Source organism: Dasypus novemcinctus, chromosome 4, assembly GCF_030445035.2.
Source record: "Dasypus novemcinctus isolate mDasNov1 chromosome 4, mDasNov1.1.hap2, whole genome shotgun sequence".
NCBI lineage: Eukaryota > Metazoa > Chordata > Mammalia > Cingulata > Dasypodidae > Dasypus > Dasypus novemcinctus.
In genome coordinates this window covers 77,948,381-78,005,255 of record NC_080676.1, presented here as the reverse complement: position 1 = coordinate 78,005,255, position 56,875 = coordinate 77,948,381, and the positions used below count along the sequence as shown (strand labels likewise).

Below are 56,875 nucleotides of genomic sequence, written 5' to 3'. Positions count from 1 at the left end.
GGCACGGCACTCCTTGCATGCATCAGCACTGCGCATGGGCCAGTTCCACACAGGTTGAGGAGGCCCGGGGTTTGAACCGCGGACCTCCCATGTGGTAGACGGACACCCTAACCACTGGGCCAAGTTCGCTGCCTCCATTCTCTTTTGAAATTCCTAGTAAACCATGCTAGATCTTTCAAATCTATCCTTTCACCCTCAGCTCTGTCAGCTCTGTCCACCCACAGGCCTCACATGCATATGCATGGATACCTTGGCTACCATGTTCAGGACCCACCAACCCCCATCTTGCAAACAATCACACTTTGGCAATTCTTGGTGCAGACTGTGGCACAGTATATTCTAGGGAGGAGAGACCTAAGAAAGAGATCCAAGTGTTTGGGCAGGATATTTTAGGTTTCCAGATACTGAGTGGATGGTCTTGAATTGAGAAATGCAGACTCCAGAAAGACACATTCTCTTGGTCCTGTAGACTCCTTGCCTTGTGAAAACAGACACAGCTGGAGGAGAGCAAGACTCGGGCCTTTTGAAGTAAGGAAGGAGTCCAAAAGTGGCCCCTCTTGTCCAGGCCCAAGGGCAGTACTATATGAGACAAATAAGCAGTCCTTTCAAGAGGGAGAATGCTGTTTCAGGTTAAGATAAGGAGGAAGAGGAAATGTTCTGTGCAAGAGGTTGAGAATGTGTGTCAGGATAGTTTAGAAGCAAAATTGGTAAATGTGGATTTGAAAGTAGGCAAGAAAGGCCTAGTGAGATTAGCTGGTCTCTACATTCCAACTGGAACTCTAGGATCAAATAGGAACACAGTCAACAGTGAATTCAGGCTTTATCAGAGTTAATCTCTCAGCTTAAAATACTCTTCCAAGTCTTCATCTAACCCTACAAATTCTTCAGTTCTCAGCTTAAATTTTACCTTCTTTAGAAGGTACCAACCTCTGACTAATTTAGCCCTCTTCCCTTCCATTTTCCCTAAGAATTTGTGATTTCCCTTTTGTTTTACCCAATCACAATTGTAGTTAAGTTGTCCACATCTGCCTTTATAATTATCCAGGCTAAAAGTTTTATGAGGACATTTGTCTTGATCAGCACCATATCCCCAGTAACCAGCAAGTGAATGAAACACACCTAGTAATCAATAAAGTGAATTAATAATTTGGCCCTCATGATGCCTGCTTGACATTGCCTGATATGGCTGAATCTAAAAAGGTATCAGGCTTTTGATGTCTTTCCACTTCAAATAATTTAATTTTACACATAATTTTTCAGAGCCAGTTATTCAGACAAAGGTAATTTATTTGCTTACATAAAACACTTTATGAGAGTCTCTGGAAAATCTAAAATCATCTTGCTGTCCTAATATGTTACACTATCATCATTTTGGAAAACAAAAGGCTTAGATTATATACTAGAAAAATCTCTTCATTACATGAAAAACTTTTTTGCTGTCACCTATAGTAAAAGAAATGAAAAGGACTACTGCAAGAAGAGAAAATGGTCTTGACAGTGTTGTAGTTGGTATTTACTCAACTCAACCCCAAATGATGAAGGTAAAGAAAAGATGAAGGCACAAAGATGCAAGTACGTAGCTGGTCTTTTCAATAACCTGGTCAGTCTACAAAGATAACCTATTTGACTTATTCGAACCACCCTTTGAATCACTGGTAGCCATTATTTGGCTAGTTCCCTTAAAACAAAGCCATTCCTGTTAGATTTATGTGGTAGCTCTGTGCCATGTGGAGTGCATCATCAGTCCCATGACTGTACATGATCCTGGGTGCACGTCCACAAATACTGGGGCATAGCCTGTGTGCTGCTAAAAATAACAAAGGTCTCAGGGTTGGATACACTGTCAACTACACTGTCATGGCTTTCTATGGCCCCAGGACTCAAAGGTGGGGGTACAATATTTAACTGATGACCCTGGCAGAAAGAGCCTGTGAGTACTTCAGCCTCAAACACATAGATCAGCTTATCTGTTGCAGAGGCTTTCTTGACCTTGTCTGCTAGGCTTTTGAGGTTCTTGGTGAAGTATATGCCAGCTCCATATTTTGGATCTGATAAAAGAAAAAAATTAAAGATTATTATGATCTGGCAAATCATAATTCCCTTTTTGAGTACTAAGTATTCCTTCTCTAATCCTCCAAATAATCACTTTCTCCTGGTCTCCAGTCCCTGTGTCTATAGCAAAGACACTCAAAGTTGTTCATTTGACACAAGTTATCAATGATATCACCTAATAATAATAGTTTACATTTGAACATACCATTTTAGAGTTCATAGAGAAATCTATTCTTTTCAAAGCATTTTTACATTGATTATCTTCAATTAATCTGCAATTTAACAAGAAAAATCTGAGGTTCTGAGAAATTGTCAACATTATCAACTAAGCTGCTGACAGCATAACGGAGGGAAGGTTTCTTCCCTCTTAGAGCAGTACTGACATCGACAAGCTACAAATAGGAGTTATTTTTGAACTCTGGAGAATACGACTAATGAAATTAACCTCTAACAAAAGAAGGCAGTGTCTTGCAAATTCGTGGACAGCATATCAAGAAAAATATGGCAAAATAAGGGGAATGCTGAACATATAAAAGTACTATCAGTGTGCACCCTGCATTGTTTAGGAAGAGAGATACTGGATCTGTGGAATGCAGGCATTCTGCTAATCTGTACTGTGGGGGGATAGGTTACCAGTTCTTGCCATGGCCTGGCAAAATACCCCACAAAGAATCTCCACATACTTTTGGTCAAGGTCCATTTCACAAGGCAATTTTCTACCCATTAGGCTTCCTGGGTATAGTGATACAAAGGATGCCCAAGAGTCACACACAAGTATTCAAACCACTGGAAATGAATATTCTCCATTCGACATCAATGCTTGTGATCTGTCTTATCTTCTCTAGAGTTCTAAGAACACTTAAGAGGCTGAAGGCCAAACTCTGACGTCAAGATAATCCCTGTTTGGGAGCTGAGGTAGCTCAGTGGTTTAGGGCCGAGTGCCTGCTTCCCATGTATGAGGTCCCAGGTTCAATCCCCAGTACCTCCTTAAAAAAAAAAAAAAATATATATATATATATATATATATATATATAAAATTCCTCTTAAATGCCCTTTCTACCCCTTAAAGGGGAAAATTTTTTAAACTTCATTGAGGCCATATTCTCATTCTTTTTCTCCTTCTTCTTCCCTTCTTCTCTCTTTCTTTACATTTATTTAGGACTTAACCAAACACTATTTTGTATTTTAGGTTCTAGAGCAGCACTGAACAATAGACATGCAATGTGAGCCACATATGTAACTTTAAATTTGCTAGGAGCCACATTTTTAAAGGTCAGAATAAACAAGTGAAATTAATTTAATAATATTTAGATTTAGTCTATTATATCCAAAATAATATCTTAACATGTAATCAACATAAAAAGTTATTAAAGAGATATTTTGCATTCTTTTCTTTTGTAGAAGGTCTTTGAAGTTTAGTGTATATTTTATACTTACAGCACATCATAATTCTGATTAGCCACATTTCAAGTACTCATAGCCTTGTGTGGCTAGCAGCTGCCATATTGACCAGCACAGCTCTAGAGCTTTAAAAATGACTAAGACATGATCCCTGTTCTCACAACTTCACAAAGGGAACTCCATTCCAAACAGATATAATATAGTACAATTTAATGTGGCAAGGTAATAATTTGAGATAAAAATAAAAAATTTTCTTTCCCAGGAATTTCTTCTCATGCTTTGTACCTCTACTCACTGAGTTCTTGCTACTTAATACCACAGGGGGGAAAGGATAAAGCTTAGAACAAAGTCAACTAAATATATATACATATCCACAAGATTATCTATACATATTTATAATTGTTTTTAATTCACAGCAAAGAATCTCATCTTAAAAGCTAGAATTTCAGTTAGGCTCCCTGAGAGAGAAAAAGGATTTTGTGACCTAAGTGATTAAAAGCCTGAAGGATTCAAAGCATGAAGTTTATACCATAAATGTCAACGGAGAGAAAAATACAATTTTCTGAGAAAGTTTTCCTGCTCGAGGCAGATAAAGTGGGTAAGATGAGAACAATCACAGGGATGTGACTAGAGCTCTTGGGGACTCCTGAGAAGGGGCTTACTTCCCTGCCCCACTCCCTGGAAGGTCAAGACAGGGCAGAACAACAGAAATCTCAGAAAAACTGAGAGGACTGCTAGAGCAAAGGGACTACTGCCTGACGCTGCATGATGCCACCTGGAACACCTCCCTCACCCAGGGAATTGAGTGGAGAGTAACAGTGGCTGGGGAAGATGTCCAAAACAGTCAAGGACCACCCCCAAGACCCTGCATCTCAGTTTGGAGTGTATGCATACTAAAAAGTTTCCCATGCTGCAGAGGGCCACAGCCATGGCCTGGAAAGGGATTCCTTTAACATGAAGAAGTTAACAGTGTGGTCTGTGTAGATCCTACCTAAGAGCAAAGGGCATCAGAATTTTAAGCACAGGTCAGTACTAATGACCAAAGCCCAGGGTGGCTTATCTGGCAGAGAACATGGAAGGGGTGGTACAGAGGATAAAGGGGGACCATGACCCAGACAAGCTTCCCCACGGGCTTCTCCTCCCATCTAGATCCCCCTCAGGAAAAGGTGAGTAGAAGATGAGAAGAAGAGGCAAAATCTTGCAGAAACTGAGTTTAAACCCCCAAAAGACTAAGAAAACTCTTGAAAATGACTGAATTCACATCAAAATGGGGTTTTCCATATCTATGGACATGGGAGCATGAGAGCTAAGTAAAGCTCATTTATAAAGCCATTAAAAAAAGTCCTACACTTGAGTCTTGTAGGACTGTAACTTTTCATACTTGTTATAGTTATAAATGTTAAAGGAATAGAGGAAGTGCAGGAACAAAGAGAAAGTGTCAACCAAGAGATGCCATTTGAAGAAAGAGCAGGAGTTTGAGGAGGGCAGGTATTCAGGCTGAGGGAACAGTGCATATGAAGGCACAGCCATGAAAGCATAGAGCATCTTTAGGGCAATTCTAAAAGTTCATGGTCAGAGGACTGAGGAACATGGCAAATGATGAGGCTGGTAAAATAATGAATATGGGGCTAGGGCCTTATATGCTCTGCTAATGAGTTTTTTAATCTTTAAGGCAAACAGGAATAACAAATGCTAATAATATAATTGTTTAGTGTGTTAATTCTGGTGACAGAGTAAAGGACAGATTAGATGGGGTGGACTGTAAAATGACCATAATAGTCTAGGCCTAGGGGAACTTGAACTAAAGCAGTAGAAATCAAGAGGTAAAGCTGGAATGAGATGTTTAAGATAAGCGTCAATAGGACTGGATATAGAGGATGAGGTAAAGGAAAGAGTGGAGGATGATAAAATTTCTAGCTTAGGACACCTGGTAGGTAGATGGTGCTGGTATTAGCCAGGATAGGGATATAAGAAAAACAAAGCATATTTCTTAGGGGAAAAGTATGTGAAGAAAAGATTTCATTTTAAGGTATGCTGAGTTTGAGGCACCTGCAAGACATGTAAGCAAAAATATCCAAAGACAAAAACATAGACCTTAAAGTCAGGAGATAGGCAGAGTGGTACATTACAAATTTAGAAATCACCACCATAGAGATAGAAGGGGGGAGAATGTAGAGGAAAGGAGACAGGTTGCCTTTATAACTCAAGAACAAAATTTTAAAAATGGGTAACAAATGGACTCTCTGGATTATAAATTATGAGTACAGGAACTCTGTGTATTTTGTGCTGTATCCCTAGCACAGGGCCTGGCTCATAGAATATGCAAAATAAATACTCAGGAATGAATGAATCCAATAAAGAAAATAAAAGTGTATATGCTCCTTCTTGCTGCTTTCAGCCAAATCCTACATGCAAGAGATGAACTCAGAATAGAGATGGTTGGACCATAAGCAGAGAGATCAAAATAAAGCTTCTTCGACAGAGGCCCCCCCTGCCTTTGGGCAACCATCTAAATGGACAGAGTCCCATAATTTGGACTGCTGTAGGGTTGAAAAAGCCAAGAGATTTTACTCCAAATGAAAACTAGGTAAAACAAAACAAAAACAGGTAGAAGAACAGCTTCCATGGTAGCTAAGATTGATGTTTCAGTTAAGGAGCTCTTAATATCCCAACAGAAATGAGCCCATTGGCACATTATGGTTATTGTTTTCCCCACTGAGTCTATTGTCTGATTTATCTCAAGGCATTAGCTGTTAAGCTTAGGGCCTCAGAGATGGGCAGAACATAAAGGATAGTAGGCAAAAGACAAGAATCTTGAGGCTTAAAGATTTTGTGAAGACAGTATCTTTGATTATGTTTGAAGACATAAACTTGAGCTTATACCTGCTGTGTTTTTAAAGGACAGTATTGGTGAAGAAACCACAAGATGGCTGTCAGTAGTCTGAGGGCATTCTAGCCTCTCAGGCAATCCTTGGACCCCTGGAAGAGCAGGAGCAGGCAGTGACTTCTAGATCATCTTCCCCCGGCCTGCCTCAAAAATGGCCAACAGTGGCAATACATAAGGAAGATTTTCTCAGAGGGCAAAACAAGGGGCTTACTCCACATCCACAACAGAGTCCTCATTGTTCCTGTCCAGCAGGATGTCATAAGAGGTATGGGGCAGTGGCTATTGTGAGCCTCACTTCACCACTTTTGGAATGGGAGTTTTTATTTCAGTTTTCCTGCTCCTTCTCATATCAATCTATAATGAGTGAGTTGGGGGCAATACCTGTTTTTTAAGATGGAGAAGCCTGCATGGACTTGAGGTTGATGATGAGACTCCTAGACTATCTTCCTTGGAAAGATGGTGTGTCTCTTAAATTTATTTTAGGAAGAAAGATGTATATAGATGTTGGGTAGGCAATTAGCAGGATTAAAAAGAAGGCCCTCACTGGATTTGGAAAATAGGACAGTCACAATTTTAGAGAATCCAGTCACAATGGATTCAGGAGCAAATGAAAGTTGTGGATTTTTAAGACTTTGCCAATGAATTTATCTAATTCAGTAGATTCATTCATCTACTTTTACCCCTAGGTATTACCTATGTTCTATTTTTACCGCAGGTATTGCTGGTACTGTCTCTGGACAGAGAAGATGATTTCTAGATCCTTTGCTTTCTAGAAATCAAGATTATGATAGTTGCCTGCACAGTAAGGATCATGCTACATACTTTAAAAGGTCAAAATTAAATGTCACATATTTAATGGACCAGGCAAAACCATGCTCTACTGCTAGGTACCTCTTCATAATTATTACTAAACTTCTTAGTTTCCTTTGGAGAGATCTAAAGCCAGCCAGAATGTTTTCATTAATGGGTGAAAAGGGAAGGGGATGATAAAGCAATTAAGTATGTAATACTTTAGTACAACTGAAAAGAGACATAGAGGCTACACACAGAACCCTTGTGTCTGAGAAGGGGCATAAGATGTTATTTACTTCGCTGGTCAGGTGATAACTAATTTGTTCACTAGGAGGCTATAGGAAATGAAAAGACCAACTTTACTAATTTCGGGAAATATTAATTAAGGAATGAGAATGACTCAGTGGTGTTTATGAGTTTGGTAAAAGTAAACAAGTAAAAGCTCCAAGGCGCTGTCTGCAGATAGAGCACAAAAAAATAGTGAAGTATAGATCTTACTGTTCACACTTTCATCAACATAGAACCCATCATCAACAAAAGATATGAAGAAAAATAAGAAATATGACCTTTCCAAATGACTTAACCTCTATATCTCAGTTGCAAATAATGCCCTCTGCAGAGCAACAAATGTTTTAGTGGTGAGCCATCTGCTGATGTCTGCTCACCAGTTCCTACATGGAGCTAGCCTTGGTCATGAGGGGCTGCCACCTACCGCAGGGCACCGAGTACATTCTTTGAAAGCCAACTCTGCAGACCACATTGCAGAACTGGAATGGGACTTGCTGAAACAACCTGAGGCTCTCAGGGTTCCTTTGTGTTCTCCCTTTCATCAGTTTCTTCTTTTCTTGGAAGGCAGTCATGAGAACCACATTTTCTATCCTCTCCACCTGCAGATCCCAAGGAAATGAATAACTGAAAAGGAGACTGGAGAATTGCACCTCAAGTTACCTGTTACACCCTTCACAAATAAAGCTGGTTATGTGCATATCACTTAGCATACAATTTCCTTTTCATATAAAGTTGCATAGGAACCACCTCCTACTTTGGATTCTATCTCTTCAAAGTTCTGTCCCTTCTTTAATAAAAATTTACTGAGCAACCATTATGTGCCAGGCACTGGTAATGAAAGGGTAAACAATATAGACATAGTCCCTGCTCACTTAGAGCTCATAGTATAGTAAGGGATAAAAAAAGGTAAACAATTATAATACTGTGCTAAATGCCATTCTATTTCTTTTACTTTTCTCTAGGATAGGCAGATAGCTTTTCCCTGAATCTTGAATCTACCTTTTTGTACATCCTGACACCAGTTCTACCTCCTGATTCTACCTATAGACCTCGTACTTGCCCTTCCCTGCCCTCCTTCTAGTCTTCTTCCTGGTATTCTGGGTCAACAAGCAGTCATCAGCAGGTGGGCTTTCTTTTTTTGGCCACAGCACCAAGTTAATGAATAGAAAGAAGAGTCACATCCTCCCCTTAATCAGACATACCTTTATAACCTGCAAACCACATTTTTCAAACTGTTTCTTTTGATCCTGAAGTTCTTGAGTTAAAGGCACAGGAATTCTCAGAAAATTAATATTTTCTTTCATTTCATCCTGGCTTTTTGGTCGCTGGTCAGTCCACTGTTCTAAAAATGAGTAACACAAACTTTTATCTCAATGCTCTGGGAGAGAAAAATGTTTGTAAAGAACTGAAACAAAATCTAGAAATTTGGAAGAGTCTATCCAGTTTAAATTGTATGCCCCATATTGTTCAGAACATGCAAGGAGAACTATGACACCATGAGAAGCCATAGGAAAAATAGGGGTAATCTGTCCTCAGATGATATGAGGCTGAGGGGATATGAGAAAAAAGTGTATTAAAATATATTTCCCCCACATGCACAATCCTGTCATAATGATATATAATTGTGGTGCTCACAGGAAATATTTGTATTTCTCGCCAGGAAATCTATATACAAAAACAGACAAACATAAGAAAACATTAAGGAATGATGGAAAACAATATGGCACTTATATAACACTTAAAGGTTTTCAAAGAGATTTCATATCTGTATCTAATTCGATCATAGTACCATTATACCACCGCTGAAATAACACAATTTAGAAATAAGAAAATTGAAACTGAGAAGTGACTTGCCCAATATTACACAGCTAGTAAGTACAGATTGAGGATCATAAACCTAGCTTTCACCACTGCTTTCTGTTAGGAGGGCAAGGCAGAGGACTAGATACATAGATCATTCAAATACCACCCAACCAAGAAAAGCAAAGTTGGGAAATTAAGAGTATATGTTATCTTCTTGTCTTGTCTTGTTTTTCCTTCCTTCCTTCCTCCTTCTCTCCCTTTTCTTCCTTCTATTTTAAATTCAGGGGACAACCAGCTCTTGTTCAATGAAGCTCCTTGTTTTGGACTAACTATAAAGGTGGACAAATGGAAACCAAAAAAGGGGCTTGTTTTCTCTTGGTTTACTTTCAGTTTGACTTAAGACAAAACATATTGAAAGAACCTAATTCTCAGCACATTATCTAATTGAGTGGGCTCACTTTAACTTTGAAAAGCACGTTATAAATATGAGAAAACAGGAAGGAGAAAACTCCACAGCAGAGGAACTCAAAGCAGGAAACTTCTAAGAAAGGGACTGTAAATTAAATCTGGAGAGCACAAGCTCACATTTATAAAGTATGATATTAGAGTTCAGGTCACTTGAATTCAACAAAATATTTACCATGCTCCTACTACGTGCCAGGCACCCAGCTGGACACTGGGGACCCAAAGATACACAAACTCCTGCCATCAGAGGAGCTCACCAGTCAGGATTAAAAGAGCACAGTAGAAGAAAGATGATATCTAATTTCTATTTTAAAAATTGTATTGTTTTGATAGATATTTGATGGATATATTCTCCATTGTAATATTTCACTTCAGAATTATTCACTTTGTTACTGAAGATTTTAATCTCATTAAGAGGCAAGAATATGTACTTGTGAAATGCCACTGCAGCATATGCTTAGTCATCAACTATCAAACGCCACCTTGTGGCAGAACAAAGGACTGACATGACTCTAAATTGTCAAGAGCTGGGGGAAGAGTTCAAGCTTATGAATGCAGTTGTAATGCCATAAGATTTATGAGATCAACGTTTCTTTGCCTCTTGTTCTCCTGAGAAGTATTAGTGTTAGTTTAAATATCCACACTCATTACACTTCAAAAGCTAAGCGGAAATTGCAATCTTGGGTTTCACTCTTTATATTATTTTTGGTTTATTTTCTTGACATGGTTTTCTGTGGAATGTGGGTATCACATTTATCATGAACTCTCCCCACTTTGGACATTTCTGTCTGAATTATTTCTACAAACACCTGGTGAAAATAAGATGTCCTTTGAAGTTTTGCATGTGAATTTTTGTTTCTCCTCTAAGTCCATTCTCCACGTCAGCCAGAATGATCTTCCTGAAAAACAAGTCTGATCTTATCTTGCCTTTGCTTAAATCTTTCAAGACTCCCCATTTGTTTTAAGAAAATCTGAACTCTTTCATGTGATTTATAAACGCTTACATAATCTAAGCCCAGCTAAAATCTACAGTCTTATTTCTTGAAATTTTCTTTGTGTGAATAATTTCTACTTATTCTTCAGTTCTCCATTTATGACCCCACCTATGAGAAGCCAAGTCTGGGTTTGGTGTCTCTCCTTCATGCTCCCAGAGCACTTTGAACCTTCTCTATCATAACTATCCTGCTTGCTTGTCAATAATCCCCAGTTAGACTTGCAGCAGGGAACATGTCCATCCTATTTATCACTGTATCCCTGACACCTACCACAATGCTTGGCACACATCATGGGCACAAATACATGAGTTAAGTATATGAATGAAAGGATCTCTCCCACAGTCATCCTAATGGGATCAGCATCACTGATGTATTATAATTAAGAGTATCTCACAGTACCAGTGAATAGTTACTTTAGAGAAAAGGCCCAAAGTCAGTCATAGTAGGGTTCCCAAAGCTGCCAACAACAAATAAATGCAAAAAAGCAATAAAAGATAAATCAATCAGATGGAATGTGTCTACATTTGCATGCTCCACCTGCAAAATTAGGAATTTTTTTTCTCCCAGGCCCTGGGTTTGAGTTACCCTAGGCTCTCCACATACTTGCCTAGGCAATCCATGTCATCAGTAAACCCATAAGCCCAACTGTGTCTTGTGTGCATTTCATTTACGAATAAATAACCATGATGGTAGAAAAAGAGCCAGAAATGGGTCAGAAAAGGTTTTGACCTAATATAGAATCAAAATGGTTTTCTTACATTTCCCATTCTGTCTCTTAGTCACATAAATATATGCACATCCACACCCAAAAGAAGTATTGTTGAGAGTTGACTTTTCTAATATAATAGAAAGCTACTCACCTGACAAGCTCCTAAGGGCTCGTTCCTTTTTTCTTGCGATTTCCTCCTGAACTTTGCACAGCAAATGTTCAATGTTCATAACCGCCTCAATGAGGTCAGCCTGGGCTCCTCTAATCTCTAATCTTGCCATTCCTGGAGTGATAATTTCTGAGATTGAGATGGTTGAGGTTTTCTGGAGCTGAGACAAAATGTCATGTTCCTTTTTCCCAAAGTAGAGGATATGACTATTCTCAATGACATGGTAATCTTGGAGGGTCAGCATCCTTTGAATCCACTCTTGGGCCTCACACATCTCTTCCTTGTTGGATCCCATCAGATTGATGACAGGAGATCTAGCTTCAGGCCTATTTTCACTTTTCTCCTCTCTGGACCACTGGGGGACTGAAAAAACTATCATAAGCAACCATGGAAGGCAGGTGGGTTTTAAAAGTTAAGAACAAAACACCATGGCCAGTGTTTACCCAGAGTATATAGTCACCCTTGACAGCAGGAACAGCCCCAATAAAGAAGCTATCTCTCTGAGTGCTGCACTGGGTCCAAAAGAAATCTAAATGTATAGTTTATAGACTCTCTGGGAACACAGAGTTTAGCATGTAAAGAGTTGCCTTCATCATGTCTTGTCCCTGCTGTGTTTCATTTGTTAAATCACAAATGAGTTCACCTTGTGATCTCACCCTGGATGTTAAGCAACTATTTCCTGTTGAATGAGATTTTCCTTAACCTCTTGCTACTGACTAGTTTAAACTCAAATACCTCTGAAAGCCACAGAGTTTTAAAGAATGAAAATCTCTTTTTACAGAATACCATATTTTTTTAAACAAACCTGAAAGTATTTTTTAATTCCCCCCAACATTTTATTATGAAAAATTTTCAAACATACAAAAAAGATGAATGAATTTTACAGTGAACACCCATATACCTACTATCTAGATTCTACAATGAATACTTTGCAATACTTGCTTTACCGCTTATCTCGTCATCTATCCATCCCTTTATATATCTATCAATCCACCTTATTTTATTTTACTAAAAAAAACACACTTTAAAATGCATCTTTTTTTTCCTTTAAGAGGTACCAGGGCTTGAACCCAGAACCTCATACAGTCACTCAACCACTGAGCTACACACACTCCCCTTTTTATCATTTTATTGAGATATAGTAACATACCACACAATCCATCCAAGGTGTACATTCAACAGCCTTTTCTATAACCACAGAGTAGTGTATTCATCACCATGATCAATTTTAGACCACTTTCATTACTCCAAAAAGAAAGTCAACCCTCAATCATTCTATCCTTCTCCAGTCTTACATGAGCACTAATTTATTTCTCTGTAGATTTATATTTACATTTAATATAGGGAAGCAGACTTGGCCCAATGGATAGGGCATCCGCCTACCACATGGGAGGTCTGCAGTTCAAACCCCGGGCCTCCTCGACCCGTGTGGAACTGGCCCATGCGCAGTGCCGATGTGCACAAGGAGTCCCTGCCACGCAGGGGTGTCTCCGTGTAGGGGAGCCCAAGCGCAAGGAATGTGCCCCATGAGAGCCACCCAGTGCAAAAGAAAGTGCAGCCTGCCCAAGAATGGCGCTGCACACGGGAGAGCTGACATAACAAGATGACGCAACCAAAAGAAACACAGATTCCCAGTGCTGCTGATAAGGATAGAAGTGGTCACAGAAGAACACACAGCAAATGGACACAGACAGTAGGCAACTGGGGGAGGGGGGAAGAGGAGAGAAATAAAAAATAAAATCTAAAAATAAATTAATATATATGGAATCACACAATATGTAGAACTTTGTGTCTGGTTTCTTTCACTTAGCATAATTTTTAATGTAATTTTTTAATAGAGAAGTTGTAGCTTTACATAAAAGTCATGTAAAAAATACAGCATCCCCATATATCCCCCTACTGTTGACACTTTGCTTTGGTATGGTACCTTTGTTTCAACTAATGAAAGAATATTAAGATATTACTGTTAACTACAGTCCATAGTTTGCAGTAGATGTATTTTTTCCACCCTCTTAATAACATTTTATAATACTGACACATATTTGTTATAGTTCATGGAAGAATATTCTTATATTTGTATTACTAACTATAGTCATCATCCACCATAGGGTTCATTGCATAATATAGTCCTGTGTTTTCTCCTCTAGCTTTCCTTCTAGTAACACAGACGACCCAAAGCTTCCCCTTTTAGCCACATTCACATGCATAATTCAGCACTGTTAATTCTACTCGCAATAATGTGCTACCATCATCTCTATCCATTTCCAAATGTTTACAATCAACCTAACTAGAAACTCTGCACAAACTAAGCATTAGCTTCCCATTCTCTACCCCCACTCTATCTCCTGGTAACCTTATATTCTAGATTCTAACTCTAGGAGTTTGCTTACTATAATTAGTTCATAGTAGTGAGATCATACAATATTTGTCCTTTTGTGTCTGGCTTACTTCACTCAATATAATGTCCTCAAGATTCAATCATGTTGTCACATGCATGAGGACTTCTTTTTACAGCTAAATAATATTCCATGGTAGGCATATACCACATTTTATTTATCCATGCATCAGTTGATAAGACACTTGGGTTGCTTCATCTTTTGACAATTGCATATAAGGCCACAATATACACTGTAGTGCAAATATCTGTTCATGTCACTGTCTTCAATTTTTCTGGGTATATACCTCGTAGCAGGACTGCTGGATCTTATGGCAATTCTATACCAAGCTTCCTGAGGAACTGCCAAACTGCTTTCCACAGCAGATATGTGGTTTCCAAATATTTTTTCCCATTGTGTAGGCTATTTTTTGCTTTAGTGACAAAGTTCTTTGAGGCATAAAAGTTTTTAAATTTGAGGAGGCCCCATTTATCTGTTCAGTTTTTTTTTTAGTGTTTGTAATTTGTGTGTAGAATCTAAGGAATCATTTCTCACCACAAGTTCTTGAACATGCTTCCCAACATTTTCTTCTTGGAATTTTATGGTCCGGGCTCTTATATTTAGGTCTTTGATCCATTTTGAGTTAATCCTTGTATATGATGTGAGTTAGGGGTCCTCTTTTACTCTTTTGGGTATGGATATCCAGTGCTCCCAGCATAATTTGTTGAAGAGACTATTCTGTCCCAGTTGAGTGAACTTGGCAGCCTTGTCATATATCAATTGCTGTAGTTGTGAGAGTCTGTATTAGTCAGCCAAAGAGGTGCTGATGTAAAATACCAGAAATTGGTTGTTTTTTATAAAGTGTATTTATTTGGGGAAGAAGCTTACAGGTACCAGGCCATAAAGCATAAATTACTTCCTTACCAAAATCTGTTGCCATCTGTTGGAACAAGATGGTTGCTGATATAAGCAAGGGTTCAGCCTTCCATTTCCACTTAATGCTTCATGGTCTCAGCTCCTTCCAGTATCATTTGTAGGCTGGGATAAGTCTTGTCTCTCTCCTAGGGCTCATTTCTGTGGGCTCAGCTGCTCTGTTCTTTCTACAAGTTTAGCTGTTGACTATTAGCTCTCTCTTACCAGGGCCTCTGCTGTGTCTATGGAGCCATCTCTATTCTTCTGTGTTCTTCTGTGTGTTTACTTCCTGGGGCTCCAGCATCAAATCTCCCACTCTCTCCTCTGCCACGTGGTTTTCTATGTGATTCCCTACCCACCAAGGCCTTGGGGACTCAACATCCTACCTATGTGGCCCAATCAAAGCTTTAGTCATAATTTAAACAAGTAAAAGTGAAACCTCTGAATCCAGTACAATCTAATATGTCCAAAGGAACAGACCAGTTCATAAACATAATCCAATATCTATTTTTGGAATTCATAAACAGTATCAAACTGCCACAGGGTCTATTTCTGAATTCTTAATTTGATTCCATTGGTCTAAGTATCTATCTTATGCCATTACCATGCTGCCATGTATATGTTCTGAATATGCTATTACCAAGCTGTTACTGTAGCTTTGTAATATGCTTTGAAATCAGAAAGTCTGAGTTCTCCAACTTCATTCTTCTTTTTCAAGATGTTTTTGGCTATTCAGGGCCCCTTACCCTTCCAAATAAATTTAATAATTGGCTTTTCCATTATTGCAAAGTAGGCTGTTGGAATTTTGATTGCAATCACATGAATCTGTAAGTCAGTTTGGGTAGAACTGACATCTTGACAATATTTAGTCTTTCAATCCATGAACATGGGATGTCCTTCCACTATTTAGGTCTTCTTTGATCCTGCGCAATCTCTTCTTTTTAAAAATTCATTCCTGGATATTTGATTCTTTTACTAGCTACTGTAAATGGAATTCTTTCCCTTGAATTCCTCCTCAGCTTGCTCATTACTAGTGTACAGAAACACCACTGATTTTTGCATGTTGATCTTGTATTCTGCCACTTTGCTGAACTCATTTATTAGCTCTAGTAGCTTTGTTGTAGATTTTTGGAGACCTTCTATATATAGGATCATGTCCTCTGCAAATAGTGGTTTTACTTCTTCCTTTCCAATTTGGATGTCTTTTATTTCTTTTTCTTTCCTAACTGCACTGTCTAGAACTTCTAGCACAATGTTGAAAACAGTGGTGACAGTGGCATCCTTGTCTTATGCCACATGTTAGAGGGAAAACTTTCCGTCTTTTCACCAGGGAGTATGGCTTTTTCATATATGCCCTTTTATATGTTAAGTAAGTTTCCTCCTATTCCTCTTTTTTAAGTGTTTCTATTGAGAAAAGATGCTGGATTTTGTCAAATGCCTTTTTTATGTCAATTGAGATGATCATGTGGTTTTCCCCATTTTGATTTGTTGATGTAGTGTTTTACATTAACTGATTTTCTTGCATTGACCCATCCTTTAATACCTGAGATAAACCCTACTTGATCATGGTGCATAATTCTTTTAACGTGCTGTTGGATTTGATTTGCAAGTATTTTATGGAGGATTTTTGCGTCTATAGTCATTAGAGCAACTACTCTGTAATTTTCTTTTCTTGTATTTTCATCTGGCTTTGTACAGTGATGTTGGCCTCACAGAATGAATTGAGTACTGTTCCTTCCCTCCTTTTCAATTTTTTGGAAGAGTTTGAGCAGGATTGGTATGAGTTCTTCTTGGGAGGATTGGTAGAATTCACCTGTGAAACCATGTGGTCCTGGGCTTTTCTTTGTTGGGAGGCTTTTGATGACTGATTCAATCTCTTCATTTGTAATTGGTCTATTGATGTCTTCTATTTCTTCTAGAGTCAGTGTTGGTTATTCATGTTTCTAGGAATTTGCCCATTTCATCTAAATTGTCTAATGTGTTGGCATACAGTTGTTCAAAGTATGATCCTTTTCATTTCTTTGGGGTTAGTAGTAATGTCCCCCCTCTCATTTCTGATTTTATTTGTGTGTTTTTTTTTTCAGTCTAGTTAAAAATTTGTCAATTTTATTGATCTTCTTAAAGAATCAACTTCTGGTTTTGCTAATTCTCTCTGCTGTTGTTTTACTCTCAATTTTATTTGTTTCTGCACTAATCTTTATTATTTCTTTCCTTCTGCTTGCATTGGGATTACTTTGCTGTCTTTTTCAAGTTCCTTCAGGTATGCAGTCAGGTCTTCGCTTTTAGCTCTTTTTTCCTTTTTAATGTAGACATTTAATGGCTATAAATTTCCCTCTCAGAACTGCCTTCGCTGCATTCCATAAGTTTTGATATCTATTCCTGTTTTCATGTCTTGTGATATTTACTCATTTCTCTTGCAAGTTCTCTTTGACCCTTTGATTGTTTATGTGTGTTTCATCTCCACATTTTTGTAGATTTTCCAGTTCCCATCTGTTATTGATTTCCAGCTTCATTCCATTATGGTCAGAGAAAGTGCTTTGTATACTGTCGATCTTTTTAAATTTGTTGCATCTTGTTTTATGACACAATGACATATGATCTATCATGGAAAATGATCCATAAGCACTTAGAGAATAATGTATATCCTGCTGATTTGGTGTGCAACGTTCTGTATACGTTTGTTAGGTCTTGCTCATTTATCATATTATTCAAGTTCTCTGTTTTCTTATTGAGCCACTGTCGAAATGTTCCATCTATTGATGAGTGGTGTAATGGTGTCTCCAACTATTATTGTAGAGGTGTCTTTTTCTCCCTTGAGTTTGCCAGTGTTTACCTCATGTATTTTTGGGCACTCTGGTTTCACTTTCAACCTATTCGTATCTTTGGGTATAAGGTGAGTCTCTTGTAGACAACTGAGATGTGTCATGCTTTTTATCCATTGTGATGAGTCTGTGTCTTTTGATTGGGGAGTTCACTCCATCAACATTCAAAATTATTACTGTAAAGGTAGTACGTACTCCACCCATTTTATCCTTTGGGTTTATACATCATCTTGGTTTTGTCTCTATTTTACCCTTTTAGTTACTCTTACTGAAGTGGGTGCAGACCACTTCCAAAGGACCCAGGGGAGAGGGTCAGGAAAGATGCCAAAAGCTTTTTATCAGTTCCCTGATGCTGTACTTTCCAGGTCTGCCCAGCAGCAAACTTTTCCCTGCAGCCCTTAGGAGGTAGTGTGTGTCTTTAAACCTCCATTGGCACCCTGTCAGTGGTGGGGTTGAAACAATGGACAGGACTGAAATGGCCAGTTGGTTCCTGTCTGGTGCAGGCCAAAACAGTACTTCCAAGCTGGGACCCAGCAATCTAAATGCACCAATCAAAAGCAGTGATCACTACTTGGACATGTTCCCCCGTTTTTGGGGAGAAGAACCTGCACATCCCTCTCTTTCCACAGCTGCCAGCCAGGGACCAGATCCAGGGCAGCTCAACTCAAGAGGAGGAGATGGCACCCTGCCACTGAGGATTGAGTTACTCACAGTTTTTATTACCACAGTTTCTCAGTCTCTTTGTCCCACTCTTCCCTGGATCCTGTACAGTGCCAGCCTGGCCTCTGTAGCCCCAGTAGAACTGTTTTAGACAGTTTCTGCCTGTCCACTAGCTGTTCTTAGAGTAAAGTTAGTTCTGGAGCTCCCTATTCTGCCATCTTCCCTGGAAATTTTCTCAATATTTATGTTTTGGGGAAGCAGACTTGGCCCAGTGGTTAGGGCGTCTGTCTACCACATGGGAGGTCCGCAGTTCAAACCGTGGGCCTCCTTGACCCGTGTGGAGCTGGCCCATGTGCAGTGCTGATGCACGCAAGGAGTGCCGTGCCATAGAGGGGTGTCCCCCGTGTAGGGGAGCCCCACACGCAAGGAGTGTGCCCCGTAAGGAGAGCCGCCCAGCGCAAAAGAAAGTGCAGCCTGCCTAAGAATGGCGCAGCCCACATGGAGAGCTGACACAACGAGATGATGCAACAAAAAGAAAACACAGATTCCCGTGATGCTGACAACAACAGGAGCGGACAAAGAAGATGCAGCAAATAGACACAGAGAACAGACAACCGGGGCAGGGGGCAGGGAGAGAAATGAATAGATCTTTTTTTAAAAAATAATTATTTTTGATTATAAAAATAACACATCTTTATTATTGAAAAATTGGAATGTTATCAAAATATAATGAAAGGAAGAAATATCCATAATTCCACTATCTTGGATTTCTTCTTATATCTTATCTGTGTATAACAGGACATTTCAGATCTTCCACTGTTTAAGGGTGGAGTTGGCATCCTCCCTTCCACCTCAACAACGAGCATTTTAGGGCCTGGCTGCTGCTACTGCTGCTGGACATAGTACATCCCAGCAGAAAAGGAAAAAGGACCTGATTCCAACCCATTCCACATATGCCCTCCTCCACAAGGAGTAAAGATAAGTATGACATGAGGGAGTAGGGAAACTTTGAACCAAAATGGCAAAAATGAGCAATGCACCAGCTGATGAGAAAAATCATGTGAGGCAGTAGCTAGAATATATAAAGAATTCTCTCAAATCGTTAAGAGAAACATAAGCAACATAGTAGTAAATTAGGCAAAAAATTTTACAGAAAAGTAAAGAGAAATGACATATATATATATATACACACACATACTTATCTTCATTGGTAATCAGGAAAATGAATAATCTCTACCAGAATGGCAAAAATTCAGATGTCTCAAAATACCAAGTGTTGGATTCGAATGATGTAGAGCAACTGGAACTCCTGTATTCATGAGGGGCATAAAATTGGAAAAACCACTCCTATAAGTTTAGATTATAGGTTTCTATAGGTTTTAGATTATAGTTTCTTAAAGAAACCTTTGCACTTGTGAATCAGGAAATATGTATAAGAAAGTTCACATTCTTTTTTTTACCTGAAGAAAACTGAAAACAATCTGAATGTCCTTCAGAAATGAATACTATTATAGCAATGAAAAGGAATGAACTTTAGCTACATGGATGGATCTCAGAAATACATTTTCAGAGAAAAAAGTTGAGCACTTCCTTTGTTCTAGGCACTGTTCCAAGTGCTTTACATGTAGTTTATTCAAGCCTCATAATCCTACGAAATAAACTATTTGAAACCCCATCTTATGAATGAGGAAACTAATTTTAGAGAGTTATTAAATAACTGCCCCGTGGTTATAGGGCCAGTAAGTAGGGGCCATGGAAAAGTGGGTGTGAGCAGTCTGATTCCAGAGCTCACATTGAAAACCATCATACAATGCTATCTTCCAGTGAATGATCCACGACAATGGTGGCAGTTAGCATCTTTCCCCTGAGTGAAACCAGGAGCTATAAATTACCAGGACAGACCTAGAAGTAAGAGAGAAAGATGATAGCCTTCCTCTGTGTAAAATTAAAAGTCATGACCAAAGTAGGGAAAGGATAAAGACAAATAAGTTTATATGGCTAAGAGAGTTCAAAGTGAGTTAGAAGGTCATTTCAGAGGTTACACTTAGGCACATCTCAGCAGGAACTCATTGACTACCAAAGTAAATATTACCTCAAATAGCAGGGCTCCTGAGGGCTCTGGAGACATCCAGATACTATAGGCAGGGCAGACAGCTCAGGAGTTTGGTGCCCTGCCAGTAGGCCCTGCTTTGAAATTTATGCTCCCCAGTGTAACAGAGTTGGACTCAGTTGTCTTTTCCCTACACATGACTCTGCTGATCTTCTATTTGAATCTATAATTAGTACTATAGTTGATAGTTGTATGTCCAAGAGACTTAAATCTATGGGCTGTACATGTGCCAGTTAGGCCCTGAATCTCAACAGACTTGCAACACCTACTCTCCAATTCACTGGACTTAACCACGACAACTAACAAGGAGTTGATGACTGACAATGATAATCTCAAGGAACAGAGAGAGTCTGCAACTTTAAGCAACAAAGTCCGATCCATCTGCCCCATGGGATCTGAGCCCCCTCTCAATTAGAGATGCAGTGGGTATCACCATCCCAGTATCCTTAGGATTGGGGAATGGACGATGGACTAGAGTAGACGTACAGTTGTTCTACTGTAGACTTGTGATCTTAGCAATGGAAGAATTTTTATCATGGATGTGGAAGCCATGGCCACTGGAGATTCTGAGGGGAGGAAGAGAGAAATAGGTGTAATTTGGGGATATTTTCAGGACTTAGGAATTATCCTGAATGATATTGCAATGACAGATACATGCCATTGTATATCTTGTAAAAACTTGCAAAAATGCGTGGGAGAAATGTAAACTACAATGTAAACTATAATCATTGCTTAGTGGCAATGATCCAAGATGTGTTCATCAATTGTGGCAAATGTACCACACTAATGAAGGATGGTGTTGATGTGGGAAAACGTGTGAGGGCTAGGAAGCGGGGCATATGGGGATCCACTATATTTTTTGCGTGGCATTTATGTAATCTAAGTTTCTTTTAAAAAATTAAAATTAAAAAGAATATTTTTAAAAAGATTTTAAAAAAAGGCAATGTTTTAGACAACAGAAATGGCAGGGGTTCTTAAATTGAAGGTATGCTTTTTTTTTTAGATTTTATTTATTTTTCTCCCCTCCCCCGGTTTTCTGCTCTCTGTGTCCATTCGCTGTGTGTTCTTCTGCGTCCACTCACATTATCAGGCGGCACTAGGAAACTGTGTGTCTTTTTTGTTGTGTCACCTTGCTGCGTGAGCTCTCCATGTGTGCAGCGCCACTCCTGGGCGAGCTGCACTTTTTTCATACAGGGCGGCTCTCCTTGTTGGGTGCACACCCCTACGCAGGGGTGCCCTTGCATGGCATGGCACTCCTTGCGTGTGGCAGCACTATGTGTGGGACCATACAGGTCAGGAGGCCCTGGGGATCGAACTCTGGACCCTCCATATGGTAGACAGATGTTCTATCAGTTGAGCCATGTCCGCTTCTCAGGTGTGCTTTTTTATAACCCTTGATCTGACTGTGAGCTTACATTACTTCATAGGGGAAAAAAACAATACACAGTTGATACTTCAGTTATCCATCATTATCAGGAGAAATGATAGGTAACTAAATTATTCATATCACAAAAGGACACCCTTCTAGAACCAAAACATTTAATTTTAACTATTTATTAACTAAATATTTCTTAGGAAAACATACTCCCGACCTCCTAAATAGTTTAACCTTTACTTGATGATCTGAGATCATCATTAATCATTATTGACTATTGTCCTATGCGATAATTCCTTTTCAGTGTCCTCAAGAATAATTAAATGGTGACAATTACTTTCATTATTCAGATTATTGACATACGGACTTTTGTATATTCCTTTCCTATATTATCCTCACCTAAAAATCCTACTCTTATCTAGATATCCTGGATCCCTTATGGTTCCTCCAAACACTAACTACATTTGTTTGTCCCTGTGAGTTTTCTTCACCTTCAGTGCTTTATCATAACGACGCTGGCCATTCAAAGTCTTGTCATCCTCAAAGCCCAACTTAGAGCCATCTTGTCCATGAAGCTGGTCTTGATCCTTTCTTTCAGAAGGAATCTCACCCTCCTCTCTACCACCTGAGTTTGTCTATCCTCTCATCCATTATTATCCCCTGGCATTGGTTTAATGTTTTACAATTTCCTGAACATTTTACATATTACTCTCCAATGATGTTCAAAAGAATCTGTCATTATCATTTTTCACAAATAAGTAAATAGGCACACAAATCAAAACTCCAGGGTCCCAAACCGGAACTCTTAAAGTTCCCCCTTCTTCACTTTCAGCACTGCTAGACCACTAAACATCCATAAGTGAACTCTTCTATTAAAGAGCATAAGCAAATCACTTTTTTTATAAAGGAGGTACTGAGGATTGAATCTGGGTCCTCATATATGCAAAGTAGAAGCTCAACCACTGAGCTACATCCACTCCCCAGCAAATCATTCTAGAATATCAGTTTCTAGTGCTAGCTGAATGGCTACTGTTCTTTTTTTTAAGATTTATTTTATTTATTTCTCTCCCCTTCCCCCCTGCCCCGGCTGTCTGTTCTCTGTGTCTATTTGCTGCATCGTCTTCTTGTCCGCTTCTGTTGTTGTCAGCAGCACGGGAATGTGTTTCTTTTTGTTGCATCATCTTGTTGTGTCAGCTCTCCATGTGGGCAGCGCCATTCCTGGGCAGACTGAACTTTCTTTCGCGCTGGGCAGCTCTCCTTATGGGAGGATTCCTTGCACGTGGGGCTCCCCTATGCCAGGGACACCCCTGCATGGCACGGCACTCCTTGCGCACATCAGCACTGCGCATGGGCCAGCTCCACACGGGTCAAGGAGGCCCGGGGTTTGAACCGCGGACCTCCCATGTGGTAGACGGACGTCCTAACCACTGGGCCAAGTCCGCTTCCCCCACTGGGCCAAGTCTGCTTCCCTGGCTAGTGTTCTTAACATCTACAGAATACTATAGAGTAAAAGACTTCAGAAATTCACATCCTAGTTGTCATGAAGCAGTTGCATCTCAATCCACTCAAACTCCGCGAATGGAAAGGAGTTATGAAACAAAGTTAATCCTTCCCCAGCCCTCAACAACCAGGATTGGTTTAAGGCAATCATCAGCAAACCTGGCTCAGAAGCAAAATTGAGTTCCTAAATAAGGTTCTGGCTGGGGCCTATATTTTTGTCTTTTGTTTGCTTGTTTTTGAAGTTTTCTTCATGATTCCAGCGATTAGTCAGGTTCGGGAAGCATCAGGTTAACTCAGATGTGTTTTCTGTAATTACTAATTTATCTGATATTACTCAGATGTGTTTTCTGTAATTACTAATGAGTAACCCCATTTAGATTTTCAAAGCAGAAAGAATGACTGGCTTAGCTAGCTTATGGAGGGTTTAATTTTTTTTAGGAAAAAATTACATATCTCTTAATTATTTGCAAGTGAACTACCCATACTGGATTACTTGCTGTAACTTAGCCTCTATCTGTTCATATCATGAAACTGGACAGAGCAAAAATAGAATCATGGATAAGTACAAAGCAGGCTGGTATCTGAGCAGGAATACAATTAAATATTTTGTCTTATTTATTATTATTCTCCCCTCCATTAGTTCAGATACCCAAGAATAGAATGAGCTCATGGTAGGAGACTCTACTTTTAGGCCCATGAATTTCTTACCACTGAAATTGCTGGGAATCAGCTGCTTGGACTTATTTTTTGCCATTTCACTGATGAATGTCTACAAGAAGCAAAACAGAGCAGAGAGTCATAAGCAGGGCTTATACCCATTGCCATCAAAATCCTTCTAACTGCACATACCACACTTGAACTCACCCCATCAGTCCCCATTCCCACTGCCACAAGTCACAAACCACAGCCACAAACTGTGGGAAAGACCAGGGAATAGCAAATGCAGCACCACAATCTATTAAACATTTAGAGGATGCAAGTATAGGAAAAACAGAAAGAAAACCAAAATCTGGAATGAAAAACAAGGTGTGGAATGTATATTCCAAAGCAAAATACATTCATTCATTCAACAGATATTAATGCCCTGCTTTTTACGTATTTGGTTGGCACTGAACTAGGAGCTGTGGCTATATGAAGAGAAATGTGAGCGGATGCTCTTGTAATTAATAAAACACAAATTCCTTTTAAAGTTACATTCACACCAAACTCTGTGTGCAGATTGAATAAATGATCTGCTTTATATGAGTTAATTCCTGAAAAGTGCTTAAAACTGTGCTTGGCACAAAGTAAGCATTCAAAATGTGTTAGTTATTGGTACAATTATTATCAAAATACAGTCTGTGGACAAAGATTTGTTGATATGGTCATGCGGATCCTTTAACATAGGACCTACTTGAATAACTCATCTCTCCTAGATGGTAAATGAGGTAAAGATCAGATTTTACTTTGCATCTGAACTTTAACAATGACATTTACTAATCTGTAGGACATTTTCCTCATAAACTGAATTTGCAGCTGCTATTTCCAAGCAAAAAGCCCTCGATGTTATCATATGCAGTACCTAGAGAGGTCATGATAGAGCTAACATTATCTGCTGATCGACTAATAAGAGCTGCCATATGCAATGGATAAAAATCAGCTCTCAGAAGTCACTTTACATGTTCAGGATGAGTCACAATGTTAGAAATCACTAAGTAAGGCTTGGGAATTGAATGTGAAAGTAACCTGTATATCAGCATTGATAACATAGAAGAAAGTGGGTAGATGACAAGCAGATGATCTGCAAGGAGTTTGGAAAAGTGCACCCAAAGGCAAGAATTTGCCAGCGTTTTGCCAGGTCTGTCCAGGCATAATCAACACCTGATCTGTGGGATATCATTAGTGTATTCCTAGACAGATGTTTCTTATTCTGAGACATCATGCCTGGTGCAAGGTAGATATTCAATAAATATTTGCTAAATAACCAAATGAACAACTGTCTATCACCATTTATAGGTAGATGCTTAGATCCATCTAGGACCCTTATCATCATGAAATAATGATTTCAGTCAGCTGTGGCATTATTTCCTCACTACAAATCCACAAATTGGAAATATGAATGTGTGGATACAAATATTACTGAGTTTGGTGTAGGTTAGCCTTCCTGATCCAAGTAAACTCTGGATGTCTAGCAAATCCATTTTCTGGAGGGACCCTGCCAAGATATTGCTGCTTGTTAGGACCTGTATAAATTGCCCTTTAATCTTCCTGTATAGCATATCCCTCATTATGAGACTTATTTAGGAAGAAAAGATGTGTTTATCAGAAGGCCAGAGGTATAGCTGGACACACAGATCTCTGCATTCAGACAGACAGACATAGTTCCCTGCACAAATGTCCCTCCACCTGGTGTTGGACCACCAGGATTTCCTGCTGAGGTCAGCTACAGACCAGTCAAGAAAAAACAGATTGATTTGAGGGCAGTTCTGGGGATATAGAAAAGTAGCCAGATACACCTCTTCTGTTACAGAATTTATAATCAAGTTGGGAAGCAAAGATAATAAGCAACTAACTTAATGTAGTATATGGTTCAGCATTCAAAGAACTATAGCTCAATACAGATGATAAAATAATATTTAACCTTCATGGAAGGCTTACTGTGTCAAGTACTGTTCCAAGGGGTTTACATGTACTAACTCATTTAATCCTTACAACAGCTCCTTAAAGATGAGGAATCTGAAGCACAGATGGGTAAACTAACTTGTCCAGTAAGAGACAAAGCTAAGACTGATGGAGATTTGGGAGGGGAAATTTATTGGAGAGGAGCAGGTGAAGAATTTTTTTAAATATGTTGGATTTGAGATTTGTCTCAAATCCAACATATTTAAGACAGTTGAGTAAGACAACCAACTGGAAATGAGAGAAGGTTGAGGATGTGACTCTGGAATTGGCTCCAAAGATAGAACTTTGCAGAGGTTTTGTCAGAAGTCATAAGGACAGTTGTGCTTTTAGAGGGAGAGAAGAGAAAGCAGAGGACCCCAAACTGAAATTGGGCTGTTGTTTACCTCTAAGGGGAGAAATATAAATGACAAAAGAGAAAAAGAGAAAAGCCAAGTAGTAGGGTAAACATGTCTTCTATAATGACATTCTTTACTAGATAAAAGATGGACAATATATGAAATTAAATTTACCAAGTTAGAACACCACACATGTACAGCATCTAGCCCCCTGTCTTACACTGGAGATACTCAAAAGATGTTGAATGAAGAAATGAATTAAGAACTGTAGGACATTTTTGAGATATTAACTTACCTTATATGTTACCAGTTCTTCAGGAAAGATCACAAATTTTACCAGGAGTTGTGTTTTCAAATGCTGTTTGGCAAATACTAAAACTTCATCAAACATAATCTTTGCTGCTGCACTTTTCTCCATACCAATGATTCCAGTTCCAAGGGCAGGAAAGGAAATGGAAGTAATTTTTAGCTCAAGGCATTTTTCCAAACACTGCTTCACTGCATTTTTCAACGCCTGTAAGAGAACCACAATTTTAGGAGATCAGCCTTTGAGTTAAAAATAAGACTTTACTTTCCCCTTGACTCTGCCCATATATTACAGTGCCAACCTCCACTCTCTACCAGGGCCATACCCATGCCTCCTCAGAGGGTAGAAAGGCCCCATGCTGAGAAATGAAAGGGCTAAGAAACTCAAGTTAAGTGAGTAGTCCATTTTGTGCTATTCAAGACATTTGTGTACTGTGATTTCTCCCAGTTTAGGTAGCTTTGCCTATCTCCCAGGTCAAAAAGCCACCATCGGTTCATTCCCACTCACCACCTCCCACTTCCAGGTCAAAATAAAGAGTTCCTGGGTGTTTAATAAAGGAGGTAGAGGTTAAAATAAGAAGGCAGCATTAATTCAATGTTTTTAAGATCCGTCATGTAATATCCTCTTGTGAAGTGCTAATATTTTTGACTGATTTAAACTTCCCAACATCCATACTGAATACTAATATGGGAAGGCTGTCTGTGAAAGGACCTTAGGAAACTGAGGGAAGAGAGTGACTGCAGAACCAGTCTGAGTTCGGAGAGCTTTCTAGCCAAGAGAAGAAGAGAAATGGTGAAAAAAAAAATAAACAAAAGCAGAGGAAGGGATTAAGCTTCCCTTTCTCCACTCCTGAGTGAGATGCCTTATTTTTTATTGCTTGTATTTTATGTGCCGCAGGTGGAGAATGGGCGAGATAGCCAATTTCTATCACCGTCACAGGAGGAAAGAGACCATAGGCAATGGAGAGATTTGGCCAGAATGGAGCTGGGAGGGAAATTTCAGCTCCTCTTGGAATTCAACACGCAGAGTGAAATGAGGGACTATATAGAACTCAGTGCTCTCTGAGGTACCCCATGCCCACTTAAGAAAAAGCCCACAGGGTCACTGGCTGTAGTAAAGTGAATGGGTATGCAGAGCACCAGAACCATGATGTTTCACTGTCTATCTGCAGTTAACCCACTTAAAATTTAGACATGTCTTAGGTGACATTTTAAATTAAACTTTTTAGGATAGCTTGCGGCAACTAGTCCCCATATTTCAGATTTTCAAAGTACAGCTGTAAAAAAGGGGACTATACCACTTGACAATATTTCATGAATGTAATGACATGATGGAAATTCAACAAAGGCTGCATAGACTATGGAGCTACGAAATGAGAAATTTATTTTGATCTTACCAGATTTAGTTGTCCAACGTATTTTGAAAACCACAATACATGGTATACATACTGACATGCCAATTTAAATCCTTTTGTGACTAGTAATTGGGAATCTCCAGATGTTTTCACCACTTTTTCAGAAAATTCCTTTTCCATTTCATTTCCTGCCTGTCTTAGAATTGACGAGGATACAGCTCCACTTCTAAGACCATCACGTGGGTTTACAGAATTAACAATTACATCCGTCTGAAAATGAAAAGGAAAGTAAGGGATAGGACTCATTGTTAAATTTCTTCCTCTTAAATTACTAATGTAAATCTTTATTTCCTTGAAGAGCTTTGAAAAATACTTTTTGAAGATCCCAAATCCACCAAAATACCTTTTAAAAATGTATAGAAACTACTATTTTCAAAAAGTAATTATTTGATTGCCATGAAACTGTTTGTCCTATTAAAAAATTACATAAAGTATGTGGATGGCGTAATTTTTATTGTAAACATTTATTAGCCCTTCTTGGCTTACACCTCCCACACTTCCAGATTCTGAGCACTCCCTGTTATGTTCAATAGCTTTGTTTTATTTTAAACAGAGAAAATAACATTTCTCAGGAAATGTCTACCTCCTAATGTCTTTATTGTTAAAGATAATATAATATCTGGTTTAAAATAGTCCAATGAGGAAAACAGGTTCCTCAGTGAAAAGCAGGTCGCCCGCATACCCTGGCCCCCAACCCCCTACTGAACCCCTGCCTATCCTAGAGGCAACCACTTTACTAGTTCTTCCTCTGTCCTTTCAGAAACAGACTGCACATATACATGGGCTATATTTTAAGTAAAATCATCTCCTAGTTAGCTTTTAGAGCTGAGCTATAAGGGATTGTGTCCTTCTCCTTCTTCCTACTTCCCACCACCCCACCCCACCCCACCATATCCCATCCTCATGTCCAAATCTTCCCAATCATCCTGATGACCCTGGCTCCCTTTGGGGGTAACTTGAGTATTTCTCACAGATGTTAATAAATACTTCAGTTAGAAAGTGCAGTCAGAATTAGCAATTTGGATGCATTGACATCCTTCAGAAATTTTAAGATTCCTATTGTTTTGGGCAATAAATAAAAATAATAAAATTTCCATTAAAGGTTAAGTTAACTAGGATGTATCTACTTTCTTTAAGTTGGCATATTAATGGCTTCTGAAATAAATATTTCCTTTCCCAGAGTCTGAGGCCTTGCACCTGTGATCCCCAGTCTTCCTTTTAATTGTCTCATAGGCAAACTATATCCTTATATGTTTCCACTTATGAATGAGTCTATTTGATTGCAGACACAGGAGAGTCTTAAATATGATACCACTGATCCAGAAAAAAAGAATATGGCCTTATATTTTCCACCCTCCCCCTCTCCCACCACCACCTTGCAGTGCCTACTCCTTGCTGTCCCCTATACTTATTCATCAATAATTTTCTGAACATCTAGATGCACACCCAGACTGGGTCCCAGGGCTACAGAGATGAACAAGCCATGGTTCCCATCCTCAAGGTGTTCTCTGCTTAGAAGGCGAACTGCAGTAGCTCAGAAATACCTAGGCTCACTGTTACCCTGAATCCCTGCTCTCCTGCCAGGGCCTTGGTCTTTGTGCCCAAGAAACCCCAACAAAATGCTAAGTTATACTATGTATTTTCCACAGCTCCTGGTGCAGAGCAATACGCTTAGAATATGACTTAAAGCCCCAGATGGGTCCCCTGACTCAATCCAAGCTCGTTTATTTTCTATTTGTCAATTCCTCCATGTCTCTCTGATTAAGACATTCTATCTACCCAGAAGGCCTCCCCTCCTGCCAATTCATATGCATCACAACTTGAGATCAGATTAAAAACTCACATATTCTGAAGTTACCTTTCTTGGTCCACTAGACTCCACTCTTGTTACAAATTTACATACTGTTAGGTATTATGAATATATTTCATATTAAGACTTTTTTTTACTATTGCTAGGTTGCTTTAGAAATGTTCAGATGGTTTTCTTCCTCAGAGTTTTCAAAGACAGAATTTTTTTTAAAATAAAAAGAACACAATTAGATTTTAAGTTCCTTGGGGTCAAAGACTGTTCTTTCCTCATGGTACCTAAGAATAACAGTGATAACAATAATAATTTATAAATACTTTCCATGTGCCAGCCCTGTTCTAAGCACTTTACATGCAATGATTCCTTCACTCTCACAACAGCTCCAAAACATAAATGCTATTATTATACATATTTTTCAGTGAAGAAATTGAGGACCAAAAGATAAAGCAACTTGCTTAATTAAAGTCACCCAGTTAGTAAATGGTAGAAATGAGATTCAAATCTAGATGGTCTGACTCTGAAGTCCACACTCCTAACCTTAATAAGATGCTTTCTATACAGTGTTTCAAATAGTATATACTAAAAAACAAAAAACAAAAAAAACCAACCCTTAATAGGTAATTAACAGGTCAGGGTTCCTCTCTGGCAGTGCAAGAGAATGGAAACAAAGACTTACCTGCTGCCATTCAATGTGGCCCTTCACAATCTGGAGAGTGAAGTTGTTCACAACCATGATACTGGAAGGAGGGATGGCTTCTTGACTCACTGAGGATCCTAGCTCATTGCTTCCTAGGATACATTCTGAAGCAGTTTTTAGGGCAACAACAGTAGGGTCCTCATTGCTCACCAGGTGTATTTCTTTCAAATCACCAGCCATTGACTTATGTTGGAAATAAAGTTTAATAGTTTCCATGATGGTCTGTGTACACAAATCCAGAGGGAAGTGGAAAATCCCAGAGCTCAGGGCTGGAACTGCTACTGTCTTAATGTTCGCATTTCCGTAGATGACAAAATCCAGAATATTTTCAATGGCCATTTGCAGCTCATGGATACATCTCTGTTTATCCTTTGCCACCCACCGAGGCCCAACAGCATGGATAATCAGTCTGCAAGGAAGCCACCCTGCTCTAGTGATGGCTATCTGACCAGCTGGTATTTGACCAAATCTGGCAATATGGCTTCTGCTGTCCTCTTCAATTACAGGTCCGCCAGCTTTCACCAGGGCCAGGGCCAGGCCTCCCCCATGTAGGAGGTCTTCGTTGGCTGCATTCACCACAGCGTCAACAGCATGCCTGGTAAGGTCATCCTTCCAGACAGACACCTCTATCCCAGGAGCCAGCTTTTTTCTGAAGACTTGCGAAGACTTGGTGTTACCTCCTGGGGCTGGAGAGTGCAGGGTCGAGATACAGCCAAACTTGTTCTGGAGAGCTTCACACAGAAGACTTTCATTATTTTGTAAAATTTTGAAGTAGTTGTGATTAATAGGAATTTGCCAATTATAGTTTCCTCCAAAAGTGTTAGTCTCTGAAAAAGGAGAGAAGATAAATAAAGAAATGAGCAAACAGTATAATTAAAACCACTGAATTGTACATTTGAAAGTGGTTAAAGGGGGGAAACGGACTTTGGCCCAGCGGTTAGGGCGTCCGTCTACCATATGGGAGGTCTGCGGTTCAAACCCTGGGCCTCCTTGACCCGTGTGGAGCTGGCCATGAGCAGTGCTGATGCGCGCAAGGAGTGCCATGCCACGCAAGGGTGTCCCCCGCGTGGGGGAGCCCCACGCGCAAGGAGTGCGCCCTTGAGGAAAACTGCCCAGCGTGAAAAGAAAGAGCAGCCTGCCCAGGAATGGTGCTGCCCACACTTCCCGTGCCGCTGACGACAACAGAAGCGGACAAAGAAACAAGAAGCAGCAAATAGACACCAAGAACAGACAACCAGGGGAGGGGGGAAATTAAATAAATAAATAAATCTTTAAAAAAAAAAAAGTGGTTAAAGGGGGAAATGTTGGGTCATATATATATATATATATATATATATATATAACTAGAATAAAAATATTTTAAAAGCCATAGGACTTAAAACACAAACAGTGAACCCTAATTTAAATTATGGACTACAGTTAATGGCATAATTATAATAATATTGTTTCATCAACTATAACAAAAGTACCATACTAATGTAAAAGTAGGCAAAACTGTAGGGGGTGGTATATGGGAACTCTGTATTTTCTATATGATATTTCTGTAAACCTATAACTTTTCTAATAAATTTTTTTTTCTTAAAATAGAGAAATTAGCAAGTATTCCTCTGTAAAGGAAGTAATTCCAGGAGATAGAGTTTTCTATTTGCAGAAGACGAATTAACTTCCTCTAGTCCCCATCCTTACTCTTCTCACCTAGACATATAACTAGACCGAGACTATCCAAGAGTTTTCAATAGCAGGTCACCTGTAAACTGCTTAGTCTTGTGCCTGGCATAAGTATTCAGTATGTGGCAGCTACTATGATACAATGATGTTGGTGAGAAACCTGTGTGTATGGGGGGCTCATGAATTTTTAAAATCTCTATTAGTGATTTGGCAGACCCATGCTTAAGGCACAAATATCAGAAAGGACTAATGAGTCAAAAATATGTGGACGTTTTATTTATAACTCTTCTGCTTTTGTTGGTGTCTTACTCTTCTTTTCAGAAGCAGAGCCTGAGACAAGGATTTTAATGCAAGTAGTTTATTTGGGAGATGACAGCAAGAAAACACCAGGGGTGAAAGGTATGGAGTGGGCAAGTAAAACAGGGAATGGAGGAAAATGAATTCAGGGTATATTGCCAAGCAAATGGGGCTTAACTCCACTGGAGAACTTCAGGAGCCAAAGTACAGCATGTGTCTCAGAATTATACCACCAGAGTGTTAAAGGAGCTGGGATATTTATCCAACTCCTATCAGTCATTCATTGGTTGAGGCTGCTCCTGGGGGCATCGGTTCAGCAAATAGACAAGAGTACCTTGAGAGTGTCTGCTACAGTTAAAAGTTATTTTTCATAATACTGTGGTTTCATGGCACCATTTTAGTGGAATTAAAACTGACTAAAAATCATTTACTGTATATGGCACACAAGAAGATGTGCTACTCAGATTTCCCTTTCAGTTTGGGCATGAAAAGGGGGGAATATGATTAGCTGACAACCCCTAGCTGTTAACCCCTACAGGGTCACTACTCTCTTTCAAGTCAGGGTCACCCTATTTTCAGGGTGGCCCCCATCAAGGACTAAGCAAGGCCACTGATGCCCAATGTGGGTTTCCTCTAACAGGCAATCTCAGGCTGGCAGAGACTGTCAGCTTTTCACTATAGTCTGATAGCTCCACCTGTCCAATTCTGCTTCCTCCCTTTTCCTTACACAATGAAAATTTTTCACTCCTAACTCCATCCACCTTCTGCTTCCTGGAGAACCCAGCTTGTGACACTATTGCACGGAGCCCAAGATATCATATTATAAGCCACTGAGAAAGGAAAATGATGCCAATTAAACTTTGCACACCATTGATTGATAGGGGATAATCTTATTTCAGAGATGTTCAAATGTGAAAAAAAGTGCAACCTAAAATAGATGAAATGTGGTAATTAACTGCATTTTACTTCAACTACCATTACTATCTAAGTTGCCTAAAAAGAGCCTCATTTACCCACTAGAAGCAGCAAGCTAGTAGTCAGGCCCTATTGAACTCAACTTTGATTAAAAATCTCAAGTGGGCCACCCCTAGGATTGGGCAGTTTCCATTTGGCTTTCTTACAGCCCCTGTTGAGTATGGACAATTAGTGAGTCACCTCTTCTGGCCAATTTCATCTGTAGAGCTGTGGTTCCTTTGTGGGTAAAGGAAAGGATCATCAGGGGACCAAGTAAGCATGCCTGAAGCAGTCCCCCATCAGAAACATTTGCTGGGATCTCCACAAAGCCCTGCAATCACGTACCTGAGCACTTGTAGGGGAGGCATTCTCCTTCTGTATTCCCCTTTATCCACTGGGGAAAGTTCTGAGCAAAGAGTTTCTGAAACAAGATCGAGAGTAAAATTATCCTACCTGATTTTTCATTGTAAGTTGCTCCTCCAGAGACCTGTGAAAAGAGAATGGTTTAAAAAAAACTTGAAACTGATTGACTACTACTATAATAAATATAACTAATAAGGACAAAGCAAAAGAAACCCTACTAAATGTACTGGTTTGGGAGGTGGGGGGTGGCTGCTTTTTCATTTGTGTACCTGAAACATCTAAAATATTACAGGTTTCAGCAAACATAGATCCTATCCCACTTCCCTAGAGGCTAATACACTTTTGTTTTGGGATGAGATGAAGGGTTGGAGATTAATACTTTACAAGGCCCAAAGAGCACAGACCAAAATGACCCCAAACTCTTAGACTGGCTTCCAATCTTCAAAGCTTGTGGGATTTCTCAAGACAGAGTACATGGAAACATGAGCCTCAGCAGTTACCTCTCCCCATCCACCAATCAGAACCCACTTTTGATGGTCTATTTCATGGCACAGCCATAATATGAAATTTTCAGCTAAAACAAATGAGGTGTCTCTTCTTTATTCTCTTGTTTTTATTCTTTCCTTATCCTCCTCCTTCCCCAACCTGCAAAAGCAGAATTGCCAAATGAGGGAAGAGAATCAAAGTGATCCTGAGAAATACTTCCAGGGAGGATGGTGGAGTAGAAAGTTACAGAACATATTCTCAACCCCCCTTGCCCCTTCCACAAACAGGTAGTAGACAAGCAGAAACTGTCTGACACAATGGATCTGGGGCTCCAGAGGTGAGGAAAGCACTGTACAGCATCCAGGAAAGAGGTGAATGGGGAAACTGAGAAGCTGAAGCGCAAAAAAAAAAAAAAAACCACAAAACTGTGAGTAAATAGCTCTGCAGCAATGGCTGGCACCCATCTCCCACTCTCAAGGCAAGCAGCCTTAGATATAGTCAGTGGTTCGTTGCTGACAGAGGAACATGGAGGCTTTCTTCTCAGCAACAGGTTAGGGGGACACAGTCGAGTGCGGCGCATGGCTTCTGATCATGTTTGGATTGCTGGGTCCCAGTTCTGAATCATGGTTCTAGCCTGCCTTGGACAGGGATTCCTTTGGCCATTGTTTCAACACCACCCATTGGAGGTTGAAAAATAGAAGAACCTTAACACAAAGCCAATCAACAACAAATAAAACCCTAGGCAACAGAGAGAAACTGACCATCAGAGAAAACTCATGAAGAGAAGCATATGCCTAGACATCATCAAAAAATTACAAGCCATTCCAAGAAACAGTTAAAGGAACAAATTAAAAAGCCAGAAAAGACACAGAATTTGGAACAACTAATCAAAGATGCTCAAACAAATCTTCTAAATTAATTCAAAGATATGAAGGAAAGTGTGGCTAAAGATAAAGGATATTAAGAAGACACTGGGTCATTTAATTGAGAAATGGATGTTTTTATTCAACTGTGTTTTCTTTTTAGTTTTTAATTGTTCATATTTTCAATTATTAGGTGTACAAAATAAAGTCAAAGAAAGAAGACACTGGGTGAGAATAAAGATTTTGAAAGCATGCCAAGAATAATAAATTATGGGAATGAAAGGCACAATAGAAAAGATAAAAAAAACTACAGACATACAACATCAGATTTGAACAAGTAGAAGAAAGAATCAGCAAACTAGAAGATAGGACATTCAAAATCTTACAGACAAAAGAATGGGGAAAAAATAAGCAGGGTCCCAGGAAAATGAATGATAGCATGAAATGTATAAATGAATGCACCGTGGGTGTTCCAGAAGGAGAAGAGAAGGGAAAGGGGGCTGTATTAGTCAGCCAAAGGGGTGCTGATGCAAAATACCAGAAATTGGTTGGTTTTTATAAAGGGTATTTATTTGGGGTAGGAGCTTACAGATACCAGGCCATAAAGCATAACTTACTTCCTTCACCAAAGTCTATTTTCACGTGTTGGAGCAAGATGACTGCCGACGTCTGCAAGGGTTCAGTCTTCCTGGGTTCCTCCCTTCCAGGGTTTTGCTTCTCTTTCCTCTGTGAGCTTACTTCACAGGGCTCCAGCTTAAGGCTTCAAGCATCAACGTCCACCATCAAAACTCCAACATCAAAAACCCTCAACTCTGTCCTTTGCCATGACTTTTATCTGTGAGTCCCTACCCACCAAGGGGTGGAGACTCAATGCCCTAATGATGTGGCCCAATCAAAGCCCTAACCATAACTCAATCACGGGAAATGAATGTCGCTCAACCAATTGGGCTCCCATCTACCATGTAGGAGGTCCAGGGTTCAATGCCCAGGGCCTCCTGGTGAGGGCAAGCTGGCCCACACAGCAAGTTGGCCCACATAGACTGCTGACCCACACAGGAATGCGGCCCCACGCAGAACCGCTGCCCTGCATGGGAATACCACCCCATGCAGGAAAGCTGCCTCATGCAGGAGTGCCAGCCGATGCAGAGGGCTGGCGCAGCAAGATGACACAACAAGAGAAAGAGACACAGAAGAAAGAAAATAAGAAGACGTAGCAGAACAGGGAGACAAGGTGGCACATGAGAGTAATCACCTCACTCCCACTCCAGAAGGTCTCAGGATCAGTTCCCAGAGCTGCCTAATGAGAATACAAGCAGACACAGAAGAATACACAGTGAATGGACACAGAAAGCAGACAACGGGAAATGTGGGGGGAATAAATAAATAAATAAATAAAATAAATCTTTAAAAAAAACTCAATCATGCCCAGGTACAGACTAGATTACAAATATAATCCAATATCTACTTTTCGAATTCATAACCATATCAAACTGCTACAGGGGCAAATAGAATATTTGAAAAAATAATGGCCAAAAATTTCCCAACTCTCATGAAATACATAAATATTCATATCTAAGAAGCACAATGGACTAGAAACAGAATAAGTCCTAATAAATCTGGGACAAGTACTAAACAGAACATCAAATGGCAAAGATAAAGAGAAAATTCTGAAAGCAGCAAGAGAGAAGTATCATGTTCAAAGGATGCTCAATAAGACTAAGTGCTAATTTTTCATCAGAAACCATGTCAGCAAGAAGGCAGTGGTATATTTAAGATAATGAAAGAGAAAAAGTGCCAGTGCAGAATTCTTTATTTGGCAAAATCGTGCTTCAAAAATGAGAAAGAGTTTAAAATACTTACATATAGCAACTGAGAGAATTTATTAAAAAGAGACCTGCCCTGTACGAAATTCTAAAGGAAGTTCTGCAGGTTGAAAGGAAAAGATAGGAGAGATTTGGAAGAGTGTAGAAATGAAGATTATCAGTAATAGTAGTTAAAAGGGTAAAAAAAGGGACAAAAATAAGATATAACATATAAAAACCAAAGGAAAAAATGGGTGAAGTAAGTATTGCCTTTACAGTGATAACAGTGACTGTTAATGGATTAAACTCCCCAAACAAAAGACACAGATTGGCAGAATCGATAAAAAATATGATCCATCTATATGCTGTCTACAAGATACTCACCTTAGACCTAAGGACACAGAGGCTGAAAGTGAAAGGTTGGAAAAAGATATTCCACACAAACTGTAACCAAAAAGATCTGGGCTAGCTATAATAAAATTGGAGAAAATAAGGCTTTAAATGCAAAATGATACTGAGGTAACACTTAAAAATCATCCACCCCCACACTGATTATTGATTAGGTTGGCATATTCTTGGCTTATCATTTCCCATATGGTGCAAATAAAAAAAAATAACATGGAGAAAACTTTTATTGGGCTATTAAAATTAAACAAGAATGTCAGGTGTAAAGAAAGACTCCAGGTTTCTTGCTATTTTAGGAAGAACTACTCATGTGCTGATGCAGGTTCATGAATTATATAAATTTATGGTTTTTTTTACCATGATTAAATCCATCCTCCAGGTTCCTAGGCTCCTTAAATGTTTATACTCTTTAACATTTCCAAGCATAGACTGCCGTAGACTGCCGTTCTCAGACACAGTGACCCAATTCTAGGAATGAATAGAAAGGATGCAATCAGCAATGACCAGCATCTTAGGGAATTTGGTAGAAATACACAATATGAGGACTGAACATGATTTTTGATCTTGAGCAGTTTCCAATTTCATTGATGAAGATGCACACAATAGTTCTGCTAATGTTGTTACTATTTAACCTATTCTTTACATGAGGGGTTCCAAATGAAACCATTATGGCAGTTCAGAGAAGGGAAAGAGATGTAAGGGCTAGAGGAGGGAAAGCTTTATGGAGAAGATAAACTAGAGCCAGGTTTTAAGGATAGAAGAGATTTTTTACATATTTAGAAAAGGAAGATGATACAAAGTGGTGAGACTGAGTACAGTGTTCTAAGAACACTGAGGAAATCAGCCTCATGAGTAAGCAAGGCCACCAGAGAGTGAAGAAAAAGGAAACTTGCCTGTGAGGGGGTGTAATAATGAGTTTGTGATAAAGAACTTTGACCTGATTAGAAAGGGGAATATCTGGATAAAAAACCAAAAACCCTAAGAAAACTTATATTTTAGTGATTTTTCATATAACAGGAACTAAAGATTGTAAACTTTTAGAAGAATGAGGATGAAAATGCTTAAAGACATAGTTGCCCACACTTGTTGCTATCAGGCCTCTGAAATTATTTCTAAGGACTCTGCAATAGAAAAATTCTGTAAAACTATATGCAGCAGTAGAGTAATATTATACTTACATGTTGAGGAACAGGAGTTTCCAGAGGGCACTGCTGTTTTCACAAAAGAAGGAAGAATTGGTATCTGCTTTGGCTGTGGATTTCAAGTGGACTTTTGCTTTAAATATTGCTACATTTGTTCTTGTCGCCACACCCCAAAAGCCAAGGTATAGACTGGGAAGTGGTGGTGGCATTCATTTAGTCCCAAAGAAATTAGAAAAAAAGGAGCATATTCCCCAGACATTCAATCTTTTCCATTTTCAAAACAAAAGTAATTACCAAAGACTTTCCAACTTTTCATCACTGGTTCCTGCTATGTTTCTTTCTCTTCATGTTCAGCCAGACCTCTAGAAAGGAAAGGTGACTCTTCTCCTGTCCACCTGCCTGCTCAGCCCACAGTTGTCTCCTCGCTTCACCCTAGTGTTCCTCTGAAACTGCACATGGGTAACCTCCATAGGGTTAATCCCAAAGATTATCTTTTATCCTAGTCTTTACTTGACCCCTCTCTATAGCATTTCATTCTTTGCCTCTTGAAGTTCTGCTTTCTTGGCTTCTGCTTGCCATCTTCCTTGCTTCTCCTGTTACCTTTCACTTTGCCTTTACAGGCCTTTACCCTGGATACACTTTCATTGTTCACCCCTGAGTTATTTGCCCTAGGATTCTGTCTCAGAGGCAATTCTCTCCTACGTACACTCCAGAGGTGATCTCAGTCACTCCCATGCTTCAACTCACAGACTGCAAATATGAGTCCCAAATCTATCTTAGGCTACGGCTCTCATGAGTCACATTTTAACTCCACCTGGATATTCTATAGACTCCCTCAAACTCAGCCTCTCCAAAACGGGTTAGCCCATTATCCCTTTGTCCCCAGGTGACCACCTTCCCCCTCCAAAAAATCCTTGTTCTATCTCCTGGATTCTGCAGATCAGGAAATAATATACCATTTACCCACTCAAATCAGAAACCTAGGAATTGTTCTTGAATCTTCTCTTCTGTCCCATACCCAAACAGTGACTGGGTCCTAACCACCTGAAAATGTCTCTACCTTCTTTTCCCACTGGCACTGCCTAACCTCAGGGCCTTAGCACCACCTTGCTTGAGCTAAAGCAACACATTCTTATTAAAGATTTAAAAGTATCTAATTTTACATTTTGTTTGACTAAGTATTCCATTAACATGGTTCAAATTCAAAAAGTATAAAAGTCTCCCTCCTACCTCACTCCAACCCCCTCACTAAATTGCCCTCCTCGATACAACAAACATTATCTGTTATTTGTCCCCTGTAACCTTCTATTGGATTTTTACACAAAAGGTCTTATACACACCCTTCCACATCTTGCCTTTTCCACTTAATGTATCTTAGAGATCTTTTCATATTAGCCCATAGAGAGCTTCCTCATTGGTCTTACTACAAATTGTATTCCACTGTATAGCTATACTATAAATTATTTACTAGTCCCCTACTTCTGGACATCTACAGAGTTCCAAACCATTATAAAATAGGCAGCAAAGAACAACTTTGCACACAGGTTACTTCACACAGATTCTAATATGTCAACAGGACAAAATCCTAAGGGTGGAAGGAACTGCAGAATCATAAAGTATATGCAATTGTAAGTCTGATAATTCTGCCAAATTGCTCTCTACAGAGACTGACCAATTTCTAGTCTTATAGGCCATGTGCAAAAACTTTACCTTTGGCCTCTTTGCCTCCTATTTTCCTGAGAGGAAATATGTACTTCACATCGTCAGCTATATCTTTCTAAAATGCAAATCTTGCATGTCACTCTACAGCTTCCCTTGCTTACAACATTTCAGTTTCTTCCCACTGATCAAGACCTTTTACCATCTAGATCTTCACTGCCTAATGTGGGCCACCCAGCCACATGTGGCTGTTAAGCACTTAAAAATGAGGCTAGTCTAGTTTGAGATGTGTTTTAAGTGTAAAATGCATGCTGGACTGTAAGGACAGTATAATAAAAACAATATAAAATACCTCATTAATAAGACTGTTATATTGATTACATGAAACGATTAGATTGGATACACTGTTACTTAACCTATCATTAAAATTAATTTCATGTGTCTTTTCACTTTTAAAAATATGGCTACTGAAATTTTTTAAATTGCCTATGTGGCTGGCATTCTATTTCTACCACATAGCACTGACCTAGACGCTTCCTCCTCCCATGCCACCTCCTCCTAGGTCTCAGGGTTCCTCGGTGCCCCTGACACCCCTTGCCCTTCCTTCCCACACCCCTCACCTTCTCACCCCTTCTCCAACGCCTTAATTAAGATTCGCCTGGAAACTTCCCCTTGGTGGCCCTCAAAGAGATCTTAATTCTTTACTCTCAAGGAGACCTTCCTTCACCAACCCTTGGGGCCAAGATCTCCTCTCTCATCTTTACACCCTAGTACACACAGCAGCAAGTAGTTCCGTACTGTTGGTCCAATCAGAGAATGAGGGCAGAAGTCGTCCCACAGCCGGTCTAAAGGATAGAGCTGCAGGGAGGTAACCGCTAAAGGTCGTAAAGCAGATGAACAGTCTTACCTAAAAAAATTCCGGAAAGTAACAAGAACAATAAGAGTTAAAAAAATAATCACAAACACCGAAGAAACTTATTTCCTTCGACGTAAGGATCTGAACCGTTTCCGTCCCCGCGTGGGGAGCCGGGCTCGGGATCCCGGGTTCTCGCCCGCGCCCCCGCCCAGGCCGCGGGACCGGAGCTGCGAGGGCTTCGAGAAACCGTGTCTTTCCAGAGCCCACGGCTCGGGGAGACCCGACCTACTCACCCCGCGGACGGCCACAGCTGCGATGGCAAAAACAGGGGGGCGAAGCGGCTGGCCGAGCGAGAATAGGGAGGGATCTCTCGGGAAGCGAAACTGAAAGTTAGCTGCCCGGGTCGGCGGGAGGGGCGGGCCGCGCCTTTGCCCCAGTCCAGGCGCCAGCGACGTCCCCGAGCCCCGCGCGCAGCCAGACGCGGAGAGCCATGGCCTCGGCCCCCTGCCCCCCGTCTCCGCTCCTCGTGCGGGTGTCGGAGCAGTGCCCCCGGCTGCACAGGAAGCTGGAAAGCTACTTCCAGAGCCGGAACTCGGGCGGCGGAGAGTGCACCGTCCGACCCCTCGGCGAAGACGCCCAGGGCATCTTCCGGGTGGAGTTCAGAGAAAGGGCAGGTGAGCTGCGGGCAGCAGGGCCGCGAGCCCGGGGCCTGGGGTACCACGGCCGACTGTGTGAGCCCAGCGCGGCAGGTTGCCAGGCAGACAGTTCAAGAAGACCTGGGAGAGAGGGCGGGAGAAAATATGGCACCGTCTGGTAGGCGACAGGAAGTGGGCCTCCTGCTCTGCCCACTGCCAAGAGACTCTGCCTAATAGCTGAGGATGTGCCTAGTCTATGATTTCCAGTATTTCCAGCCTTATCTTTCTCCACTCTCATAGAACACTTCTTTTCTCCCCCAGATGCCTGTCAGGCGCTGTCCTTGTCATTTAGGCATTCCACTTGTATGTTTTAAATAATGATTTCATGAATTTGAGGATTACATGGGTAATACATGTTCCCTATAAAAAGAGAAAAAAACGAAGAAAGAAGAAAATCACTCACCTTTTAATGTCATCACCTGAGATAAGCAATGTGACTATTTTGGGATATTTCTTCCCAGGCTTTTTCTATGAATATATGCAAACAGACATGTATCGTTACAAAATTCTGGGTCTGGGCTTTTGATTCCTGTGTTCTTCACTTAACTTTCTGTAAGGAAGAGATTTCCATATCATTGAAATGGGAGACTGGAAACCCAGTTTCAGAAATATGATTTCAGTGAGTGGATGATGTTCCATTATCATTAAGCTTTTGTTTTCTATAGGAATATTTAAGTTGCCAGCTTCAGAGTTCTCAATAGTTCTCCCACTTCCCCAGTCACCATCCTGCGCCTTCCTTATTGGGAGGGGACTGGGGCAGGGTACAGAAACATGAATAAGAGGATTATCTAAAATCTTCCCTGTTCTTCCCTCTCTCTCTCATATGTGTGTGCATATATGTGTGTGTGTGTGTTTAATGTTTCAACTAAAGCTAAGGAGAGAGTGTTGAAAAAAGGACAGCACCAAATTTTGGTTGAAGAGAAACCTGTCATCATTTTCTTGGAACTCACCAAAAGCCCAATAGAGAAGAATGTGAGATCCAGAATGTCTTCCTTGACACAGTCACAGGCTGAGGTGTTGTCTAGTGAGAAGCATCCAGATGAAGGACATATTCCTAATGCTGTGGATTCCTGTGCCCAAAAGGTGAGTGCTAAAAGAAAGTGCTGGGTATGTTCCTGCAGCTTCCTCTCCAGTCATCACATCTATTCATTATTTGCTGAGGGCTGCTATGAGGCAGGCACTGTTTTAGGCATGAGGGCACAGAGGTGAACCCACTAGACAAGTACTCTGCTCTTAGGGAGCTTGTATTGGGGTTGGGGAATTGCATAGAAAGACAGTAAGCAACTAAACAAAATACATAAATAAAACAATTTCAGAGAATGCTATGTGCTAGGAAGAAAATAAACAAGGTTTTACCCTAGAGAGTGACAGAACCAGGTGAGGAAGAGAAGAATGAGATGGTTCTACTTCTGAATGACCAGAAGTCAGAGACAACTTCTCAGAGGAGGTGACATTTGGTCCAAGACTAGAATAATAATAAAGGAACCAGCTGTGGATGGTCAGTCAACAAAGAGATATCCATTGCCTGCTGAATGCCAGGCACTGTTAACAGGAGCTGGGGATACAGCCCAGAACATGGCGGGCCCTGCCCTCGGGGATCTTACATTTTATTGAAGGAAACAGACAATAATAATAAATGATAATAAAATGTCCACAAGTAATAATTGCTAGGAAGGAAAATAAAGCAGAATAAGTGACAGAACAACAGGGCTAGTATTTTAAAAAGATTGTCAGGAAAAACCTCTCAAGTGAGGTGACTTCTAAGTAGAGGCATGAATGAAGTGAGGGAACTAGCTAAGTGGCTTTCTGGGGGAGGATATTGTAGGAGGAAGGAAGCATAAATGCAAAGGCCCCATGACAGAAGCTTACATCCTGAGCTCCAGGAACTTCAAGGACACCAGTGTAGCTTGAGAGCAGTGAGCAAGTGAGAGAGGGATAAGAGAGGAGCTTGGAGAGAGAGAAGCCTAGGAGCCTGGTCTTATGGGGATGAAGGTCATGGTAAGGAGTTCAGATTTTAACTTAAATGTGAAGGGATTCAGATTCTAAACCAGTCCGGGAGTCAAGTGACCTGATTTGCATTTTTGAAAGATCACTCTGGCACCTGTGTGGGGAACAGAATGCACTGGCTGGGGGGAGCTGGGGGGGGCTAAGGGGGGCGGGGGCTAGAGTAGAGCACAGAGTCCAATTAGCCAGGGTTGCAGTGAGTTAGGTGAAAGAGGATAATGGCCTTGGACTGGGGTGGTCCAGATGAGGTATGAGAAGTGGCTGGATTCAGGAAACATTTTGAAGGAAGTTCTAGGGAAAGGACATCATATGCAGAGGAAATAGTTATGCAGAGACCTTGAGATAGAACAAAAAATTAAAAATTTTGCTTTTATTTTACATTCAATTTGCCTCTGTCCTTTTTAATCCTAATCTGGTGTCTCTCTTATATTTCAGCCTATGAAGGCCAGGGTTTATTGGGCCCAGCAACACAACATCCAAACAGGCATTTAGTTTAGAAAAAAAAGAAAAAAAGGAAAGGAAAAGAAAGGTGGGAGAGGTGAAGAAAAACAATAGTAGGAAAAAATATCCCTCTCAGATCTATGGCTCCCTTCCAGGCCCATAGACTCTTTTGTAAGACCCTCAGCAACTTTCCCAGAGAGCAGAAGAGCCTTCTCTCCACTCCTGTTCCCAAAAGTTAAACAGATAGTCAAAGCCCTAGAACCCAGACTTCTTGTCCAGGGCACTTTTTAAAAATGCTTGTGCCCAGACCCTACTGCAAACCACTTACATCAGAATCTTTGGGGATGAGGTGAGGTCCTTGGTGTTTTTTTCTGGGTTTGTTTTTATTCTTTAAAATCCCAGGTGATTCTAATGTGCAGACAGGACTGAGAACCTCTGGGCTGTACCATGCCACATCCTCTTGAAAGAAGTTGCCCCATCCTAAGGGAAGGCTTGGTGTTTATTTCTCTAATCTCTAGGCATCCTCCTGAAGAGAAGAGACTGTAGGTCTGGGCATCTGATTGATCTGATTTGTTCCTTTTAAAATTACAGATCTTTCTTTCAGTAACAGCTGACCTGAACTGTAACCTGTTCTCCAAAGAACAGAGGGAACGCATAATGACTCTCTGTCCCAATGTCAAAAAAATGGAGGGTTATGATGGAATTGAGAAGGTGTGTGGTGACTTTGGAGATATTGAAAAAATACATCACTTTTTGAGCGAGCAGCTCCTGGAAAGTGAGCAGAAATGTGAATCTTGCCCTTCAGCCACAGAGAGGGAGGCGTCTGGACAGCAGGACTGGAACAGTGGCATTTCTCCTTCTAAACCAAAAACCAGATCAGAAGAAAAAAGCAACAGTTTTCAAGTTCCCTTGCTTTTATATGAATACTTCAAATATACCTGTGCTGGTAAAATAGACTCAATAGAGAAAAGATTTGGTATAAACATCAAAACAGGGAAAAGTTCTCCAAATGTGGTCTATTTAGACTTCACCACAAGTCAGTCAGGTGACCTAGAAGCAGCTCGTGAGTCTTTTGTCAGTGAATTTCAGAAGAACACGGAATCTCTGAAGCAAGAATGTGTCTGTTTAGCAGACAGTAAGCAGGCAAATAAAAGCAAACAGGAATTGACTCACCAGTTTACAAAGCTTCTTATAAAAGAGAAAGGGAACGAATTAACTCTCCTTGGGACCCAAGGTGATATTTCAGCTGCCAAACATTTTCTTGCCTCCAAAACATCTGAGAGTCTTGTCAAGGCACCTGTGAAAATATTGGCTCCCAAATGCATGATGAATGGAATTGAGGTTGACACAGTTCACTATAAGCTTTTAGAAGCTGAATTACTCCAGGAGATATTAGAGATAGAGCAAAAATATACTTGCAGTCAGGTTTGGGGAAAAACTTACAATGCACAGAAAACCTGCATTCTATTTGAACCCAAGGACAAGGAGGTAGATCTATCTGTGCATGCTTATGCAAGTTTCATAGATGCCTATCAATTTGCCTCATGTCGACTGCTGAGAGAAGTTCTTTCATTGAAACCTTTGGGTAAAGGGAGAAGTCACTTGCTTGGGACTAAGTTTATCGATGACTTTAGCAAAAGGCATCCATATGTACACTTTGCACCAACTCAAGAGTCAGTGACTCTGACTGGTTTACCGAGCCATCTTGAAAAAGCAAAGCAGTATGTCTTAAGGATAGGGGGAGTGTTGGCTGGAGAGAAATGGAATGAGGATCATGAAATGCCCATGGACATTGACAGTAATGATTCAAAAATGGCATCACCTCCATTCAAGAACTCTGCCACTTCTAGGGCCTTGGGACTGGACGAGAAGGTAAAGGATTTATGTGTCATCTGTATGGAAACCATTACTAACAAACAAGTGCTACCGAAGTGCAAGCATGAATTCTGCACCCCTTGTATCAGGAAAGCCATGTCATATAAGCCAGTCTGTCCTGTCTGTCTGACTTGTTACGGGGTCCAGAGAGGGAATCAGCCGGATGGAACCATGGATGTCTCTTTCATAACATCAAAACTTCCAGGTTATGAATCCTGTGGCTCAATTTTAATTGTCTATGATATGAGAGGAGGCATCCAAACAGTAAGTATTTCTGAAGTCCCTGGGTTTCTTTCCACTATGCTAAGATTACTAGAGGAAAAGAGACTGTCCTATTGCCTGTTTAGACAATAGATTTCCCATGGAATTATTTCCAGGGCCACATGACAGGGCTTGAAATAGTTATAAAGATCACAAGGGCTGTTTATAGCTCAAGTAGATTTTGTGTCTGGGTCTCAAAGTAGAGAAAAGGTGGGTGAGTATGTGTTAAGTAGGGGCAGTCAGAAGGGTAGACAGTGTTCCCAGCACGAATTTGAGGAAGGAGAAGAAACATGGATTATTGGGGATGTGAACAAACCTTCAATGCTTTTCTTGTTTTTAGGCTGCTATACTGCAAATAAGTCCATCAATACATATGGTAAAATTTGACAGGCGAGTATTTTCACGTGATGTTTTCTTTTCTTCATTCAGAAGGAGCACCCGAATCCAGGAAGCAAATATTCTGGCATAAAGCGAACTGCTTTCTTGCCTGATAATGAGGAAGGAAGGGAAGTTTTAAGACTGCTTCGTAAGGCCTTTGATCAAAAGCTGATATTCACCGTGGGGGAGTCTCGAATGACAGGAGCCTCAGGTGTCATTACATGGAATGATATCCACCACAAAACATCCACGTCTGGGGGACCAGAAATGTGAGAACCTTTTGAAATGTAACAGTTGCTAAACAGAATGTAAAGATCGTGAAATATGTCAATTTGAGGGTATTAGATAGAAGGGGACTTTATTTATGGAGTGGGATTGACTATAGTGAAGTATTTTGAAGAGATACTAATCTGGGATGATAATCTCAAAGGCAGAGTATTAGTTCCTATCAATTTCTACTCCCCCAACCACAAAGTTACAAAATATCATATAGTTATTATTAAAGTTTGCATCAAAGTGCAAGGGGCTTCAGAACCCAAGATGAATTGAATCTAAATCAATTTAATTTGAGGTTCCATGTCTATTAGATGGATAGAGCCTAGAAATGTTGTCTACTTTGCTTTCTTCTAGATCACTCTTCCTTCTACCCTCTTCTCCCATCAGCCCACAGAGAACCTAAATTCACTTAGCAAATAGGCCTCTAGAAAAAGTCTTAGCTTAAAGGAGACTAATGGGTATGGAAGTTGTTTTACAGGCACTCCAATAGTTCTTTGTGAAACTCAGAATGCCCATGGTATTCAAAAAGGAATACATCCTGAGAATTTTTCAAATCCCCAAATTTGAAAATCTTATAGTAGCATATGATACCATAAAATACAGTATATTATGACTTTATGAGAGTCATTTCCCACCATGAACTGAACATAAAAATAAACCTTCTTGGAAGGCAGATGCTGACCAGACAGCTAAGTTCACTCACTAATGAGTCACATCTCCACATTTACAAGTGATCATAAATCGTCCACCTTCAGGATTGTTTATGAATGTTTGCAACACCAAATATTAAATACTTAGATGCCAACGATCTACTATACAGGTATTTGTCATTTGAGATGATGCTAATAGGATTTTTCCTGCAGGTATGGCTACCCTGATCCTGATTATCTGAAACGTGTCAAAGACGAGCTAAAAGCTAAAGGAATTGAGTAAGAAGACTGCTGAAATGATGTCTTGAGCCAAACTTACAAAGATATAGTTGAAGAGAAGAGTAAAAACCAATCTAAATCGTTAATTAGAAGCATCTTTTAAAAATTTCAATCTCCAGAAGTGGTTTGTGTAAAAGTAAGAATCTGCTAATTTGTAATTTTTGGAGTTACTTTTCATGGAAGACAGAAGCCCCAAAGGTCTGTAATTTGCTCCAAAGGTGTTATGCCTCATTCTTGTGTCATCCTTGGGGACAAAGGTGGGGTGTTGTGGGGAGAGGCTGTGAGTCTGAAATAATTTTCTGTGTTCTTGAGTTGGACTACTAGCTGCCCATCAGGCTTCTTTTCATAGTCATCTCTGGATGGTCCTTTAGTTAGTTTTTTCTTCATCTCTGTGTGAGTGAGATCCTAGTGTGGAAGGAGAGCAGGGGAGAGGGGAAGCTTAGTTATGGAAAATTAGACACCCATATTCTCCTCCTTCCCCTATGGCCAGAAAAGTATCCAGGAGTTGAGATTATGCAACCCTTTGAAAAAATGGAATGAGGCTATTTTTTTTTTTTTTACAGTGGATGTGGTTTTTAATTTAAAATTTATTTTTATATCAATGTTACAAATTACTCAGTTAACACAAGTTAATAACTACAGTAGCAACAGGTCTGCTATGGTCAGCAGTTACACTCCCACCTTAATTTTGCTTATTCTTCAATGTTGAGGAATTTGGGATGATGTCTACTCTGACCACTTCAGCTGAGGAGGGACATAGATATTATGAGGCAGAGGAATGGAGTTGTTTTGCTTGCAACTGAAGAGGCTATTATTTTTAATGACATCTGTGTCATTACCAGACTCTGCCTCATATACAGTTGGTGCTAAATAAATTTTGTCTGAATTAGATTTCTGCAACCTAGCAAAGGCTCATCAAATCTTTGGCATAGTCAGGAGTAAGTAAGCTGTTTCTGGAATCCTCATCACTGATTGGAAACTGAGTTTCTTATGCAGGAACACTTGACGTCTCAAGCCTGTCCAGGTCTCTAACTTGGTCCTGTTCCTTCCTGATGCATGTAACCTCATTGCCCTACCACAGTAATGCTACTCATTTCTGAACATTTTTTTCTTATTAATATTATTTGTATTTACAGTTGTAATAGATAGTTAACCTTCAGTTTCTATAGCCTATCATTTACACAGTAACTGTAGTCCCCACTGTAGTTTTTCTTCCCTTTACTATGTATCACCACATCACATTTTCCCCCTTAAAATCATTCTCATCATTACTTTTTCTGGACAGAGGGAAAAAAGCAGAGTTGAGAATACTGTGAGGAATATATGGCATGTCACATTTTACGTTTAAATGATTCTCCAAACCAGAAGAAAATTATAGTAGCAAATTATATAGATACCTATGTCCCAGTCTCCCTCCAAGAATCAGGAATAAGATGTCTTGGTTTTTTCCTAAAGATACACATACACACATGTCAATTTTTGGTTTCCTGGATCGGATAATAATAGCTAATATATATTGAGTACTTATTTTGCCTCCTTTATAAGAGTTTTACATCTGTCTGATTGATATTATTAGTATTCCCATTTTATAAACAAGAAAATTGATGCACAGAGAGGATGAGTAACTTAACAAAAGTCGCTTATTTCATAAGTAGAAGTGCTGAGAGTTAAGCCGGGCAGTCGGCTTCTCCATGAAGCAGGCAGAGGAGTACCCATTATTCTGGGCTTCCCTCAAAAATGGATTCTTGCATAGTGCTCAAAGCACATTTTTCCCCCAGGAAGTCCTATAAAAGAACTTAAAAACCTAAAAATTTTCCTTTGTCCAGAGAGTTAAGGAAGTTTGGGCTGAATAATATATCATTATTTTCTAACAGATTATTTGTTTAGTTTTTGGTGATTCATTAAAGTCTTTTTGCCCTTTTGCTCAATTGACTATTTTGTGTCTATCTTCTAATCTTTTAGCCACAGTTGCTCTAGAAAAGCAAAAGGGTTAATATGATGCTAGCTGAGAAAGGGGAATTCTGTGTTATAATTGGAGGTAGTTGCTATACATTCATTCCCAATAACACTGCCCGTAACGGAACTATCACTAAAGCTTTACAAGGCCTAAAACCTTATCTGAGGAATTAGCAGAAAATTCTGGCATTAGCAATTCACTCACAGGATGGCTTAAAAATTGGTTTGGAAAATGAAAAGGGGTTGTACTGTCCATCTTAACTTCCCTCATTATCCCAGCTAGGGTGCTTACCACAGTCGGATGCTGTATCATTCCATGTGTCTGAAGCCTAGTTCAAAAACTCATTAAAACTGCCCTAACCAAACAAATGCCCATACAGTATAGGCAAAACAATCTGTATCCCCTTAAAGAAAGAGATCCCTATAATAGTGTGAGAGAGCTCTTAGAAAATTTGAAGAACAGAAATGTGAAAACTAAAAAGAGTTTAAAACAAAGAGGGGCAACAGTGAGAAACAGAGATTAGTTTTCACATAAAGGAAGAAAATATTAATTAATGTAACCTGGCAACCTACTGCCTCAGTCTCCCACTCCCAGGTTAAGCAGAAACAAAGGAAACCAGCTTCAGCCAGTCTTATAGCCAGTAAAAAGGATGTACATGAAAGACCTAAGTCAATACCAATTCACTAAATTCCATTCCTTATTTAACAAAAAGAGCAGGTTAAAGCTAAAATGGTTGGAATGTGATGGGGGAAGCATTAATCAAAAACTTTTGTGCGGGTAAGTTAGACTTCTCAGATAGGCTGTAACCTCTGAAGTATCCGATCTACAGAGAAACAGAGGAAGAACTTGCATACTAGGCTTAGGGGTATAAATTGTGTCATTTTCCTTTGTTCGGAGCACCAGCCATGTTTTCTGGTTGTGTGCCCCTTCTTGCAAGATTAAAAATAAATTCTTTTCTTCTCCACAATTGGGTGAGCCTTATTTTCTTCCAAAAAAAAAAAGATTTCTTTCTTACAATCTTGCTTAAACTTCTTGTTTTACAGAGGAGGAAACTGAGTATTATTTCCTGGGAAAGCAGACAGTGTAAAATATATTACATTTATAGTACATTAAAACAGAGCCTTTGGCTTCACCCTCTCTCACATCCCTTATGCATATTAAGTCAACTGTCCTGCCTCTTCTTCACTTTAAGTCTCCCTGCTCAGCTGGATCCTCATAGTTCTCTCTCTCACCAAAACTAATGAACTACCTCCTAATGATTCTGTCTGTCCCCATTCCCCTTCCTCCTCCCATTTGAAAAAGACAGCTCTGATCTCATCACTCCTCTGATGATATGCCTTCAGTGGCTTCCTGAGGAGTAGGCCAGTGCTTCTCAAACGTGATCTTGCTCCACATCACCTGGAGACCTCAACACAGTTTCTGACTCAGGAGGTCAGGTTGGGCCCAAGAATTTGCATTTCAAGTGAGTTCCCAGGTGATGCTGATGCTGGTGGTCTGGGGACCACATTTTGAGGACCCCTGGCCTGGAAAACAAAGTTCAAATGCCACAGCACGATCAACAGGTATTTCTAGTTCTACTTTGCTTAGTGCCTTGTCCCTACCTCCTAAGCCCCAAAGGTCCAGTCACACCAGACTATCAGCTTTTCCAACGCACAGTGTATACTTTCGCTCTTCTGGCCTTTACCCTGAGTGTTCCACCTCCCTTGAATGCCCCAACACTTCCTTTCCCATCTCTTAGAAGTCTCTAACTTACTCTTTTTTTTAAGATTTATTTATTTTTCCCCCTCCCCACTGTTTTTGCTGTCTGTGTTTATTGTGTGATCTTCTGTATCTCTTTTTTTTCGTCTTCTCATTTTTCCTCCTCTAGGATTCACCAGGATTCCATCCTGGGGACCTCTGATGTGGAGAGAGGTTCCCTGTCAGCTGCGCCACCTCAGTTCCTGGTTTCTACTGCACTTCTCCTTGACCCCCTCCCCACCTTGTCTCTCTTTTGTTGTGTCACTTGTACGGGTACTGGCTCACCATGCAGGCACTCGGCTCACCATGTGGGCACTGGCTCTCTCTCTTTTGTTGTGTCACTTGTGCAGGCATTGGCTCACTATGCAGGCACTGGGCTCGCCAGGTGTGCACTGGATTGCCACCCAAGCACACTTTCTCTTCTTTTTCACCAGGAGGCCCCAGGGATCGAGCCTGGATCCTTCCATATGATAGGGGGAAGCCCTATCACTTGAGCCACATCCTCTTCCCTCCAACTCACTCTTCAAGGACTCACTCAAATGCCACTACTGTAGAAAATTCCTCCAATCTTTTCCCCAAATTAACAACAAATCAGTATTTCTCTGTGTTCTAATGCTTACATGTAGCTCTACTGCCTAGTTAAAGCAGGCATGATATCAAAATCCATTCTCCACTCTGCTCTCTGCCCTGGGAGTGGTACAGGGGGGCTGACCTCCAAGGACTACATCGTCTTCACCCTCTGTGCCCTGCTTGCTAATCAGCAACAATGGGAGGTACCAGCAAGAGACGGATGTAGCAAGAGAGAGCGATTGGGGTACCTTTTCACTTGTTGTCTCCCAAAAGCAGCGGTGGCTCCTGTCCGAGGGCACCAGGTTCAGTATGAACCCCTCCCATGCCCCTTCAGCCTAGAGTGGTGAGGGGAGGTAAGACTGCTTTACCATCTCTTACTGTGCCTACATATGGAAGTAATTCCTTTGCTTACCCAGTAAGTGTGAATTGGTCTGTTTCTTCTCCCCTTACTTCCACCCTTACTCCAGAGGGAAGGGATCTGTCTCTAACTCATCTTTTTTTTTTTTAAATTTCTCTCCCCTTTCCTCCCCCCCAGTTGTCTGCTCTTTGTGTCCATTCGCTGTGTGTTCTTCTGTGACCACTTCTCTCCTTATCAGCGGCACTGGGAATCTGTGTTTCTTTTTGTTGCATCATCTTGTGTCAGCTCTCCATGTGTGCGGCACCATTCTTGGGCAGGCCGCACTTTCTTTCCCGCTGGGCGGCTCTCCTTACGGGGCACACTTCTTGCGCGCGGGGCTCCCTTACACGGGGGACACCCCTGAGTGGCAGGGCACTCCTTGCATGCATCAGCACTGCGCAGGACCAGCTCCACACGGGTCAAGGAGGCCCAGGGTTTGAACCTCAGACCTCCCATGTGGTAGACGGATGCCCTAACCACTGAGCCAAGTCCTGCTGCCTGTTGCGTCATCTTGACGCATCAGCTATCCGTGTGTGCAGCACCACTCCTGGGCAGGCTGAATTTTCTTACGCGCTGGACGACTCTCCTTATGGGGCACAATCCTTGTGCTTGGGGCTCCCCTACACAGGGGACACCCCTGCGGGGCATGGCACTCCTTGCGGGCATCAGTGCTGCATGTGGGCCAGCTCCACATGGTTCAGACATACTACATAAAGTAGTTTGTAAATTTATTTGCCCATAGATTAATAGTAATAGAGCAATTAACATTATACCCAAAAACTTTTCTTAAGTTTTTTTCTGCCTGGCAAATATGAAAACACACAGGGACATAATGTTTGCTCAAAGATAAACTGGGGCAAAATTATTAGCAAAATTTTCATGAAATCTAAAGTGAACAATCCAAGTGAAATTCTATAATTTCACCCTGTCACCATTGCTCAGTTTTATTACATGGCCAAAAGGCCTTTTCTCATTCCCAAACAAAATTTCAGCCTACAAGAATTTCTAATGAGGTTAGATTTCATTCAGAAGACTTTGGAAAGACATGGAAATTAAAGGTCTGTATTTGTTGTTGTTTTTTAATTTGTTTTTTTTTTCCTCTCCCCTCCCCCTGTTTTCTGCTTTCTGTGTCCATTCACTATGTGTTCTTCTGTGTCTGCTTGGATTCTGGTCAGCAGCACTGGGATCTGTGTCTTTTTTTGTTGTTGTATCATCTTGCTGCGTCAGCTCTCTGTGCGTGTGGCACCACTCCTGGGCAGGCTGTGCTTTTTTCGCATGGGGTGGCTCCCCTTACTGGGTGCACTCCTTGCATGTGGAACTCCCCTGCGTGGGGGACACCCCTGTATGGCACAGCACTCCTTGCGCTCATCAGCACTGTGCATGGGCCAGCTCACCACATGGGTCAGGAGGCCCTGGGTTTGAACCCTGGATCTCCCATGTGGCAGGCAGATGTTCTATCAGTTGAGCCAAATCCGCTTCCCTGTATTTGTTTTCAGTCAACCTAGTATGCCTCTACCAATTTTGCTAATGAATGTTGTTACCCTGCCCCCCTAATACACACATACACCCATGACCATTCTATACTCTCTCTTCACATCAGGAGTGAGAGACTAGACTTATGGGGTGCAAAAATGAGGAATGGCATACAAAAGGGCACAAAGGAGGAAAAAAAGACTGTGGTAAAAGTGTGTCTGGAAAGTGCTGCACTCCAGTTTCTGTTGATTGGTCCACCTAAATACAAAATGGATGTTTTGAGAATGACCCATCTTTCTGGATTGACCTCATTTGGCTCCCCAAGGTGGTGGGATACCCTAGCAGGGAAGAAACCAAAAAAGGGGGAGGCTGTGTGTGGTTAAACTCAACTGCTGTAAGACAGGGGTCCCAGAATGAAAAGACTAAGGAAAACAGGGCACTGAGTAAAGGAGAGAATTTAAACAAATCATTGGAACTGGGGAGAAAATTCTGCACAAACACAAACAGATACATCAAGATTCCTAAAGAAGGAACAGAGGAAAGGAAGTTTTCTCTTGGAAATAAATAAATATACAAAAAGCGCAATCTTAAAAATTGTACTACATATCTAGGGCAAGAACAATAAGAAGGGCTGAGAGAATCAGATCAATTAAGCACAGACTATATTAAACGTCTAGAATAAGTTGGACTAAGTGTAAAAGAAGAGCCTTAACACTAAAGCCAATCAACAATAAAACCCTAGACAAGAGAGAGAAACTGATCTTCCGAGTTAACTCATCAAGATAATCACATGCTTAGACATCAGCAAAAAATTACATGCCATACTAAGAAACAGGAAGATATGGCTCAATTAAGGGAAATATTAAAACTTCAGAAAATACACAGAATTTGAAACAACTAATCAAAGAACTTCAAACATTTAAATCAGTTCAAGGAGATGAAAGAAAATATGCAAAAAGAGATAAAGGATGTTAAGAAGACAACGTGAGCATGAAGAATTTGAAAATATAAAAAGAACAGAAATTATGGTAATGAAAGGCACAAGAGTAGAGATTAAGAATATAATAGAGACATACAACAGCAGATTTGAACAGGCAGAAGGAAGAATCAACAAACTACAAGACAGGACAATTGAAATCATAGAACAGATAAAAAAAAGAATAGAAAAAAATTGAGCAGTGTCTCAAGGATTTGAGTGACAGCATAAGACAAATATATACATCATCAGTATCCCAGAAGGAAAGGAGAAGAGGAAAGGGGCAGAAAGAATATTTGGAGAAATTATGGCTAAAAATTACCTAACTCTAATGATAGGCAAAAATATACATACTCAAGAAACACAATGGACTCCAAACAGAATAAATCCTAATAAATCCAAGACACATACTAAACAGGATATCATATGCCAAAGATAAAAGTAAAATTCTGAAAGCAGCCAGAGATGAGTGATTCATCACATACAAGGGATGCTCAATAAAACTAAGTGCCAATTCCTCACCATAAACCATGAAGGCGAGAAGGCAGTGGTGTGATATATAGTGAAAGAGAAAAATGCCAGCCTGAAGTCTTTATTCAGAAAAACTGCCTTTCAAAAAATGAGGGGGGGGGGGGCAAGATGTTTGCAGAGTAAAGAACTCTAAGAGTCAGCTTATCCTATGGTGCAATTAGTAATCACCCAGAGCTCTCTAAAGCACCTGTTTGGGGAGCCCAGGAGACCAGAAGAGCATCCTGTAAAATCTTGGGAAGAGTGGAAGGAGGAGACTGCCTATCTGCAGTGAAGATTCATGAGTAGAGAACTCCATACCACAAGGCTGGTGCCCACTCCCCACTGGCAGTGTAAGATGCCTCAGGAGCTATTCCCTGACTGGAGTTGGAAGATCCATTTTTCAAAAATGGGAGGAAGTGATGGTTGGGCACCAATTTCAGCTACTGATTAATAAATTAGCTGACTAAAGTCTAATCTTAAGAAGAGCTAAAGTTTGAATCTGTCATAATTTGGAAAGAGGCCAGTAGCCTCCATTTTAACTCCACCCTAAGAATGAGGGGAAGCAGACTGATTGAAAACCACAGTGGCAGTAGAAACTGGCTTCTTTCCACCCAGGTTGGTTTGCAGCCCTAATATAGGCTCAAGCTCTCCTCTGGCATGAAGAAGCTGAGGAGACTTGCACCAACCTCTCCAACCTCACTTTCAGCCAACACAGACTAGATTGTTGGGCACCTTGGCTCCATCTCCTCACCCAAGAGCATACAAGGGGATTGGTGTTTCCCCAGACTCTCTGGGCAACTGTAGAAGCTTTTGGCTCACACGGAGTGGATTGTTGTACACCTTTGGCTCTATCTCCACCCCCCATAGGACAGAAGGGGGTGACATTTCCTCAGCCTCTCTGAAGAACTGCAGGTGCTTTTGACCCACACAGACTAGATTGTTGGGCACTACTGTGGTTCCATCCCTGCCCCTGAAAGTGCTCCCTCAGTCTCTCCAAGGAACTATAGATGTTTTTGGCCCACACAAACTAGATAAGTGGGCACACCAGTGGCTCCATGCCTGCCCTGACAGGGCAGGAGGAGGGATCATGTTCCCTTGGCCTCTCTGGGCAACTGCAGCTGCTTTCAGCCCACAGCAGCTAGATTGTTGGACACACTGTGGCTCCATCTATGCCCTTGACAGAGCAGGAGGAGGGCCAGTGCTCTCTCACCCTGTCCAAGCAACTGCGTTTGGTTTTGGCCTGCATGAACTGGATTGTTGGGCATGCCTGAGGCACCATCGCCACCTCTGGCAGGGGAGGAGGGTGTCCAGAGCTTCATGAGTCTACCTGGGCAAGTGTGATCAGTTTTGACCTGCATATCTTAG

General features: G+C 40.5%; 2 protein-coding genes across 22 annotated transcripts; one reads left to right on the top strand and one right to left on the bottom strand.

Annotated features, from left to right (window-relative positions):
• Window positions 1-1,269: 1,269 nt before the first annotated feature.
• PARP9 (poly(ADP-ribose) polymerase family member 9) lies at window positions 1,270-41,846 on the bottom strand. Of its 21 annotated transcripts, none has more exons than XM_058295691.2 (13): window positions 41,083-41,170; window positions 38,553-38,625; window positions 37,732-37,842; window positions 36,420-36,464; window positions 33,909-33,942; window positions 30,516-31,363; window positions 28,015-28,242; window positions 26,607-26,825; window positions 24,024-24,084; window positions 11,544-11,924; window positions 8,623-8,762; window positions 7,845-8,019; window positions 1,270-2,048 (listed from the first exon to the last, which is right to left on the bottom strand). In XM_058295691.2, exons 3-13 carry the CDS (start codon window positions 37,798-37,800, stop codon window positions 1,741-1,743), a joined length of 2,508 nt encoding a protein of 835 aa, XP_058151674.1. In that variant the 5' UTR covers window positions 37,801-37,842; window positions 38,553-38,625; window positions 41,083-41,170; the 3' UTR covers window positions 1,270-1,740. The 21 variants fall into 21 exon arrangements, with proteins under 21 accessions (XP_058151674.1, XP_058151676.1, XP_058151673.1 ...); XM_058295693.2 differs by having other exon boundaries at window positions 38,553-38,585; window positions 41,083-41,124; XM_058295690.2 differs by lacking the exon at window positions 41,083-41,170 and adding an exon at window positions 38,811-41,082.
• On the top strand, window positions 41,430-50,814 carry DTX3L (deltex E3 ubiquitin ligase 3L). Its single transcript, XM_004467156.4, has 5 exons — window positions 41,430-41,705; window positions 42,598-42,809; window positions 44,763-46,310; window positions 46,737-46,954; window positions 47,825-50,814. Exons 1-5 carry the CDS (start codon window positions 41,522-41,524, stop codon window positions 47,892-47,894), a joined length of 2,232 nt encoding a protein of 743 aa, XP_004467213.2. The 5' UTR covers window positions 41,430-41,521; the 3' UTR covers window positions 47,895-50,814.
• Window positions 50,815-56,875: the final 6,061 nt, after the last annotated feature.

What these genes read in the sequence shown, in the direction of transcription:
- PARP9 (XM_058295688.1), bottom strand. Translation starts at nt 37,800, where the DNA reads ATGCTTGGAAATGTTAAAGAGTATAAACATTTAAGGAGCCTAGGAACC. An exon ending in GATTCCCAGCAATTTCAGTG is followed by an intron (nt 11,925 to 24,023) that starts GTAAGAAATTCA and finishes TAGTTTTTTCAG; the next exon opens with TCCCCCAGTGGTCCAGAGAG. An exon ending in AGCCCTTAGGAGCTTGTCAG is followed by an intron (nt 8,763 to 11,543) that starts GTGAGTAGCTTT and finishes ACTCATTTTTAG; the next exon opens with AACAGTGGACTGACCAGCGA.
- DTX3L (XM_004467156.4), top strand. Translation starts at nt 41,522, where the DNA reads ATGGCCTCGGCCCCCTGCCCCCCGTCTCCGCTCCTCGTGCGGGTGTCG. An exon ending in GGAGTTCAGAGAAAGGGCAG is followed by an intron (nt 41,706 to 42,597) that starts GTGAGCTGCGGG and finishes TTTCAACTAAAG; the next exon opens with CTAAGGAGAGAGTGTTGAAA. An exon ending in ACGTCTGGGGGACCAGAAAT is followed by an intron (nt 46,955 to 47,824) that starts GTGAGAACCTTT and finishes TTTTTCCTGCAG; the next exon opens with GTATGGCTACCCTGATCCTG.